Genomic DNA, 72,089 nt, shown 5'->3' with positions numbered 1-72,089 from the left:
TGTCACCATGCCCCTCTACATGACATGGAACTATAAACAATCCCCCAATAAAATGGTTTCTTTATATGCTTTGTCTATGATATTTCATCAGAGCAATAAAATAATAATTGAAAACTCCCAACGAAGTTCTGCAGAACGCAAATGAATGCAAGTACCTTCAAGAAGAAAATCAGCAGCAAGCAATGACGGAAATCACAGATATGCAAAGTAACTGCTGTCTCTGAAAATATACTCTGATGAAAATATTGGAATCATCTATCCTTATATATTGAGGCATTGTGAAGTTCCAAGAAAAGCGTGAAGTTACAAGTTTATAAAAACACCACCAAAAACTCATCAGTAAGTGTGTAGAATTGTTCACCAGGTACACATAGAGTTTATAATGATACAGAGAGAAATATCACCTATAAATGACTAATGAGTTTTAAATGTTCCTTAAATGTCTTCAACAAAATTACCAATGAAGCATTGTCTTTTTTTATGTGCACACTATAGTACAAACAAATTAATAAATGCAATATAAAAAGTGAATGAAATGAGTAAAATAATACTACATTAAATACTTTTTAAAATATCAGCCCTGTGTTAGATTGAACAGTTTTTAATGATTTGTTGACATATATTTTAAAATTATTGGTTTGTAAAATTAAACCATATAACCTGCCAGTCTATTTTAAACCCATAAAGAAGAAAAAGACATACAAGTTACATAATGTGTTACAGTAACTGGAGTCCCATTGAAGTCATATAAATGCTAATAGTCCAATTAGAAAAAAAGCTAATAATTGGCATACTGAATAAAATAAAAGTCAGTTTTCAAAATAAAATCGCCAAAAATAAATTGAATTAATAATACATATGTTGATTAGAACTAATTATGGAAATCTACATAGCTACAGTAGCTAGCATAAAAAGTGTCCACTTCTATTGCAGCCAGTCAGTCTGCAATAGCCATATTATAATTTGCATATGCTTGGCCTAGGAAGTGGCACTATTAAATGGTTTGGCCCTGCTGGAGCAGGTGTGGCCTTGTTGGAAAAGGTGTATCAATGTGGGTGTGGGCTTTAAGACCCTCATCCTAGCTTCCTGGACGTCTATCTTCCACTAGCAGCCTTTATATGTAGATGTAGAACAGTGAGCTCCACCTGCACTGTGCCTGCCTGGATACTGCCATGTTTCTGCCTTGATGATTATAGACTGAATCTCTAAACCTGTCAAAGACAACCCCAATTAAAAATTGTCTTTACAAAAGTAGCCTTGGTCATAGTGTCTGTTCACAGCAGTAAAATCCTAGCTAATATAAGCCACTATAAGAAATGTACAGAGCTACTACATCAAGCCAGTAAAACGTGAAAACAAGAAGATTCTAGGGAACATTTATGAGAAAAGGGCTTTGCTCTTCAGGAACACAATTTTATCTATTTGTTCATCTAATAACTACATCCTATGCATCAGAAAATTCAAAAGAATTGGAACAAGAAGTAGACAATGCTGTTTAACTCAACACTGGGGTAGAATAATGCAATCTGTAGTACAAAATGAAAATTTGTCATTTGTAGAGCAATGTCCTCCAATAGTTAGGTTCATAACCATTCCAATGTTCTAATCCACAGAAAATAAGCTGTTTTAAACATATAGTGTGAAGAATGTTGAGATAATGCAAAAGTATTTCTCACAGTTCTTCTAGATCCTGGAAGTGTAGTTTATATTCCTCCAGAATTAGAAGTTGATAAGAACTGTTCTCTACAGACCACACCTGCTGTGTGTTCTCACATGACAGTATTGTAATACAATGGCAACAGTCTTCCTCTGGTCACTCTATGAGGACTGAGTATCATTTATAAGGAAACAGCACTTTCATGTAAACACCTTCCAGATCCTACCTGGTGCACTGTGGATTAAGTTTCTACAAGAGAGATGCGCAGCATCCACAGACTAGCTTTCATGGTCAGCTCTAAGCATCATTCCAGTTTTGATCTATAGGCTTTTGAAATTATATTAGCATATAATAAGTATATCAACCTTATGTCATTTTCTTTTAAAAATATAGAACTGGACATTAACAATAGGATTAATTGACTCAACTGGTAATGATGCTTGCTGATATGACTACAATATGATAAAACAAAGGGAGTTTGCATGAATGTGCTTTTGCCTTGGCTTTCTGACCTTCTTGTTTTCAATTCCAGCAAATGTTTAACATCGTCACTACAGTAGAATATTTTCCTCCATTGTTTCAACCATATGGCCTCTTTGCAAATTCCATTCTCCTATTTACTGACTTTTATTTTGTTTATTGACCTACTGTGTTTACCTGAAGTCATTTCTATAACACTGAGCTTGGAACTTACCACCAGAAGCCAGTGGACCCACCTGTGGAGATAGGCGCACCTCATCCTATCCTAGAATCTATTAGTTTCCAATAGATCAGTGGTGAGTAATAGGGCCTAGTGAGCTAATTCTCCCTCAATAGCCAAATGATAGAAAAGTCTGGTTTCTGTGGACCCATAACTAGCAGGCATGGGTTTTGTGAATGCAAGTTTGATTTTATTGCATCGATAGCATTGGTGAATTCTGGAGAATGTATCTCACACGGCTGAAATCCTTTTTAAAAAGTTTTTAAAGTTGCCTGTATCTTGAAATGGTTTACCTGTGGCAGTTTTAATATTCTGGTTTTACTTTATTTCTTTTATATTTACTGTAGTATTTGTTTAATGTGTATATGTATTTATTTGTCTATGTAGGAGCCCATGCACAGGAACACAGTTGCTCACTGTGGCCAAAGGAATGAACCATGTCCCATGGGGCTGGAGTTGCAGAAAGTTGAAAATCACTCCATAAGGCTGCTGGTAACCAAACACTTCCCTTTGCAGAAACAGTATACTTTTGTTTACCAGATATTTTATTTATTTATATTTCAAATATCATTCCCTTTCCTGGTTTCCCCTCCAGAAACCTCCTATCCCATCCTCCCTTTCCTACTTCTATGAGGGTGCTCCCTCAGAGAACTGAAGAGACATCACCCTAACTCTGTATTTGAGTTATATATTTAGAAGTAATTCAGCTCAGGGTGAATTCTTCGGAATTCTTTCTTCTACATACCAACAGATATCAAGTTTACCATAACCATTTGTTGAACAGGCTTTCATTTGTCTTGTTTTCTTTTGCTTTTTTCCTATGTATTTTCAGAAACATTGTCAACAATTTGGATCTCTATGGCTCTATTGGTTTATTTCTGGGACCTATGTCTTATGACATCAATCTAGATGCATGTTTTGGTGTCAGTACTGTGATGTGTTTGTCACCGTGGCTCTGCAGTATGATTTACAATCACGACTTGTGATATTAGAAACCATTTTTTTATGTTTACTATTGCTTTAGCTATTCTGGGATTTTATTCTCATTTGGCATTTAAGATTAATTTTCTAGTTTTTTGATGAATTGCTCTGGAATTTTGATGGGATTATATTGTACTGTACATTCATGTATAATATATCTGTATATTTACATTTTAATCACATTTATTATAATAATCCAGGAGCACTGAGGCTCATTATAGAGGTCTTTAATCTCTTCTGTTGAATCCTGGGTATTTTCATTTTATGAGGCTAGTTTGAAGAGAATTTTTTTGCCAAATACCTTCTTCAGCAAGTTCATTATTGGTTTACAGATATTCTTAAAACTTCTTTTGTTTTTCTACCTTTAAACTTTAATGATAATCTTCACATACAGTAGAATCTAGCAGTCTCTTAATGGTGTGATTTCCTGAAGAGTTAATAAGATTTCTATGGTTAGGTTATCATCACATAAACCTTAATTGTCTTCTACATTTTGTGGTGTATTGTCATTTGCTTCTATTAAAAGTTCACACTTATAATTAACTTTGTAATTCATAACCGTTTGTTTTGCTATCTATAGGAAATAACTTCAGACTTGTCCAAGACACTTGAAAACTGTTGTTCACTATTGACGAGAAATGTGTGTTTTTCATAACTAAAGAAATATTTTATTTTCCTATGAAATATTTTGAGCAGCACTGAATTGTCACAAATATCTTGAATAGTGTTTTTAATAACTCATTATATGTACCAAACCTAAAATGGCATAATTCTTCTGTGGTCTCTACTAACAAGTATTTTTCTGACATATGAGACATATTCAAAGTCATATACTCATACCTAAATTAAGAAATTATTGCCAAGAATACAGTTATGCAGTGGTTATAAAACGTTTAAGAAAAACTCCATAAATACACCAACTCAAGGGTCCTTCTAACCTAAATAATTATACAGAGTAACAGGGCAATGCCAAGAAAGGAATTGCAAAGAAAATTTAGACCATAAAATACACAGAAATATTTTTTCCACAATGGAATGAGTGTAGGGCTGTTTAATGAACACCCTTGAGTGAGCTCCAATTTTAGCTAATATTTTTACACATATAGACAGTTTAGTAATATTTAATCTGATCAACGTGGCTAATGGAGTAGAATATGTTCAATTATTCAGTTTTTAAAAATATTTTTATTTTCTATATTCTTTGTTTATATTCCAAATCATTTCCCCTTTCCCGGATCCCCCCTCCCCATATGTCCCATAAACCTTCTTCTCTCCATCCATTCTCCAATCACCTCCCTCCTTTTTCTCTGTCCTTATATTCCCCTCCAATGCTAGATCAATCCTTTCCAGGATCAGGACCCTCTCCATACTTCTTCATGGGAGTCATTTCTTATGCGATTTGTGCCTTGAGTATTCAGGGCTTCTGGGCTAATTAATATCCACTTATCAGAGATTGCATTCCATGTGTATTCTTTTGTGATTGGGTTACCTCACTTAGGATGATATTTTCCAGATCAAACCATTTGCCTAAAAATTTTGTGAATTCATTGTTTCTAACTGCTGAGTGGTATTCCATTGTGTAAATATACCACATTTTCTGTACCCATTCCTCCTTTGAGGGGCATCTGGGTTCTTTCCAGCTTCTGGCTATAATAAATAAAGCTGCTATGAACATAATGGAGCATGTGTCTTTATTGCATGCCGGAGAATCCTTTGGGTATATGCCCAGGAGAGATATAGCAGGGTCCTCCGGAAGTGTCATGTCCAGTTTTCTGAGGAACTGCCAGACTGATTTCCAAAGTGGTTGTACCATCTTACAACCCCACCAGCAGGGGAGGAGTATTCTTCTTTCTCCACATCCTTGCCAACACCTGCTGTCTCCTGAATTTTTAACCTTAGCCATTCTGACTGGTGTAAGGTGAAATCTCATGGTTGTTTTGATTTGCATTTCCCTAATCACTAATGATTTTGAGCATTTCTTGAGGTGCTTCTCGGCCATCTGAATTTATTCAGGTGAAAATTCATTGTTTAGATCTGTACCCCATTTTTTAACAGGGTTATTTAATTCCCTGGGATCCAACTTCTTGAGTTCTTTGTATATATTGAATATTAGCCCTTTATCAGATGTAGGGTCGGTGAAGATTTTTTCCCAATTTGTTGGTTGCTGTTTTGTCCTTTTGACAGTGTCCTTTGCCTTACAGAAACTTTGTAATTTTATGAGTCCCATTTGTCAGTTCTTGATCTTAGAGCATAAGCTGGAGTTCTGTTCTTGAACTTTTCCCTAGTGCCTATGTCCTCAAGAGTTTTCCCCAGTTTCTTTTCTATTAGTTACAGTGTGTCTGGTTTTATGTGGAGGTCCTTGACCCACTTGCAGTTGAGTTTAGTACAAGGAGATAAGAATGGATCAATTCGCATTTTTCTGCATGCTGATCTCCAGTTGAACCAGCACCATTTGTTGAAAAGGCTATCTTTTTTCCACTGGATGTTTGCTTCTCCTTTGTCGAAAATCAAGTGACCATGTGTGTGTGGATTATTTTCTGGGTCTGCACTTCTATTCCATTGATCCACTTGCCTGTCACTGTGCTAATACCATGCAGTTTTTAACATGATTGCTCTGTAGTATTGCTTGAGGTCTGGGATACTGATTCACCCAGAAGTTCTTTTACTGTTGAGAATAGTTTTAGCTATCCTGGTTTTTGTTATTCCAGATGAATTTGAGAATTGCTTTTTCTAACTCTGTGAAGAACTGAGTTGGGATTTTGATGGGGATTGCATTGAATCTGTAGATTGCTTTTGGCAAGATGGCCATTTTAACTATATTAATCCTGACAATCCACAAGCTTGGAAGATTTTTGGATTTTCTGAGGTCTTTTTCGATTTCCTTTTTAAGAGACCTGAAGTTCTTGTTGTATAGATCTTTCACTTGTTTGGTTAGAGCCACACCAATATACTTTATATTGTTTGTGGCTATTGTGAAGGGTGTCATTTCCCTAACTTCTTTCTCCGCCTGCTTATCTTTTGAGTATATGAAGGCAACTGATTTCTAAAAAGTCTTTAATTTCTTTCTTTATTTCTTCCTTGACCAAGGTATCATTGAGTAGAATATTGTTCAGTTTCCACGTGTATGTGGGTTTTCTGTTGTTTTTGTTGCTATTGAAGACCACTTTTACTCCATAGTGATCTGATAGAAGGCATGGGATTAGTTCGATCTTCTTATATTTGTTGAGGTCTGTCTTGTGACCAATTATATGGTCGATTTTGGAGAAGGTACCATGAGGTGCTGAAAAAAAGGTATATTCTTTTGCTTTAGGATAGACTGTTCTATATATATCTGTTAAATCTAATTGGTCCAAAGCTTCAATTAGTTTCACTGTGTCCCTTTTCAGTTTCTGTTTTCCTGATCGGTCCATTAAGGAAAGTGCAGTGTTGAAGTCACCCACAATTATTCTGTTAGGTGCAATGTGTGCTTTGAGCTTTAATAAATTTTCTTTTATGAATGAGGGTGCCCTTGCACTTGTAGCATAGATGTTCAGGATTGAGAGTTCTTCTTGCTGTATTTTTCCTCTGACCAAGAAGTGTCCCTCAGAGTCTCTTTTGATGACTTTGGGTTGAAAGTCAATTTTATCTGATATTTGAATGGCTACTCCAGCTTGTTTCCTGAGACCATTTGCTTGTAAAATTGTCTTCCAGCCTTTTACTCTAAGGTAGTGTTTGTCTTTGACCCTGAGGTGTGTTTCCTGTATGCAGCAAAATGTAGGGTTCTGTTTCCTTATCCAGTCGGTTAGTCTATATCTTTTTATTGGGGCATTGAGTCCATTGATGTTAAGAGATATTAAGGAATAGTGCTTATTACTTCCTGTCATTTTTGATGGTATTTTTAAAATTTGATTGGTTAACTTCTTTTGGGTTTGATGAAAGAAGGTTACTATCTTGCTTTTTCCAGGGTGAAGTTTCCCTCCTTGTATTGCTATTTTCCTCCTATTATCCTTTGTAGGGCTGGGTTTGTGGATAGATATTGGGTAAACTTGGTTTTGTCATGGAATATCTTAGTTTCTCCATCTATGGTGATTGAGAGTTTTGCTGGGTATAGTAGTTTTGGCTGGCATTTGTGTTCTCTTAGAGTCTGCATGAGATCTGCCCAGGATCTTCTAGCTTTCATAGTCTCAGGTGAAAAGTCTGCTGTGATTCTGATAGGTCTTCCTTTATATGTTACTTGGCCTTTTTCTCTTACTGCCTTTAATATTCTTTCTTTGTTTAGTACATTTGGTGTTTTGATTATTATGTGACAGGAGGTATTTCTGTTCTGGTCCAGTCTGTTTAGAGTTCTGTAGGCTTCTTGTATATTCATGGGCATCTCTCTCTTTAGGTTAAGGAAGTTTTCTTCCACAATTTTATTGAAGATATTTGCTGGCCCTTTAAGTTGTAAATCTTCACTCTCTTCTATGCCTATCATCCTTAGGTTTGGTCTTCTCATTGTGTCCTGGATTTCCTGGATGTTTTGGGTTACAAGCTTTTTGCATTTTGCATTTTCTTTAACTGTTGAGTCCATAGTTTCTATGGTATCTTCGGCATCTGAGATTCTTTCTTCTATCTCTTGTGTTCTGTTGTTGATATTTGCATCTATGGCCCCTGATTTCTTTCCCAAGGTTTTCTATCTCCAAAGTTGTCTCCATTTGAGTTTTCTTAGTTGTTTCTACTTCTGATTTTAGATCCTTTTTCTTAGCTCCTTCACTTGCTTGTTTGGGCTTTCCTGTAATTCTTTAAGAGATTTTTGTGTTTCCTCTTTCATGACCTCAGCCTTTTGACCAAAGTTCTCTTGTATTTCTTTAAGTGATTTTTGTGTTTCCTCCTTGGCTTTTGTATTCTCCTGAATTTCTTTCAATGATTTTTGTGTTTCCCTTGTAAGGACTTCTAACTTTTGATCCATTTTCTCCTGAATTTCTTTAAGTATGCCCTTCATGTGTTCCTCTACCAGCATCATGACCAGTGATTTTAAATCCAAATCTTGTTTTTCTGCTGTGATGGGGTATCCAGGACATGCTGTTAAAGGAGAATTGGGTTCAGATGCTGCCATATTGCCTTGATTTCTGTTAGTGATGTTCCTATGATTGCCTTTCGCCATCTAGTTCTCACTGGTGTTAGTTGGTCTTGTCAATACTGGACTCACCAGTGCAAGCTGCCTCTTCCCAGGTGGCCTTTGGTGCACAGCTGACCTCCTGCACTTCCTGGAGACAGGGTGCTGTGGCCCAGGCTGTTCAGATCCCAAAGCAGACACCTGAAGGCTCCTGTGGGGGCCTGCTGAACTCACCAGAGCACACTGACTCCTCCCAGCTGGCCTCCTGGATGCCCCTCTTGCCTCTTGCAGGACCTGGAGATGTGGCATTGCAGCCCAGACTGTTCTGGATCCCAAAGCGGAGATCTGAGGGCTCCTGCCAGAGGCCTCAGGACAGGAACCTAAGCTTAGTGCCACTGGAGCAAGCTGTGTGCTCCCAGTCTGCTTCCAGGTGCACACCAGGCCTCTTGCACTTCCTGGAGACCAAGTGCTGTGACCCAGGCCACTCAGATCTCTAAGCAGACAACTGAAGGCTCCCGCTGGGGCCTGCTGGACTCACCAGAGCACAATGACTGCTCCCAGCCGCCCTCCCGGATGCCCCTCTGTCCTCTTGCAGGACCTGGAGATGTGGCCTTGCAGCCCAGGCTGTTCTGGATCCCGAAGCAGAGATCTGAATTATTCAGTTTTTCATATTTTCTTTGGGTTGAAAACAATCTGAGAGCAGATTTTCAGGAAACATGAAGGGTATGATGTCTCCATACATAAATAAGGAATAAAAAATGTACCTTATAATATCATCTTGGAAGTACTGTAATTCCTGGCTATTACATTACCTAGTTGTCAGGTTAAGACCATAGAGTAGTACATCTCTTATCCCCCATAAGAGAAATTTGTTTCAAAAAATGACAGCAGGGAGACCACAACTGATCAATATTGAGAAAATAATGATTTAAGAGTACTTAATATTAAAATGAAATTTCTATACCACAATCTTCCCTTAATGCACAAGGATTTTTCTGGAAGGAGAAGCAGTAAGAGTGCTAGTGATAGTAAGAGTGATAGTAAGAGCCAGAGATGGTAGATGAATGTAAGAAAAGATTTTTTTCAGGCAATAACTGTGAAGAAGTACATATAAAGTCAAAACAAGCACAAAGCATCATCAAGCTCAAGCTAGACAAAATCTCAGCATGGTGACAGGAGACTGACACAAAGTCCAGCCCATTGCTAGTGGGATTGCAAACTGGTACAACCACTCTGGAAATCAATCTGGAGATTACTCAGAAAATTGGAAATAGATTTACCTGAAGATGCAGCTATACTACTCTTGGGCACATACCCAAAAGATGCTCTACCATGCCAGAGGAGCACGTGTTCCACTATGTTCATAGCAGCCCTATTTATGATAGCAAAAAGCTATAAAAAACCCAGATGTCCAACAAAAGAAGAATGGATACCGAAATTGTGGTTTATTAACACGATGGTAACTACTCAGATATTAAGAACGAGGACATCCTGAGTTTTCCAGGCAAATGTATGGAACTAGAAAATATCATACTGAGTGAGGTAACTCAGATCCCAAAGGACATGCATGGTATGTACTCAATAATAAGTGGATGTTAGCCAAAATAAAAGTACAGATTATACATGATAAATCCACAGATCTCAAAAAGGTTAACAAGCTGAAGGGTTCAAGTGTGATGGCCTCAATCCTACTTGGGAAGGAGAAGAAAACAACACAGGAGGGGGGGTAGAGGGAGGGAGGGACCTGGGAAGGAAAGGGAACAGAGTGCAGATACATCTAAATATAATTGATATACTTGCTGATGTCTAAGGCCATTACCTACCTATTGTATTGTTATTTTTGTTTCAGTTTTCCAAGGATATTTAGCAACTTGGTGTACAACTCCCATTGTGAATGATATTCTTAGTTCTGTGGCAGAAATTTTAACAAAATAGCCAGTATATGATGTAAAAGTAATTGTAATATAATTCAGTATTTGCAAAAAAAAGAAAAGAAAAGAAATTTCTTTGCAAGAAAAGAAAATGCTACTTTAAGTTTCAAGATTAATTGCTGTTCATATACCATTATTTGTTAATTTCAGTAGTCACTGCAATTTAAGCACGGTAAACACATCATAAAGATTATATATAATTCATTCCATAGAAATAAATTAGGCATCCACCTGATCACATAAAAATGAAGGGTGGAGGAACAAGATGGAGCGAGCAACAACCAAATAATAATGAGATGATTGCATTTTTTCCTAATTCAACTTCTAGCTCCATAGAGATCCTCTCAGGAGAGAAAATTGTGAAATAAAGGAATTCCTTGAATACAAATGGGGTTTCAAATTGAGTGCTTGTCCATTTCTCTATGAATATACTATCATGCAGGAACCTGGGTTGCCTCTGGCAATGAAAAAAGAAGAATAAACTATTCCCCCAGGGAGATAACAGAGGGCTCTTCATTTGTTACCTGATAGCTCTGCAGAACTAAGTTTCTTCCTCTTAGAAAAAACAAGAGGGAGTTTCATGCTTGAGTCTGTCTAGCCAGACCCAGAGTAATTCTGAAAGCCTTGGAATACAGATATTACACCTTATCAAGGCTATTTGTTTCATGTTTGTTTGTTTGTTTTGTTGGGGTTTTTTTCTGGTAAAAGTAAGCCGAGGGTTTATTTCTTAACATTTACAGAATAAATAATACATACCAAAACATAGCCATCTAGCAAACAGATAATAAATTCATTATTTCAATTTAATCTGTTGATTACAAAAATGATACCAATAGAAGACAAATTACTGAAGAGGTGAAATGTACAGGAAAATCTAAAATAAAGATTTATCTTTGCAAAATAAAAATAAATGCAGAGTTGTGGATAGTCCTCAGGGTACTGTGCACACTTGCAGATGTGCAGCTCTGAGTTCATTTCACATGATAAAAAATGACAAGGCTGCCCTCTATCTCCATATTTATTCACTATCATACTTGAAGTTCTAGCTAGAGCAATTAGACAGTACAAAGTGGTCAAATGGATACAATTTTGAAAGGAAGAAGTCAAACTATCACTATTTGCAGATTATATGATAGTATACTTAAGTGACCGAAAAAACTCCACTAGAGAACTCTTACAGCTGATAAACAACTTTAGCAAGGTGGCTGGTTATAAAATTAACTCAAGCAAATCAGTAGCCTTCCTATATGTAAAAGATAAACAGGCTGAGAAAGAAATTAGGAAAATGACACGCTTCACAATAGACACAAACAATATAAAGTATCTTGGTTTGACTTTAACCAAACAAGTGAAGATCTGTATGACAGGAACTTCTAGTCTTTGAAGAAAGAAATCAAAGAAGACCTCAGAAGATGGGAAAATCTTCCTTGCTCTTGGATTGGCAGGATTAATATAGTAAAAATGGCCATCTTGCCAAAAACAATCTACAGATTCAATGCAATCCTCATCAAAATCCCAACTCAATTCTTCATAGACTTAGAAAGAGCAATTCTCAAGTTCATCTGGAATAACAGAAAACCCAGGATAGCTAAAACTATTCTCAACAGTTAAAGAACCTCTGAGGGAATCAGTATCCACAACCTCAAGCAGTACTACGGAGCAATTGTGTTCAAAACTGCATGGTGTTGGTAGAGTGACAGGCAACTAGATCAATGGAATAGAATTGAAGATCAGGAAATGAACCCACAGAATTGTGATCACTTGATCTTTGATAAAGGAACTACAACCATCCACTGGAAAAAAGATAGCCTCTTCAACAAATGGTGCTGGTTCAACTAGAGGTCAGCATGCAGAAGAATGCGAATTGATCCATTCTTATCTCGTTGTTCTAAACTCAACTCCAAGTGGATCAAGGACCTCCACATAAAACCTGACACACTGAAACTAATAGAAAAGAAACTTGAGGACATGGGCACAGGGGAAAAGTTCCTGAACAGAACACCAATAGCATATGCTCTAAGATCAAGAATCGACAAATGGGACCTCATAAAATTACAAAGTTTCTATAAGGCAAAGGACACTGTCAAAAGGACAAAATGGCAACCAACAAATGGGAAAGGATCTTCACCAACCCTAAATCTGACAGAGAGCTAATATCCAATATAAACAAAGAACTCAAGAAGTTCGACCCCAGAGAACCAAATACCCCTATTAAAAATGGGGTACAGAGCTAAACAAATAATTTTCACCTGAAGAACTTCAGATGACTGAGAAGCACCTTAAGAAATGTTCAACATCATTAAACATTAGGGAAATGCAAATCAAAACAACCCTGAGATTTTACCTCACACCAGTCAGAATGGCTAAGGTAAAAAACTCAGGAGACAGCAGGTTTTGGCAAGGATGTGGAGAAAGAGGAACATTCCTCCACTGATGATAGGATTGCAAGATGGTACAACCACTCTGCAAATCAGTCTGGCAGTTCCTCGGAAAACTGGGCATGAAACTTCCAGAGGACCCTGCTATACCACTCCTGGGCATATACCCAGGGAATTCCCCTGCATGCAATAAGGACACATGGTCTACTATGTTCATAGAAGCCTTATTTGTAATAGCCAGAAGCTGGAAAGAACCCAGATGTCCCTCAATGGAGGAATGGATACAAATAATGTGGTATATTTACACAATGGAATACTACTCAGCAATTAAAATCAACGAATTCATGAAATTCTTAGGCAAATGGTTGAAATTTATCATCCTAAGTGAAGTAACCCAATCACAAAAGAATACACATGGAATGCAATCACTGAAAAGTGGATATGAATTAGCCCAGAAGCTCTGAATTCAAAAGACACAATTAGCATATCTAATGATACCCAAGAAGAAGGAAGAAGAGGGCCCTGGTTCTGAAAAGACTTGATCCAGCATTGTAGGGGAGTACCAGGACAGAGAAATGGGAGTGGTGATTGGAAAATGGGCAGAGGGAAGTGGGCTTATGAGACTGATGGGGAAGGGGGAACTGGGAAAGGAGAAAGCATTTGAAATGTAAACATTGAATATAGAAAAAATGATTCCAAGAAATACATAAGCAAATGATGTTTTCAATTTTTCTTTTTAAATATCCCTCTATTACCACTCTAGTTGATGGTGTGAACTTTATTCAGCACATCTGATCTTATATACTGCAAAGGTATTTTAAGGATTAAGCATGGTCTTTTGAGCAAAGTTCACATGACTTCAAGCTCTATACAGTCGCAACAGACAGGGTGTTCAAACTATTAATTCACCTTGGAGTGGCACGAAAGTATATTCTAAAAACAACTTTTTGGTTGGAGAGCTGAGATCCAAGACATCAATTAGATTCTCCTTTTACAGCTTCATTGATGGACCATGATACCCACCAAAGGAAGTTCAACATAGTTTGTTTTCTATAAATTGAACATTGATTCTCAAAGCGATTAACTCAGCATATTAAAAAAATAAAATTGTGGGGCTGTAGGAATAAATCAGAGCTTAAAACTGATGGCAGATTTTTGCAGAGGATCTGGGTCTCTCTCACAACTCAAATGGTGACTCACAAAAATCTTTAGCTCCAATTACAGGAAATCCTATACCTCCTCTCTCCATTGTCTGTTACCTATCATGTAGAAATATATATGAAAGCACAGCAGTCATAGACACTAAACAAATCTAAAAATCATTTTATGAAATTTAAGCGACAAATATGTGGTGTCAATTCAAACATTCACAACCTAGGAACAGGGCTCTAGATAACATGACTCACATTCAAAAATACTTCGTTTTTTTTTTTTTTTTTTTTTTTTGTCTAGTTATGTTTTTTAATTCAAAAACTAAAACCAGAGCCTTGTTACCATAGAGTTAAATCATTATCTCTTACACACAAACACAGCGTGCATGTGCATGTGCATGCGCACGTGCGCACACACACACACACACGGGGGGGGGTAGAGAGAGAGAGAGAGAGAGAGAGAGAGAGACAGAAACAGAGACAGAGAGATAGAGAGGTAAAGAGATACATACATACAGACAGACAGAGAGGAGGTAAATATAAAAATAGAAGAACAACAGCCAGTGAACTTGAGAGCTATCTGGTGAGGGATGAGTGAATGGAGGGGTTCCTGAGAGAATAATTAAGAGGTGCTGGGGGAATAAATGGAGGTGGCTATGATAAAATTCTATTTCACTAAAAACACTGAAAATTGTAAAAACATAAAACAGTATTTCATTTCATATAATAAGTCATACAAGAAATACTGTCTTATTAAGACTTAGATGATTAGTCAAATCTTCAAATTTGTATCAATAACCATGCTATATTAATTATACAAAAATATAAGCCCTATTCCTTGAAGACTTATTTATAGATATTTCCATCTAGCAATATCAAATTATCTTTTTCTGACAGTATTTTGTTTCAGTCCCCTAGTTTCATATCTTCAGATGACATTATATATCCTGAAGTAAGTACACAAAGAAAGATTAGCAAGGAACCACTGCCAGAGTCTGGACTTGGGGAACAAAAGAAAGGATAAGAACAGGATACAGATGATCTGACAGAGTAAATAGGAAAAGGGGCTCTGATGGCTAGTCTCTCTTGTCTACTTGACTATATTTGGAAGGAACTCTGATCCAGAAATGGAGGCACACCTGTAACCTGGATCTTGCAGCAGGAAGTCAACATGTCTTTGATTGGGATCTTGAGGCTGGAAGATACAAACTTTCAATCTAGATCTTAATGTAGAAACACAGATACTATTTTTCTTTTGAAAAACAATCAAAAATTTCCCAAAAGCTCTTAATCCAATGCAACCAGAAACAAAAAACATGGCTCATTCCACAAAGCAAGAAATGCACATGGCAAGTACTGAAATGCTCTTAATGCAGTTTGACACACACTTTTAATCCAGATCTTCAGTCACACCATTAATCTGGACCATTCCTTCTGCTGGGGACCTACATAGGACAATGGAAGAAGAAAGAGTTGGTTTGTTCTTCACCTGCTTGTACTTACTTTGTCAGCACACTTATTGGAACCTACTTCTTCAGGATTCCAGTTTATACAGAAAAGCAGCTGAAACACCCAACTGCTGCCACCGCCTCCTCTTCCTCTTCCTCCTCTTCTTCTACTTCTTCTTCAAAACTCAATAACATTCCATTATACATAGGTACCTTATTTTCAATATACTTATCAGTTAAGGGCATCTATTTCTCTTTTTTGTCTATTGCAAATAAATTACAGTGGTAGTGAGTGAACAGCCTCTCTTTAGTAGGAACAAAATTTGGAAAGATGCTCAGACACTCTGTAGCTCCATCATATAGTAGGCTTGTTTACAGCTTTCCAACAAACTTCGATAGCCCTTTCCATACTGGCTGTACCGTTTTCACACTACTACAAGACTAAAATAATGTCCCACTGCTCATACCCACAGCAATATTTGTTATTTTTAATTTGGCCTTTCTGCGTGCATTTCCTAGACTTGAACCATAAGAGCTACATTCATGATTGAATTAACAAGATATGCCCAGTGGGTCAATTTTGATGTAAATATTATGGACAGAGTAAACAACTTTCTGCTTGGATTGAAAGTTGCAATAGGACACTTCCCTGGGGGAAACATAGTATCTATTACTTTCTCAATGAACCTAGTAGCAAGCTTCCTCTTATGCCCTTTCCTTTGTACTCAAAGATTAATACGTCTATCATTCTTTCTAAGAAACTTCTTGCCCAGTAGGTGATTATTTCCTCAGAGCCTCAAAACTGAACACCATGAAGGAAGAAAGAGACTACAGGGTGTTTGGTTGTAAATAGTCAATCTACATAACAATATTACAATCCTGCCTCCTAAGGCTCAGGATGATCCCAGAGTAGATCATGGGAAAATTACAAGAGCCAGAGGTGATGACAACCTGAAGCAAAACAGTAATTTATGCATATGGCAGGACCATGAGACACAGGAACTCAAAAAGCTATGGTTACATGTGCAAAATCTGTACAGATTTAAGCCATTGAAAAGCCCAGTGCATATGGGGAGGTCTGTTGAAGCCCTACATCTAGAATGTGAGATATTGGTAGCAGATGAATGCCAGGATAGGATAATCAATTTTTATTCAGAGATGTGATCCCCGAGGGATCTATTAGAGGGTCCTACAGCTACATACATAATACATACAAGCAGTGCTATGTAGATTCATTGGATAGATTCAAAAGGAACACAAAAATTTGAAAGAAAGGTGGCATTGAAGGCATGTGAGAAATTTAAGGAAAAAGAATGGGAAGTAAGTTTGATCATAAAATTACTTTTATGTCTGAAATTCCAAAGCAATAACATATAAAATTAGTAATAGTCATGACAATTCATCCATAAAATGAATAATATCAGTATGATTTTATAAATTTCGAAATCAGTTATTGATTTAGATAAACATCCTGCCAATTAAAACATTATCCTGTGAAATAATAAAATTTATAGTCAAATATCTATGCTGATTTAAGATAATTGGCCTGTTGTCATGTGTCTTTTGTTGCTGTGACAAAAGATTCTGATCAAAAAGAAGCTTGTAAGAATGGATTTATTTAGATTACATTTCTATATCACAACCCATCATTGAAGGATGTCAGGGCAGCATCTCAAACAGGTTTCTGAAGCATGAACTGAAAAAGAGACATGAATGAGTGCTACTAACTGACTTGTTTTCTTTTCACAGTATGCACAATTTGCTTTATTATATAAGTACAGCCATTTCTCATGTGTGCGGTGCACCCAGTGGGCTGGGGTGTTCCTCATCAATCATATATACATAAAAAGCTACATCCAGACTTATCTATAGGACAAACTGCTTGATTTATTTTTCAAAGTCATTTTAGTTTATTTAGAAGTTTTATTCCTCTACTTCAATTTTATGTTAATCTTGAGTATTTCTTTGGTTTTGATAGAGATCACAATATATGATACCTATCATAATGTATCACATATTTGCTTCTCAACTGAGGATCCTTCTGCCCAGGTTATTTTAGCTTGTGTCAAGTAGGAAACTAATATTAAAGATCACTTTACCTGATCTCAAGACTGAAGATATTATAGTAAGACTCAAAAATGTTGCTCTAGAGAGAATTAAACATAGACTTGTAGAAAAATCATTGGAAACATAAACAGAGCCTCAGAAGTATAATAAACTATTTTTTGACAGAGCATGAAAACAATTTAAGCAAAAATCCTTTCAACTAAAATGATGAAACAACTAGATATCTACAGTAAAATGCATCATCATAAACAAACCTCAAAATGTCTGCAAAGACTAACTCAAAATAAGCAAGGTATTTATGTACGAAATAAAAATCAGTCTAAGGTCTCATAGGGGAAAATGAAAAGCAGAACGCAGAGAATAATTCTTTTACAATGAACCTACATAACAGCAAATGGGCAGTATGGACATCTCACAATGATGTTATGTGAAATATTTCATTTAACCAAAGTGAAAGTCAAGCTTCAGAGTGGGTACAAATATAGGTAAAAAGAAATTTTATCATATGATTCATAAACATATTATATAACTACTTTCAAACCTGAGTAGCAAAATTAAACCAATTAGGAAATACACAAAATTTGTATAGAAACAGTTTAATGTGGAGAAACCAATTGCACCAAATTAACAAATTATCAATGTTGCTAAAAATAAAAATTAAATCCTGGTAACCTATTACTATTGATCTAGTATAAGTAAATCTGAAAAATTATGAAAATACCACATATTAATAATTATATATACATATATATACATATCAATTTCTGGTTTAATAGTATAGTAGCAATTTCATAAAACAATTAGATGCTTCCTTGCACAAAGGGTCATTGTTATTTATACAGCAGATATAAAACATGTAAACCACACCACAGTGGTTACAACACATACAGAATCTGTGGATGATTGCTAATAGCAGGGAGTTTTGTATTTATGTTCAACTCCCAAAAACATATCCTGCAATAGATGCATGCTTTTATTAATAGTGATATATCTATTCCTTGCATTACTACTCAACAATAAATAAAAGAGATGAACTATTTATATACACAGCAACACAAATGGACAGCAAACACACTATTCTGAGAAAATAAAGACAACTCATAAATTCATAAACAAAATGTTTTCACAGTAATAAAAGTTTGAACAATACATCATCACAGAGATACTATAAGAATCATTAGTTTCCAGGTGGTCAGTTCAGTGTAGAGCTGACAAAGTGACTGTAAAAGATCTCATTTTGGTTGAATTGTTTTCATATATCAATTGAGTGTTAATTATAGAAATCAGTTCAATGATAATAGAAGGTCCCATAAAACTATGTACACATAATCAATCAAGGCTACCTCACTAGTTTTAATAAAAACAGGAGGTGAATATTAGGAAAGATTGAGCTGAGATTACCCAGAAACTTCTGTACAGAAACTTCTGAATATTCAGAAGACATATATATAATTTACATATAAATATATGAGATATAAACATATATGTACACCTTTTTTCATTTTTCTTTATTGCTGAATCCATTTGACTGATTTACATACCAACAGCTGCCTCTTCCAGCCCCTTCCCCTCATAGGGTCCCTCCTCACCCTCATTTCATTCTTTCTTGAGAGGGTTGGACGGAGCCTCCCTGGGTATCCCTCTTGGTCTACCCATGTATGCTCTTTTTTTGGTGGCTTAGTCTCCTAGAGGTGTCCAGGCTAGTTGAATCTGTTGATCTTCTTATGGAGATATTTCTTCCAGGGTCCGCAATCCTTCCCACAACTCTTCCATAAGAGTCCCTGACCTCCTTACAATGTCCGTGGATATTTGCATCTGTTTCAGTCATCTTCATCAGAGGTCAGTTATGCCAGTCTCCTGAGTGCAATCATAAGAGTGTCGTTGATAGTACCAGGGAGTTCCTGTGGAAAGGGTCTCATTTTCAGCCGGTTATTGACTATTTCTTCAGTCTTTGTCCGATCTTTGTCACACATTACTTTTAAACAGTACAAATTTTGGATCAAAATTTTTGTGACTTGGTTGGTGTCTTTATCCTTCCATTGGGGGGTCCTGTGTGGCCAAAGAAGGTGGCCTCTCTAGTTTCCAGATCCTCACTGTTATGCTTCTCTCCTAAGGCCACCTGCATTGACTCCTGGGAGCATCCCCATTCCGGATCTCTAGGATCTCATAGAGATTCACCACCACTACCACCAGCAGCTGCAGATTTCTATTCATTCTCTTGGGCCTCAGGTCCTCCCTCCTGTCCCTCCTCATACCTGATCCTGACTGCCCATTACCTTCCCAATCTTGCTTCCCTCCCAGTTTCCTCCCTCCCTCTGCCCCCTATGAATATTTGCCTCCCCATTCTATGTGGGATTCAAGCATCCTTACTTGGGGCTTCATTTTTTCTAGCTTCTTTGAGTCTGTAGATTCTACCCTAGGTATCCTCTACTTTAGTGCTAATATCCACTTATCCATGAGTAGATACCATGCCTGTCCTTTTGGGTCAGGATTACCTCACTCAGATGATATTTTCTAGTTACAACCATATACGCTTTTTAAAAAGAAATGTCAAAGAGCTAAGTATATATAATACTAACCCTTAATATTGTCTAGCACACTACTTTCCACATCCTGACATACATGTTGGCAGTCATTATGGAAAGTAGAAATTTAATTACATGAGTAGATATGCATGTTATTAAATGATGTATACACAGGTGCATACCATGAAAACAGCTAAAAAAAAATGGTTCTTTGTAAGTTTGAGAATATGGAAAAGACATGAAAGTTTTAATCTTTGTGATTATTTCAAAAATCATATTTTTCAATATAATAATAAAATAAATTTTCAAAAATAAAACAAAACAGAAAGCAAGTACTAACAAGTGAAAAAAGTCAGTTGAATTTCAATATAAATAAGTACAAAACTTTTCCCTATATATTTGCTTGGAATATGTTTTCCAGTGATGAGTCTCTTCACTTACTACCTATTGTTTTGCACTATCTGGTCCATATTTCTTAAAGCATACTCCTCTTTCTTTTAGATTTCCATGTATGCATTCTAGTGACCATTTTGTTTTAAACACTGAAGAAACTACCAATGTAATTTTAAGTGAATCTCTTTAATCTGTCTGAGTTTCAAACAAGGTATTTTGCTTTTATACTTTAAAATTATGTGGGAGTGCTGCTTTATAAAAATTATGAGATTGAATAAAGGTGCGACTATTAACAATAGTTTTTGACTAAGGACACAAAGACATGTGCACAGGGATTATATGATTGAGTTCTTATGTAAGTTAAATTAGAGAACTGCTATATCTCTATCACACCACAGTTTGCTTTTCCTATAATTATACAAAGGAATTTTAATGGAGATTATCTTCATAAGCAATGGACAACATTTGAAATAGTGCCAGACACCTAAATTATGATATAATGATGAATCCTTTGTTGTATAATTCATTTCACCTGAGCTATGTTAATAGAAGCAGAAGATAAATGCTTCCAAAATCTTACTCTATTGATAAAATTATGAACTCATTTAAATTGCTTCAATTAGTTCTCATCTTTTAATTTTATTTTATTTATAATTGTAAACAATATTCTTAATTTTAAAAATTAATTTTAATTATGTACATAAATACATAGTTTTTTCCTTTTTATTGTATTATGATTATAATTTATCATAAATTCCTTTATTTGAATGATCTTATTACAATCTATTATTTTGTATTCTTTGTTTTCAATGTTTTAAAAAATCACCTTTCTGTCAAATAATAATTCATACTAGTTTTAGTTGTAACGTATTTTTACATAAAATATTAATAATTATGTTTGTATTTATACCTTGTTTTGTATTTATCTCATGAATATATTATCATGAATATACAAATTATCCATAAACCAATACTATTCATCTGTTCTTCCAAGTAACACATCTATACTTACCAATTAGGAGTTACTACTTTATGCAGAGTAGAACCATTGAACAAGATTGCTTCAAAACATTTGCAATATAAACGAGTCATGTTCATGTCCTGGAAGATGATGTTTCTACCTGAGAGTAATAGCCTAGATGAGACAGTCTATTCTACTGTTTAACTGGGTTTAAAGGTCCATCCATGAGATGGAAGCTATTCTTGGCACAGTTAAAGTGGCCAATAAACTAAGATGAGAGAGATCACAGACGCTTTTATTTACTAAAGGATCCCAGAATTAAGATGTCTCAATGCTGAAGCTGAGCTTTGCTCAACAGTCTTCAAAGAAGACTTCATCTTAGTAGGTGGTAATTAACTTACAGTCCCACAGCTGGACAGACAGTGTGTGAGAGGTCAGGCTTTCCAGCACTTAGTGCAAAAAGGACTGTTTTCATCACACTTCATACAGAAAGGACTGTTTTCATCAACCTCCTCTCCTAAAGGCTCAGCCGTCTATGCAGAAGAGGAAACAGAAGGACAAGAGTCAGGGATCACAAATTACTCCACAGAAAGAATGTCTTCAAGACAAAATATGTCCAGGTCAGCACAAAAATCACTTCATGTGTTTAGATATGCTTTTGCTTTTATTTGAGGATTTTTTAAAATTTTCTGTTTGTGTCTTTTACTTCTCTTTTGGGTGCTCAGAAGGGAAGTGGGTACAACCTTAAAGGAGTCGAGTGAGATGTAAGAATATGATCAAAATGAACTGCCTGAAAATTATAAATAAAATAAATAAATTTAAAAATCATAACAATTTTTACAGTCTCACAATCTTTCAATGTTTTCAAACGGCTTAAAAGAGGTATTTGATTGTTTTGTATTTTTGTTGCTGTTTGTTTGTTTTGCTTTTTTATTGGTAAATTCATTTAACAATGGGCTCCTGTAAAAGGCTCCTGTAAAAGAAAAAAATGATTTACTCCAAGAGATAAACCACTGCCATACACTTACCATAAAATCAAAGAAAAAAAAAGCAAAAAAAAAAAGACAATACTTATTATCAGAAGTCTTTGTGCTCATGTGTGTGCATGCACACGCATATGTTTCTGAAAGTACAGTACTGTATAATTTTGTTTAAAAATATTCTTGTTACTTTATTTGGGGATAAGAAAAATTGTTTTGAAGTACAAGGGAAGTATACTTGAATATTAATTCAATTTATGTTATTACAGCCCATGGATTCAGGAAACTTTTTTAACAGAGGAGAAGTTCTGGAAAGTATTGATTGCCAATGTGCTGGATTTTAGAATACTCTATGATATCCAGTAGGTATCAGATCTAATGGAAGGAGGGGAAAGAGGCAGGATAAACTGACCAGAGCATAGTAAGTCCCATTCAAACTTTACATCATGACTGAGCAGGAAGCAGAACCAGTCACTTCATGTCACCATGCTTCTTCACCATGGTATACTGTACCCTTTAATCAATCACAAGCCAAATACCTATTCTTTCACCAGTTTGTTTCTAGGTTTGCTTTTTATTTCTTCTCAGCAATGATATAAGTAATAAAAGCAACAGAACCTAACCTCAGAAACTCAGCATTCTTGGTGGATTTAACTGTTTTTATTTTCCCTTTATAAAGTTTATATGCATGGTACTGGTTTTCTAAAGTATATAAACTAAAATGGGGGATTATCTTTAAGCATTTGACTTTACGATGGTCAACAGGGTATGGTCTATATTATAATAAAGATAAAAATAAAGGAAAAAAACATAAGTTACCATTAAGTGCAAACTTTTAACAGGTAAAATGAAAGAAGAGTATATCAGAACTTTTCTATAGTGATGCCTTTAAAAATTAATACAATAACCTAGGAAACATAATGTTAGCGATATGTTCTGAAAAATTAAACCCTAAAAATCCCTAAAATAACATACTTGTACTTTCATCTGATCAAACACAGAAATGAAGTCACAAAATATGCCCACACACCTGGTCATTACCCCCTGTGGATTAGACACTTTCTAAAAGGTTGGCATTGATGTGTCAAAGCAAGTAGCAGGTGGTCTCAAAGTCTTTGCTCCCTCTGCTGATGGATGTCATTTAGTTCTTAATTTTTCCAAAGAAGGTGCCCTAAGCAAATTAGCAAGCAAACCTACAAACCCTGTTTGACCACATTTATGCAAAAGAAAGGCAAGAGAGCATTTTCTCCTCAGCACATACGGGCACGCTTACTCATTAAAAAGTGCCTCTTCTCCTCACTGGCAGGTCAAGGTACAGAAGCTTGGAACTCTATAGCTTCAAGGATAAATATTTAGTCCTGAGCAAACTAAATATTCTTTGGCTTCTCTTTTATTCAATATCCAATCACATTGTATTATATATGATTTTGTGTAAATATATATATATATATATATATATATATATATATATATATATATATATATATACATATCTCCTACCTGAAAGTTACCAATTCTTTTATTCCTTTTTCACACTTACATAGGATTTGCATTATGTCCCGTACTTTACTGACTCACAAGTATTAACTCAAAACACTTAAAAACTTCCTATGAACTGGTGTGTTATTATTTCTATTTTATAGAGTGGGACCTGTGACTTACTTAAGGTGGTGAACTATAGACTTCATGGGTATTCACTGAATATGAGAACTCTGATATTAACCTAACATTGTGAGTTCATTTGAGTCTCCTATCACTTGCACTATTTCTGTACAAAGTTTTCTTTCTCAATTTGATCCTTCAGCAACTCTACCCCATTCAATCCTTTAACTTTCACAAAAAGATCATCTACAATATCACCTTGTTATTCCCCTTTTGCTCATATTAAAATTTTAGTGTTAAATATCCTGATTTTATTTTAGCTAAGAATAGAACAATGGGTTTGGTCATCAATGTCTACTCATTAAATTCTTAAAATTGAAAAATTTAATGTTGGGGTAAAAATTAGTTTTTATTAATATTTCCCATTTTAATGCAAAATATGTCTTACCTTATCATAAAAATGTTATTCTTATTTATGAGTTTATGAGTTTAAATCATAAACTTAATACCATAAACATCAAGACTTTTAGTACTTGTATTAATCTTTTAACAATTCATATATATATATATATATATATATATATATATATATATATATATATATATATATAAAATACAGATACAGTTGGATTACTGGTACTGTATGTATTCTCTGAACTCTCTGAACCCTCATATACTAAATATTTCTTCCCAGCAAGGCCCTTTAGTTAATGTGGTTTTGTTTTGTTTTGTTTTTGTCTTATTGAGCTAATTGTCTGTGTAACCATGGTCCACGACTTATCCAACAAAGTCTGGTGGCATGATAGCTTATTGGATATAGTTTCTGAAGAAAATACCTTTCCCTCCCACAGCATCTAACAATAGCCAATGAGTAAGCAAAGTGGAAGGGGCCCTCTGATGTCCTTTATACAGGCTTATTTTGACAAGCCCATGGTAGGGAGCTCTGTCTCGTGCATGATCACGGTATCAGTGGTTGTATTGTATTCAGCTGATAATATTTTATGGTTCTCCCCTTTATCTTTTGACCCCTTTTGTTCAGTTTTCTGAGACTTAAATGTATATAATTGTCTGATTTAGGGCAGATAATTCAAATATCATTTATCATCAACCTTGAGCAGCCATGCAACTCTGTGTTCACCACTAGTCATTTCAATGTGAAATTCTCTCATTAGTTTGAGGAGAATAACTTTTGCCTGTGGGTATGAACACAAATGTGTTGAAGACAATGTGTTGTCATGACAATTCTACTGAAAAGTAGTAGTAAGTTCCCCGCTAGAATGTAAGGTCTCCTCACTTATAGGTTATACGCTTAGAGTTTTCAAAATCCAATTTTAAAGATTCTCAAATGCTTCAGCCTTTTCTTCCACCCACTGTTCGAAGGTAGGGGAGAAAAGATGGTAAATAGGACAAGGGGATGTGGACCTGTTTAGAAGTAGTTCTTTGGTGTGATTCCAATAACTGTTTATTAGCACACCAGGAGTCTAGTTCAGCAGTGTTGGGAGAGCAAACACAAGTCAGCTACAACTGTCAGCTACAGGACCCAGCAGAAACAGCCAGGCTTTGCCACATCAGCAGGAGTCAGCAGAAGCAAACAGCATCAGCAGGAGTCAGCAGAAGTAAACAGAAACAGCTGGGACACCATGAGATTTCTCTGCCATGCCTCTCTCACTGACAATCTGTGAAGAGTTGAGACTAATGTTTCCTACCATAGGTCTTGGCTCAGCAAAACAACATGTGAGTCTACCTCATCAAAGTATGACGTGTATCTGCATCTCAAGACATATCCAGAAAAATTCTGCTTCAATTGGGCTAAACTGATTTCATATTACCAAACAGAGCTACTTCTTGTAGAATAGGACTCCAAATACAAAGAGGTTAGTAACTGCCATAAAAGTTGTGCCCCTATTGAGGTGGTAACTGTTATAACAGTTGTGCCCTTATTGCACCTATGGGAAAAACTTGCCTGTCATATTAACACACTGAATTGTAATGTTTAAAGTGTGATGTGGCTCTTGATATCATTTATTTCTCAACAGTCTGCAAAACCCCTACCATGAACAAATCAACAATTTTGATTTCATAATTGCTCTATATATTTGTAATTGTCTATGTCATAATATGACAATGAAACTTTTAATACTTGATATTGAACTTTTAATTATGAGTACATCTGCTTATGCAATGCAATTTTATATATAATGTTTAACTTCAGTTCATCTTTATGAAACTACTTAGAATAATACTAGTTCATTTATCCTAAAGTTCTGTGTAAACATAATAGAAGGGGTCAATTGCAAAACACTCATGCACAATATCACTGTTAGCTAATTGTAAACTATTTGTTATGTTAACAATTATATAAATTCAATGATCATGATATTGTGACATAAATAGTTGTTTTCTGCTGTATGATCTTTTCCTTAGAAAATATATTGTGTCAATGGTAAAGTAAAAGATTTCTTTAAAGTAAAAGTTAGAGCAGCAGTTACTGACAAGATGTCAACTTGAAATTCTGTTATTTACTAAAGCTACCCATCTAGCAAAAATCTAATTCAAAATTTTATTATCATATTTAGACTCTTCATTCAGATAGTGAGAAATAAATATTCCAACTTTCAATCCTTTCCAGATTTAATTAGAATGCAATTGTTGCCCACTGTTGCAAAGTATTAGAGAAGATTTTGCAATTGTTTATATGTGACTGTATGACATTAGTACTAATTGAGTTGGGAAAGAAACTCAAGCTCATAAATTTCTGAAAATTCATACATGAAAAACTAATTTTGAGTATTTTATATAAGTGTGTATATATTATATATGGTACACAAAGGAATGCACATGTAATGCAAATATGCAGATGCAAAAATAAGTATAGGCAATTTTATTCTGAAGAATAATTGAGTAGAAATTTAATTGTATATTTTTTTATTTTAGTAATTACTTTACCGAAGCATTCATATGAGTGTTAACTGACAAGAAATAAAATTACAGCACAGAAATCTCATAAAAACACAAATTCAGAAACCACAATATATAAGCTTACAATGTGTAGGGAAAGAAGTACATTTGTGCCTGATGCATGTGGAGGCTAGAAGGAATATTGGGTCTCCCAAAATGGGAGTATAGAAAAGCATGAGCTGAAATGGGGGAGCCAAAAATAAAATGATGTCTTCAAGAAATGCAACACATGCTCTAATACGTTGAGCCATCTCGCCATCCTCTCAGAAGAATCATCTTACCAGATTTGCATTTATTAAGAATGGGGGTGGAGGTGGTGGTAGTGTGTGTGTGTGTGTGTGTGTGTGTGTGAGAGAGAGAGAGAGAGAGAGAGAGAGAGAGAGAGAGAGAGAGAGAGTTATTTAAGTAACTTTCCATGCCTTGTTATTTATATGCTCTCAACCCTTAAGCACAATTTTGACTGATACTTGAAAAGGTTTTCTGAAGCAGCAATTTACATACATTATTTGAAGATGGCCATAGGTATTGTCAAACAATAGGCATGTACACATAGAATACATACTTTTGTAATCTTTTGAAATTTTCTTTCATAAGAAAGAAAAATATTTAAATTGGTATAAAATAGATCAGTGAGATATCATTATTTGGTACATAGATCACATTTTTAGAATTCCATTGTTCTGTAATTTACCTGAGATCTGCAGAATATGTGGACCGTAGAAGAGTTCAGAGGAAGTTGTCATCAAGATTTGATTCTGTCAGTTCTTATGGTTTAAGGCCTCAGTTATGTCTGGACATTTATTTTGTCAGCCACAAAATGAACATATTATAAGAGCTTCCACTTAGTAATAATTCTATGTCCACTTCCATTTCACTTATGAACTGCATAAGCCCACCTGAAATCAGTAAAGAAAGCGATTGATAGGTTAATCAAATAATTCTGAAATAACTCAAATTTTATTTGTAAATTTTTTCTTTTAAAAAGATGTATGTGCTTATGTGAGTATATATGTACATGTGTGTATACATGCATGTATATGCATGGGGTTGTGCAGTCATAGATACACATCTCTCTTTATGTGAAAGCCAGAGGATCAATCTGGAGAGTCGGTTCTACCCTTCAATGTTACACAGGTTCTAGAAATTGTACTAAATTCCCTGGGTTTATGATATAAGAAACTTTACTCAATGGGGTATCTATCCAAACCATGCAACACTAATTTACCTAATGTATAATCTATAAATAAATCATGTTAAATATTTTCTTTACCTAAATATTTGTCCCATTTATTCAGTAATGAGACTCTGTATTGAATCTGTCTTAGTCATTAAAACAAATAAAGGGTTATTGAAATGACAGCAGGAAACAAAGTGTTAACTCTGGTTGAAGCCCTTCTCCAAGCCCTGATCTGACACAGTCCATAGTATGCATTGTGAGAAAGACATGCTCACCACAGTGGAACAGACAAAGCTGCCTGAGGACCGTGGAGTGGAAAATAAAGGGCACTGAACAGTGCTGGACCAGACACTGTGGCAAAAGCTTTTGGAGATTATCAAATAAAATGATTGGAAACTTCAAGGAAAGAAGGAGATTTTAATTCTGTTCAAAATCATGAACAAAAGATTTTAACATAGTAGTATTTTATGATATATTTTAATATCATTAGATTTATAATAATCCTGCCATATCTTCAAATATGTACTAAAATATAAAATAAGTTTGACCAATTTTTATTGACAGTAGTTTTAGCAAATAAAATAGAGAAAATGCCAATTTTCAAATTCCAATTTTCTTTTATTATTCTTCATTTCCCTTGCATATTGATCTTTTATTTTGATTCATTTGGTTGGTGAGGTAAATGAATGTGAAATAGAATTATAAATGTTTCAAGATTTCAGAAAAAGCTAGAATCCTTATAAATTTCATTTAAAATCTTAATTTAGCTTTGTTTCTTCAATCTGAACATAAAATCTATTTAAGACAAATATATTCACTAATAAATATATATATAACTACATGTATAAAATTACACATATATATGTTTAAATAATATATGTGCCTATGTAAGTATAAACACATATATATTTATATATGTATAAAATTTTAAACCAACATATGTGTATGAGACATATATATATTTATATATACTCATATATGCATGTATATGTGTATGTATATACATGTATATTTATTATATGTTTGTATATGTACTTATGTGTAAATATATGCATGTAAATATATGTGTGTATACACATATACATATATATGCATATATACATATATGAGAAAGAGAATATGAGTGAAATAAAATATGGAGAAACTTCAACAGGATGAAATAAAATACTCAAAACTACCCAATAAAGGAGATAAAAATAATCATTTGTGAAAGGCAACCTTCTTTCTAAAAGGACCTCTGTGGGTGTGATCTCAGTCACACATGGATTGATAAGGAAATAACCATAGGCAATCATTTCGAGCTAAAATTGAAAAATGTTGGAAAAGTCACCTGTATGTTTTATAAACCTGAAGCAATAGTACTCCTTGAAATAGAATGTGCCCTGCTTCTCTCCCAAACCAGCAACCCACCATCACTGAGAGAAGTACTCAGAGCACAATGCTTCTCCTCAAAGTATGAGCTCTTCCTCTGCCTTCTGAGACTCTTCCTGGGAAGCATACTCTCTTCCAAACTCATAGAATTTTGAAGAAATTGAATTGTTAGACTACTTGGCTCTAGACTCAAACAAAGAAGAAGCTCCCAGGTATTTTAAGGTAGAGTTTAGGGAATCATAACATATATCCCATTATAGGACACTGGTAAGTAAAACCAACTAGGCACAGAATTCATCTGGTTACTTATATTAAGTATCAAGGGCTTTTTTCCTTGATTAACCTATTTACATAAAATGTTGAATAAAATTTGGAAAAGCAGATATTTGACACAGTTTATAGGAAATTACTGAAAATCTGTAAATGAGAATACATACCAGAGGTGTGGATTGGTAATAGATGAGTCACCAAACAAATGCAAATATTAAAATATCCATGGTGATTGTACCCTTACAGAAAAATATAGATGAAACAAATTACTTCTGTGACTAGAATTATTTTTCCAAGTTGGAGTTTGTAATTTCATAACCAATACAAAGTGGTTGACCCAGAAAATGTATACATAGAAACTATAAAAAATTAATTCAGGAGATGTGTGTGTGTGTGTGTGTGTGTGTGTGCGCGCGCGTATGTGTGTATATTTAGAGTATGTGGTAATAATGAAAAGAGAAAAGGTGCCTATTAATTTAAGGGTGAAGATGTATAGGAAATGTTAAAGAGAGAGTACATGGCAGGGACTAGAGGTAGGAAAGGATAGGGGAGAGTGATATAACTCTATTTTATTTAAAAATGCATTTCATAATAAAATGATTCATTGAGAAGGAAAGTAATAAAAGGAGCAAAATGCAGAATTAAATAACCTATGGCAGAGGATAGAAATACTTAAATAAGCATTTTTAAAAGAGATGAATGATATTGATTAAGTCAAAAGAAGATTAATATTAGGGCTGATGAGATGTACCCATTATCATGTGCTTACACCGCAAGAGACATGAGTTCAAATCCTCAGTACTCACAAGTTGCCTGACTCATTTCTAGGGAGACATGAATGAGTATACAGACACTCCAAATAGGTCAGTTATCACAGCAAATCTCTTTAGTTAGCATGAGGATTCAAGCCATAAATGAAAAATGAGTCACACAGCATTTTATACACACACACACACACACACACATACATATTTTACATACATCCTTTAAAGGGAAATTATTTGTTATAACATAATCTCATCTGGAGAAACGAATGTTAAGTTAGAAAACCTTGGCAGAAGGTAAACACGTCACTGTCTCTCATGTAGTATTTTTAAATTAATATCATATAAATAGAAAGTACAAGGATATTTAATAATGATGAAAAAAGATAAAATGAGGAATGTTGTTATAATATACAAACTTTGAGTTAGACTATGTGCACATTTTGCAGGTCCAATGGAGGACACATTGAATTAAATGCATTGTGTATATAAAATTTGCTGTAGTGTGTACTCATCCTTCTGTTGACATAAGATCTAACTGAAGTATCTATTTAGACATACAAAAATGCACATTGGCAGATGTGTATGAACAAACACACATGCACACTCACATAAACACACACATGCAACTCATATAGACACACACAAACACACACATAAAATACCAGTAACAGTAATAATTTTATAATTTTGTCATATATAAAAATACAATGTGTGCGTAAAATATGGAAAGTTTTTTGGCCTCTATAAAGCCAAAAATAAGTGTAAAATAGTTGAGTTTTCTTCTCCTGAGGACAGATGTTTTTTTCATATGAAATAAAACACACCTTATATTTTAGCACTCAACCACTTAAATTTATGTTTTTAAATAGTAAATGGTTCATATTAATATTATACATTACAATGTCACATTATAAGTAATAACTGTTTTTTAAAAAAATCTGCTCATATTATAGATGTAATCAGTGACATGATATAAACATTATTTCTTTTAAAATTCTTAAAGGTTCAAACAAGTCATAGTTCCTATCAGAATTATTCATTTTTGGATAAGATCTTTAATAAGTTAGAATTAAGTTTGTTTCTTTAACAATTTCCTATAAATATGTATTATATTTTGATTAGTACTTTATACTACATTTTCTTATACCTTCCATCCTAGCACCCCTCTTTCTTTACCCTCAGTACCACCTCAAATTCAGGACAGTTTGATATTGTTCTTCATCAACAGGCACCATAGTATATAAGAGTGAGTTTCTGTCTAATTCTTTTTTAATTGAATATATTCATTATATACATTTCAAATGTCATTCCCTTTCCCAGTTTCCCCCCTCTCAGATAACCCCTAACCCATACTCCTTCCCCCTACTTCTATGAGGATGTTCCTCCACCCACGCACTCCCACCTACCCTCACCCTGCCTCAACTCCCCTACTCTGGTACATCTATCAAGCCTTCATAGGGCCAAGGACCACTCCTCCCATTGATTCCTGACAAGGTAATCCTCTGTCACATATGCAGTTGGAGCCATGTGTACCCCTTGGTTTATGGCTTAGTCCCTGGGAGCTAGAGGGGGGGTTGGTGGGTTGATATTGTTGTTCTTTCTGTGAGGTTGCAAGCCCCTTCAGTTCCTTTAGTCCTTTCTCTAATTCCTCAGTTGGGGACCCTACGCTGACTCCAATGGTTGGATTCTAGCATCTGCCTCTCTATTTGTAAAGCTCTGGCAGGGCCTCTCAGGAGACAGCCATATCAGGCTCCTTTTGTCAAGCATTTCTTGGCATCCACATTAGTGTTGGGGCTTCATGACAGCTTATAGGATGAATTCTTATGTTAAAAACAAATAGGACACTATTTGAAAGGATAGGTAAGAGGGATAGATATTAGAGTTGTTGGTGCAGGGGATATGTATGGTAGAATATTTCCAAAATACATAGACTTATCTAATACAACTGAGAATTAAAGACAAAAAGGACGGCAAGTGAAAAATACCTGTGGTTGAGCTTTGAAGTGAAACCATGGCGGGGGAGACAGATATAGAGACAGTGAGTAACAGAAAGAAAGACAGAAATACAGAGACAGACAGATACAGAGAGACAGAAATAGAGACAGAAGGAGAAACAGAGTGATTGACTCTTGATCACTCCAAAATTAATTGAAAACAAGATCAGAATCTATTTATATGCTCATATTCTCACATTTAAAGGAAAACCATCCTAATACCTAAAATGAAGACACATTAAGATGCTAGGAATGAGAGACTGAATCAGTAAAAAGTACTTTATCTGGACAGTGAAACATTACAGTCTTTAAACAAAAAGTAAACACATTTGTAGAAAGTAGTTTATTTAAACATGCCTTGATGTTCATAAGGGAGATTGGTCTGAAGTTTTCTTTCTTTGTTGGATCTTTGTGTGGTTTTGGTATCAGTGTAATTGTGGCTTTGTAGAAGGAATAGGGTAGGGTTCCTTCTGTTTCTATTTTGTGGAATAGTTTGAAGAGTATTGGTGTTAGGTCTTCTTTGAAGGTCTGATAGAATTCTGCACTGAAACCATCTGATCTTGTGCTTTTTTTGGTTGGAAGACTTTCTATGACCCCTTCTATTTCTTTAGGGGTTATGGGACTGTTTAGATGATCTATTTGGTCCTGATTTAATTTTGGTATTTGGGATCTGTCTAGGAAATTGTCCATTTCCTCCAGATTCTCCAGTTGTGTTGAGTATAGGCTTTTGTAGTAGGATCTGATGATTTTTTGGATTTCCTCAGTTTCTGCTGTAATATCTCCCTTTTCATTTCTAATTTTGTAAATTTGGATACTTTCTCTGTGCTCTTTGGTCAGTCTGGCTAAGGGTTTATCTATCTTGTTGATTTTCTCAAAGAACCAGCTCCTGGACTCGTTGATTCTTTGTATGGTTCCATTTTTGTTGAGTTGAGCAATTTAATCATATAAAGGCACATATGATATTATAACTTTGTAGAGGTATTTACAATTGTCATCATCAAATAATCTGAATTTAGAATGAGGAGTTGTTTAATGAGTTCTATTCAGGTTATCAATATTAAAAATGTTATAAAACTATATAGTTGTAATGTTTGTAAAACATTATGGAAGCAATTAAAATAAGTGAGCCAAGATCTTCAAATAGTTAAGATGTTGCATTATGCAGTGTTCGCTTTATAATAATATAAAATGAAATTGTGATATTGTCTGAGGACTAGGCACATTCTTAATGTTATACATGTACCCTGACTTCTGTAAAACTGATTATCGCACAAGCCTCACATAAAGGAAAAAATCTTACACAAGAGCTAACATTTTTTTAACAGGGAGTAGGGTTGATTTTATTTTCAAAATGCCTCAGAAGTTATTACATTATAAAGGAATGTGGCTGAACAGGTAGGAAACAGATTCTCCATTGTAGGTTCTCCTGATGGCTTTTGCAAGGATCATAGAGATGTCAATCACCCGTATTTTGGAGCAGGGTTTCATCTTGTCTTCTTGAGGTATGGTATTAGTAACTACTACTGCTTCAAAGCATGCACTGTTGATGTGAGAAACAGTGGGGCCAGAAACAATTCTGTGCATCAAGATAGCATAAACTCTAGTAGCTACAGCTGAGAGAAGTTTATCAGCAGCATGACAAATTGTCCAAGTGTCAGCCATGTCATCCACAAGTATAGCCACATGATCCTTCATATCTCCTACTAGTACCAGGTAGTCCATTTCATTGGCCTTGTGAATCAAAGCAAAATCCACATTCATTCAGTCTGCAATGGAGGTCACTCTCTTAGAGCATCAGGTTAGACAATAGTACAGTGTCTCCACTCAAATATATTCTCCTGTATACACTTTAGAACAGCTGGCTCTGCATATAAATTGTCCCACTGGGATATCAAAGGAACATTGAATTTGACATGCATGTAGATCCATGGTGATGATATGATCCGTGCCTGCTGCAGATAGCAGATTTGCAACAAGCTCAACTGAGATTTGGAGGCTGGCTCTTACCCTTCTTATCTGGGTAGACCTAAGAGAAGCAAGGGATGACTACGGTAACCCGACTAGAGTTTCTTAATCGAAGCTTTAAAAACCAGAAGAGCCTAAAGCAATATACTAAAAGACAAAGAGAACAGCCTAAATACTTTACCCAGCAACACTCTAGGCCATAGGTGGCATGCCTTTGTGGTTATAATTATCAGGTTAATAGAACTAAAAATAGATCTCACAACATAATAAAGTGTGTACATGACAAATTCACAGCTATCATAATTACCATTGGGACAAGTCACCATACTTAGATTAAAGTAAGGCTTCTAAATATTTCCAGAACAAACCTGTTTTTTGTTTAAAAAAAAAACAAAAATAGTCAGATATTAACTGTCACAATATCAACAAAGAGACTGGCATTCTTTGACAGTTGATTGAAGCCTTCAGAATTCAATAGAAGTGCCATTTTAACTGAAAATTTGTTACAAATTTGGTTTTAAGCCAGTAAATGAACTGAAATTTATGGCACTTTTGAATGTCAGTGTTTCAGATAAAGTCCCACAAACATATTAAAGTGAAATATTTAGTGAATAGAGTATCTTAAATGTAATGAAATCAGAATGCATTTGATTGGAAATAACAGATGAGAGCTAGTTAGTGAGAGATTTGTTTGAAATCATGTTAGTTTGTTGAATTTTGGAAAGTGATTTTTTCTACATTAATTAAAGTGACATCAATTTGTTTATTAATATATTTTTTAAAAAGCGTATTAAACACTTTTCATATATTGAACATGTTTGCAATTGAAGAATACTTATAGTCCTCAATGACATTTTTAATATTTTTCCCCAATCTTTTATTGGGAAGTATTCAATAGTATTCATTAAAGTTATTGTTTTTTTTTTTTTGTCTTTTTTTTTATTTGATATAGTTTATTTACATTTCAAATGATTTCCCCTTTTCTAGCCCCCCCCCACTCCCCGAAAGTCCCGTAAGCCCCCTTCTCTTCCCCTGTCCTCCCTCCCACCCCTTCCCAGTTCCCCGTTCTGGTTTTGCCAAATACTGTTTCACTGAGTCTTTCCAGAACCAGGGACCACTCCTGCTTTCTTCTTGTATCTCATTTGATGTGTGGATTATGTTTTGGGTATTCCAGTTTTCTAGGTTAATAACCACTTATTAGTGAGTGCATACCATGATTCACCTTTTGAGTCTGGGTTACCTCACTTAGTATGATGTTCTCTAGCTCCATCCATTTGCCTAAGAATTTCATGAATTCATTGTTTCTAATGGCTGAATAGTACTCCATTGTGTAGATATACCACATTTTTTGTATCCACTCTTCTGTTGAGGGATACCTGGGTTCTTTCCAGCATCTGGCAATTATAAATAGGGCTGCTATGAACATAGTAGAGCATGTATCCTTATTACATGGTGGGGAATCCTCTGGGTATATGCCCAGGAGTGGTATAGCAGGATCTTCTGGAAGTGAGGTGCCCAGTTTTCTGAGGAACCGCCAGACTGATTTCCAGAGTGGTTGTACCAATTTGCAACCCCACCAGCAGTGGAGGAGTGTTCCTCTTTCTCCGCACCCTCTCCAACACCTGCTGTCTCCTGAATTTTTAATCTTAGCCATTCTGACTGGTGTAAGATGAAATCTTAGGGTTGTTTTGATTTGCATTTCCCTAATGACTAATGAAGTGGAGCATTTTTTAAGATGCTTCTCCGCCATCTGAAGTTCTTCAGGTGAGAATTCTTTGTTTAACTCTGTACCCCATTTTTTAATAGGGTTGTTCGGTTTTCTGGAGTCTAACTTCTTGAGTTCTTTATATATATTGGATATTAGCCCTCTATCTGATGTAGGATTGGTGAAGATCTTTTCCCAATTTGTTGGTTGCCGATCTGTCCTCTTGATGGTGTCCTTTGCCTTACAGAAACTCTGTAACCTTATGAGGTCCCATTTGTCAATTCTTGCTCTTAGAGCATACGCTATTGGTGTTCTGTTCAGAAACTTTCTCCCTGTACCGATGTCCTCAAGGGTCTTCCCCAGTTTCTTTTCTATTAGCTTCAGAGTGTCTGGCTTTATGTGGAGGTCCTTGATCCATTTGGATTTGAGCTTAGTACAAGGAGACAAGGATGGATCAATTCGCATTCTTCTGCATGCTGACCTCCAGTTGAACCAGCACCATTTGTTGAAAAGGCTATCTTTTTTCCATTGGATGTTTTCAGCCTCTTTGTCGAGGATCAAGTGGCCATAGGTGTGTGGGTTCATTTCTGGATCTTCAATCCTGTTCCATTGATCCTCCTGCCTGTCACTGTACCAATACCATGCAGTTTTTAACACTATTGCTCTGTAGTATGGCTTGAGGTCAGGGATACTGATTCCCCCAGATTTTCTTTTGTTGCTGAGAATAGTTTTAGCTATCCTGGGTTTTTTGTTGTTCCAGATGAATTTGATAATTGCTCTTTCTAACTCTGTGAAGAATTGAGTTGGGATTTTGATGGGTATTGCATTGAATCTGTATAGTGCTTTAGGCAAAATGGCCATTTTAACTATATTGATTCTACCGATCCATGAGCATGGGAGGTTTTCCCATTTTTTGAGGTCTTCTTCCATTTCCTTCTTCAGAGTCTTGAAGTTCTTGCCATACAGATCTTTCGCATGTTTGGTAAGAGTCACCCCAAGATACTTTATACTGTTTGTGGCTATTGTGAAGGGGGTCATTTCCCTAATTTCTTTCTCAGCCTGCTTATCCTTTGAGTATAGGAAGGCCACTGATTTGCTTGAGTTGATTTTGTAACCTGCCACTTTGCTGAAGTTGTTTATCAGCTGTAGGAGCTCTCTAGTGGAGTTCTTTGGGTCACTTAGGTAGACTATCATGTCGTCTGCAAATAATGATAGTTTGACTTCCTCCTTTCCAATTTGTATCCCTTTGACCTCCTTATGTTGTCGAATTGCCCGAGCTAGTACCTCAAGTACAATATTGAAAAGATAAGGAGAAAGGGGGCAGCCTTGTCTGGTCCCTGATTTCAGTGGGATTGCTTCAAGTTTCTCTCCGTTTAGTTTGATGCTGGCTACCGGTTTGCTGTATATTGCTTTTACTATGTTTAGGTATGGGCCTTGAATTCCTGTTCTCTCCAAGACTTTAAACATGAAAGGATGCTAAATTTTGTCAAATGCTTTTTCAGCATCCAATGAAATGACCATGTGGTTTTGTTCTTTGAGTTTGTTTATGTAGTGGATTGTATTGATGGATTTCCGTATATTGAACCAACCCTGCATTCCCGGGATAAAGCCTACTTGATCATGGTGGATGATTGTTTTGATGTGTTCTTGGATTCGGTTGGCAAGAATTTTGTTGAGTATTTTTGCATCGATGTTCATAAGGGAAATTGGTCTGAAGTTCTCTTTCTTTGTTGGATCTTTGTGTGGCTTTGGTATCAGCGTAATTGTGGCTTCGTAGAAGGAATTGGGTAGTGTTCCTTCTGTTTCTATTTTGTGGAATAGTTTGAAGAGTATTGGTGTTAACTCTTCTTTGAAGGTCTGGTAGAATTCTGCACTGAAACCATCTGGTCCTGTGCTTTTTTTGGTTGGAAGACTTTCTATGACTCCTTCTATTTCTTTAGGCTTTATGGGACTGTTTAGATGGTCTAGTTGGTCCTGATTTAATTTTGGTATTTGGTATCTGTCAAGGAAATTGTCCATTTCCTCCAGATTCTCCAGTTGTGTTGAGTACAGGCTCTTGTAGTAGGATCTGATGAGTTTTTGGATTTCCTCAGTTTCCGTTGTTATGTCTCCCTTTTCATTTCTAAGTTTGTTAATTTGGATACTTTCTCTGTGCCCTTTGGTCAGTCTGGCTAAGGGTTTATCTATCTTGTTGATTTTCTCAAAGAACCAGCTCCTAGTTTTGTTGATTTTTTGTATGGTTCTCTTTGTTTCTACTTGATTGATTTCGGCCCTGAGTTTGATGATTTCCTGCCTTCTACTCCTCCTGGGTGAAATAGCTTCTTTTTGTTCTAGGGCTTTCAGGTGTGTCATTAAGTTGGTAATGTATGCTCTCTCCATTTTCTTTTTGGAGGCACTCAGGGCTATGAGTTTTCCTCTTAGCACTGCTTTCATTGTGTCCCATAGATTTGGGTATGTTGTGTTTTCATTTTCATTGTGTTCTAAAAAGTCTTTAATTTCTTTCTTTATTTCTTCCTTGACCAAGGTGTCATTGAGTAGAGTATTGTTCAATTTCCACGTGTATGTGGGTTTTCTGTTGTTTCTGTTGCTATTGAAGACCACTTTTATTCCATAGTGATCAGATAGGAGGCATGGGATTAGTTCTATCTTTTTATATTTGTTGAGGTCTGTCTTGTGACCAATTATATGGTCGATTTTGGAGAAGGTACCATGAGGTGCTGAAAAACAGGTATATTCTTTTGTTTTAGGATAGAATGTTCTATATATATCAGTTAAGTCTAATTGGTCCAAAGCTTCAATTAGTTTCATTGTGTCCTTGTTTAGTTTCTGTTTTCCTGATCGGTCCATTGAGGAAAGTGCAGTGTTGAAGTCACCCACAATTATTGTGTTAGGTGTAATGTGTGCTTTGAGTTTTAATAAAGTTTCTTTTATGAAAGAGGGTGCCCTTGCATTTGGAGCATAGATGTTCAGGATTGAGAGTTCTTCTTGTTGTATTTTTCCTTTGACCAGCAAGAAGTGTCCCTCAGAGTCTCTTTTGATGACTTTGGGTTGAAAGTCAATTTTATCTGATATTAAAATGGCTACTCCAGCTTGTTTCCTGAGACCATTTGCTTGTAAAATTGTCTTCCAGCCTTTTACTCTAAGGTAGTGTTTGTCTTTGACCCTGAGGTGTGTTTCCTGTAAGCAGCAAAATGTAGGGTCCTGTTTACGTATCCAGTCAGTTAGTCTGTGTCTTTTTATTGGGGCATTGAGTCCATTGATGTTAAGAGATATTAAGGAATAGTGATTGTTACTTCCTATCATTTTTGACGTTATTTTTTAAATTTGATTGCTTAACTTCTTTTGGGTTTGATGAAAGGTTACTGTCTTGCTTTTTTCAGGGTGGAGTTTCCCTCCTTGTATTGGTGTTGTCCTCCTATTATCCTTTTTAGGGCTGGGTTTGTGGATAGATATTGGGTGAACTTGGTTTTGTCGTGAAATATCTTAGTTTCTCCATCTATGGTGATTGAGAGTTTTGCTGGATATAGTAGTTTTGGTTGGCATTTGTGTTCTCTTAGAGTCTGCATGAGATCTGCCCAGGACCTTCTAGCCTTCATAGTCTCAGGTGAAAAGTCTGCTGTGATTCTGATAGGTCTTCCTTTATATGTTACTTGGCCTTTTTCTCTTACTGCCTTTAGTATTCTTTCTTTGTTTAGAACATTTGGTGTTTTGATTATTATGTGACGGGAAGTATTTCTGTTCTGGTCCAGTCTGTTTGGAGTTCTGTAGGCTTCTTGTATATTCATGGGCATCTCTCTCTTTAGGTTAGGGAAGTTTTCTTCCATAATTTTATTGAAGATATTTGCTGGCCCTTTAAGTTGTAAATCTTCACTCTCATCTATGCCTATAATCCTTAGGTTTGGTCTTCTCATTGTGTCCTGGATTTCCTGGATATTTTGGGTTACAAGCTTTTTGCACTTTGCATTTTCTTTAACTGTTGAGTCCATGGTTTCTATGGAATCTTCAGCATCTGAGATTCTTTCTTCTATCTCTTGTATTCTGTTGTTGATATTTGCATCTCTGTCCCCTGATTTCTTCCCAAGGCTTTCTATCTCCAAAGTTGTCTCCCTTTGAGTTTTCTTAGTTGTTTCTACTTCTGATTTTAGATCCTGGATGGTTTTGCTTAGCTCCTTCCCTTGCATGTTTGTGTTTTCCTGTAATTCTTTAAGAGATTTTTGTGTTTCCTCTTTCATGAGCTCAGCCTGTTGACCAAAGTTCTCCTGTATTTCTTTAAGAGATTTTTGTGTTTCGTCTTTCATGACCTCAGCCTGTTGAGCAAAGTTCTCCTGTATTTCTTTAAGTGTTTTTTGCATTTCCTCCTTGTTGGCTTTTGTATTCTCCTGGATTTCTTTCAATGATTTTTGTGTTTCCCTTGCAAGGGCTTCTAACTTTTGATCCATTTTCTCCTCAATGTCCTTCATGTGTTCCTGTACCAGCATCATGACCAGTGATTTTAAATCCAAATCTTGTTTTACTGGTGTGATGGGGTATCCAGGACTTGCTGGTAGAGGAGAATTTGGTTCAGATGTTGCCATATTGCCTTGATTTCTGTTAGTGACGTTTCTGCGTTGGCCTTTTGCCATCTAGCTCTCACTGGTGTTACTTGGTCTTGTCAGTGCTGGACTCACCAGTGCAGGCTGCCCCTTCCCCGTTGGCCTCTGGTGCACAGCTTACACTCTGCACTGCCTATAGACAGGGTGCTGTTGTCCAGGCTGTTCAGATCCCGAAGCAGGCACCTGAAGGCTCCCGCTGGGGCCCGCAGGATTTATTGGAGCACACCGACTTCTCCCAGCTGGCCGCCCGGAAGCCCCCACTAGCCTCTTGAGGGACCTGGAGATGTGGCGGCCACCCAGGCTGATCTGAAGCGGAGAGAGTTGAGCTGGGGGCTTCTGCCTGAGGCCTTGCCCCAGATTGTGTCTGTGGACCAGGTGGAACCCGTGTGCACCCCCAGGGAGCTCCAAAGGTGAATGTTGCTGTGACCTCCCCTGTGCTCCGCTCACTCCGCTGGGCAGCCGATTTCCCCAACCGGGCTGGCGCACACTAGGTTAGCCTTGTCGCCTGGGCCCTGAGTCCAGGCAAACGCCTGGGAGGCCAAGGTCCGAGCAAAGTTCCCCTAGGGCTATGTCTGTTATTTGGGTCCGCCAGGTGACCCGGATGGCGGGCGTGCAAGTCCGCGCTCCGCGAAAGCACCGGGAGAGTCTGTTGTGCTAATAACCTCCTGGGCTGGTTGACACACAGATGGCCCACCAAGCCGCCCAGTTCTTGGGGTCAGTCCTGTGCCTTTTGGGGCCTAGACCCCCGTTTTGTTAGCCTCAGGCTATGCTTGTTAGCAGTCTTTGCCCTCCCGAGCACTCTGGCTCCTGTAGGCAAAATGGCGGCGCGTGCACCGGCCGGGGCAAAAAAAAAAACTCCTGGCTGGGTTGGCGCCCCGATGGCCACTCGAACAGCCCAGGGCCTGGGTGCAGGCCAACGCCCGTCTGGCTCAGACCCCTGCGGTGTTGGGCCTAGGATTATGTTTGTGTACCTCAGTCTGACCGATCTCTGGAGCCCGGGATCAAGATGGCGGTGAGTCTCTCCTGACTGGCGGGCAGCCGAGTTCTGAAGTGGCTTCCGTGCAGCGAAAGGCTCCGCAGAACCGCAGTTGCTTGCCGCCCGGCTGGTCAGCGAAGGTCAGTGGTCGTGGGCGCAGGGCCTAACTGGACCCTGTGTCGCCTTGGTTCCACCGCTGATGGCCCTTCAGCTGGAGCAGCCACTGCTACCGCCGCCGCCGCCGCCGCCGCCGCTCCGCAATCTATAAAGTTATTGTTTTATAGCTTAATTTTATTGAGATGTGCTGAAATTTTGTCTAATGCAGTATATGACTACAGATTTGAGCTCCTGCAGGGTGTTTATGTGCTTATACTTTATCTCTTCATGCTTTAATCTTTCTTATTTCTTTAAGGAAATTTACTGAAGTTGTTTTGACTATTCCTAGAAATCACTCATCAGGTTTTTCCTTTCATTTTAGTTAATTATTCATATCCTTTGATGTATATTTTCCTCTTCATTGCATGCCTTGGAATGGTTTCCTTGTAGAAAAATGAATATTGTACTATAACTCATAGATTGGAAGCTTGAAAATATCTTTTCTAAGTTAAAATCATAGTTTCCGCTCTGTAATATGAATATATGATATTGCAGTGTTTGTCATTCTCTCGTGTCTTCTGAGCCTCGACCTTACTTCAGGCATACACAGATATTTTCAATTTTCTATGTATACCATTGTTTGTGCCTCACTCTCCTGATTAACATCAACAAAGCAAACATAGAAAGAACTGAAGGTGAAAAAAAATCCATGTTTGCCCTTTAAAACATGTGGATGAAACTGATCTACATCAATACAGGAACACATAGGCACAATATGTGAGGGTACAAAGAGTGGCCTTCCATCATTATCTCTAATTCTGTAACATGGTGATCATGGCTACAATTTGAGAGCAGCACAAAGGTCTATAATATTTCAGGGAATGGCATGCTTTTATGTTCCATGGTTGCCATAAACGCAGGGTATGTTGGTCTTGAACTATATTGGCATCTACTTATCACAACTTCTGTCATCCACTCTTATTAACATGTTCAAGTAAAATTGCACTAGGCATTGTGTCACTCAGCTATGGACACAACACTAGAGAGGGTTACCGGAAGAGGGGTGATGTGTGTTGCTGCCAGCCTGAGATACAGTGTGAATTCAAAACAAGGCTGCAACACATAGCAAAGTTTTATCCTATTAGAAAACAAAAGAGAACAAAAGCTTAAATTAGACCAAATCAACTATAATTGATAACTCATATTAGAATGTTACTTAAAAAATTAGTAGGCCTAAGAGTTCAAACATAATTTCATCTGAGAGATTGTGCCAGTGTCATATATGGAGACCCATATCAGGGTTTTTTTCAATATGCTATAATTTTTAGAAGTTTTTGACTTAATAGAATCTGGTTGCTAAAATCAAGTTTCATTTTTGTTAATTTTCTGTGATATGCTATAATCTTTCTATGATTGACCCTGTCCTTTTCCCTCTATTATTGTACTATATTATTCTTACAACATACACTTTGATAAATGCATATTATATAGTATGTATAAGATTTTTCAATATCATATCTCATTCTTCTCATAAACCTTAATCGTATAATCACCCTATAGTGTTTATTTTATTTACATTCTGGGATACTTTATCAACTATATTATCCTCTTACTAGAAAATTTCCCTAAGCAATATCCCCTGTAATCCTTTTATCATGGTAACACCTTTATCACAATGTAGTTTGTGTTGCATAAACATAAAATTACATTCCAGTTATATACTTTGATATCTTCTTTTTCCTTCTAAATTTAGCTGTCTTTATAATGATGTGATATGTTATTATGGTTTATTCTTCTATAATTTACCTTGGTGCAATTCTACTAAAAACAAAGACTACAGACATTGTTGCTTTACTCTAATGTAAAAAGTTATTGAAATGTGGGCTTTGTCTGTAATTTAATATTTTACAGATGTATTTTTCATTTTATCTTTGTCTCAATGTGTTCTTTACATGTATTTCTGTGCACTACTTTTATGCCCAGTGTCTGCAGATGCCAAGAGAAGGTAACATGTTCATTGGAACTGAAGTTATAGTCTGCTGTGCATTGCCAGCTAGGTACTTAAATTCATACGCAAATCCTCTTGGAAAGCAACTAATGCTCTTAGCTTCTAAACCATCTTTCTAATTATTTAAATATATAGTTTTTAAGGGGGGAGAATATGTCCATAGACATGTTTTCCTTCTGTGAAAAAGGAAACAAGTCATTGATATTGTAATTCAACAATATTGATGCAAGTGTGGCTTGTGGCATTATGGCAGAACTATGTGCATGACTTATACTAATATTGACACACTGACTTTTATGACAATTAGTTCGACATCTCAAATCTTAGATTAAATATCAGATTCTGTATTTGATATGGGACAAAATGGGAAGTTTGGAAAACTCTATTGGAGTTGTTCTGACATTTTAATCTCCACTCGTTTCCCAGCCCATCATTGATGGCTCTTATAGCTGAAGCTTTCCAGGCTCTGCAAAGATTCGTAAGACTAGGCATTTTTTTTTTATTGTCATACTTTCTCTTCTGTTACTTTATTTTCTCTTCTGTTACTACAGTAATGATGTTGACGTGAGGCTTTTATAATTACAGTTTTCTGAATGTTGTCTTTGTTGGATATGTTTAAAATGATTTAAATGATTTCAGAATCATGATTTCAGAATGGAGAACAACTGATTGTGCAACAAAAATGTTTGTCACTTATTTTAGTTATTTACAAAAGATGTTATTTGTAGCTGATTCTAGAACACTAATTTCTGACTCTGTTGAGCAGTCAAAATTCAGATTCTTGTATTGATACAGGATGGTCTTATATAATGTGATTGACATTTTCTCCCTGAATTGGATATAATAGAATAATTTATTTTTAGAAATTATTCACATTAGTCACTCATGTAATGAATCATCCTTATTTGTCTTAATAATGTTCATTGTCTAGTGATTATTTCATAATAACAAGAGTATAATTAGGTTAGAAATAAATTGACTTAAAATAGCTTAAAAATAAATTTAAAACATCTATGATTAATACTACAATCCACACAAATGTGCCCTATCTTCTCTTCATAACTAAAAAAACAAAACAATAAAACCTACTATGGGATAAATTTAGCAAATGATGTTACAAGGAAGAATGGCAGAAACAATAATAGAAAACAAAAGATTTGCATTCATGTGCTTAAAAGTATGGTAACAACCACCTTCAATTTAATAAGACTATATTTCCAGATATCCTGAGATGAAAATGGAAAACACGATGGTACCCATACCAAAAGATGTTTATAATTGAATTTTAACATTAAGTGAATCATTCGTACACTTGCAAAGACTTTCATGTTTGTCCAGAATCAATTGCTGTGACTAAATGTTATCATTTCACTTGATTTTAATTTTTATAATAGTTTTTATATATGATAATTTTTATTTAAGTTAAATATAATGTGTAATATTTGTTGAATATCTGATTAGATTCAATGATTAAATTGTACTTAATAACAAAGGGCAGTAAGTCAATGAATTGAAGAGATGTTGAGAATAAAGCCATGAAGGAAATACACATTAAAAGCCTCAATATTTGAGAGTTGCTCTTTCTAACTCTGTAAAGAACTGAGTTGGGATTTTGATGGGGGTTGCATTGAATCTGTAGTTTGCTTTTGGCAAGATGGCCATTTTTACTATATTAATCCTGCCAATCCATGAGCATGGAAGTGTTTTCCATTTTCTGAAGTCTTCTTCAATTTCCTTCCTCAGAGACCTGACACATGTTCCACTATGTTCATAGCAGCCTTATTTATAACAGACAGAAACTGGAGAGAACCCAGATGTCCCTCAATGGAGGAATGGATACAGAAAATGTGGTATATTTACACAATGGAATACTACTCAGCAATTAAAAACAATGAATTCACAAAATTTTTAGGCAAATGGTTTTAACTGGAAAATATCATCCTAAGTGAGGTATCTCAATCACAAAAGAATACACATGGAATGAACTCACTAATAAGTGGATATTAATTAGCCCAGAAGCTCTGAACATTCAAGGTACAATTAACATATCAAATGATTCCTAAGAAGAAGGAAGGAGATGGCCCTGGTCCTAGAAAGGCTTGATCCAGCATTGTAGGGGAGTACCAGGACAGAGAAATGGGAGGGGGTGATTGGGGAATGGGCCGAGAGAAGAGGGCTTATGGGACATATGGGGAAAGGGGAACTGGGAAATGGGAAATCATTTGGAATGAAAACAAAGAATACAGAAAAAAAAGTGTTAATATTTTGCTTATATAGATCCATTATGAAAGGTAATATGTAGCCAGTATTCTCTTTTTAAGTATTGTGGTTACTTGAATTAATTTTTTGATGATATACAAATTAATAAAGCAAAGTATTTTAGTATTTTTCTTTTGGGCATGAAGGTGCTAGCAACAAGGTATAACAGTTAGAATTGTAATGTCTTAAACTGGAAGACTACACAAAAACCTCTTTTATCTGAATGGTCTGTATTTATTATTTATTTATTTATCTTTTATATTTAATTTTGTCTATTTATTTACATTCCAGGCATTGCTCCTCCTCTTAGCACTGCCTCCCACAGTTCCTCATACCATTCCACCATGCCCTTACCTCTAAGAAGGTGCTTCCACCTTCCCCTCCTATCCCTGATTGCCATCCCCTTCCCTGGGGCCTCAAGTCTCAACATTTAGGGGCATCTTCTCTCACTGAGGCCAAACCAGGCAGTACTCCACTACATATGTGCCAGGGGTCTCAGAGCAGCCCATGTATGCTGCCTAGTTGGTGCCTCAGTCTCTGGGAACTCCCAGGGTCGGGTTAGTTGAGACTGCTCATCAACTATGATCCTTTTCAGCTTCTTCAGTCCTAACCATAATTCCTCCATAGGAGTCTGCAACTTCAGTCCAACGGTTGGGTGTAACTATCTGCTTCTGTCTCAGTCAGCTGCTGGAAGGATCTCTTGGAGGATAGTCATGCTAACCTCCTGTCTGCAAGCACATCATAGCATCAGTATTAGTCTCATGCCTTGGTGCTCCACCATGAAATAAATCCTAAATTGTGCTGGTCGCTGGCCTATGTTTCCAAAAACTGAATCTATTCTCCATTTTTGTTGCTGCAGTTCTTTTAGACGGGAACAATTCTGGGAATTTATTTATGTGATTCTAAGCTGCTCACTGGTGAGTAAGAATTAGCCCAAAAGTACAGAAAATCCATGATATACCCCACAGATCTAAAGAAGATAAACAAGAAGGAAGGCTTCAATGAGAATGTTTTAACCACATTTAGAAGGGGCAAAAATAGCCATGATGCAAAGGGAAGAAGGAAGCTGGGTGGAAAAGGAGAGGGAGAGGGGAAGAAGGGGAGAGGATCAGATATGGGGAGAGATAGGAAAGAGACCCAGAGGGCCAGGAGAATGAATGAAAATATCCAGCTGCCTGTGGTGTTTGTGGGATAATCTCTAGGCAGTCCCAGAGAATTGACATGAGTGTGGCTCTCAGGAGTCAATGTGGATGAACTTAGCCAAAATGTTCAAAGCTTATGGAATGGAAGCTGAGTAGACCACCTCTAGCAGGACACTGTGCAATGTCCACAGGACACACAGTGTAGGGATGGAGACACCAACCCATCTATGAAACTTTTCACCCAAAATTTGTCCTGTCTACATAAAATGCAGGGACAAATATGGAACAGAGACTGAAGGAATGGCCTACCAGTGACTGAACCAACTAGAGACCCATCCCTTGTGCAGGAGCCAATCCCTGACACTAGTAGTAATTCTGTATTGTGCTTGCAGACAGGAGCCAACCATAGCTGTCCTCTGAGAGGCTCTACCTATCATCTGACTAAGACAGGTGCAGATACCCACTGCCACAGAATGGACAAATGTGGGGATCCCTATGGAAGAGTTAGGGGAAGGATTGAAGGCCCTGAATATGATGGCGACCAAGCAGGAAGACCAACAGTGTCAAGTAACCCGGTCTCCTGGAAACTCCCAGAGAATGAGTTATTAATCAAAGAGCATACATGGACTGGTGTGAGGCCCCTGGCACATATGCCACAGAGGGATGCAGAGAAGATTCCTAATCTTGCACATTATGTCTCCCCAGGGTGGGGGAATACCCAGGGGAGGCAAATGAGAGTGGGGATGAGAAGAGGAACACTATGATGCAGAACTAGGAGGTGGGACAGCATTTGGGATGTAAGTGCAATACATAAACACAGTAGAATATTACTCAGCTGTTCAAAAAGTAAAATTTGCTGATAAAAGAATGGATTGTGATATAATCATCCTGAATGATCTACCCAGACCTAGAGAGACAAATCTGGACTAATTTGCTCATATGTGAATATTAGCCATTAACTCTTCAATATATAGGCTGCTATAAAATAACCTTTATTCATCTGATGCAACTGTCATTTTGGAAGTCTTCTGCTGAATAAGCTCACCCTCTCTAGCTCTTTCCAAACTCTGGCTTCACACTACCAATAGAGAAAGGTAAACACTAATCCAGGAACAAACACTCCATTCTGCTATGATGACCTGTTTGAATAGGATTGACCATTCAGCATCTTATTGGATTTAAAGCCCACCCCTTGAGATGGAATCCATATTTATCACTATTCAGAAGCCAAGAACCTGAGACCAGATGGTATAGGGACCTAGAAAAAAACCAATTACCTCTGCTATGGTGAAGCAACATAGCCATTAAGTGACTCCTAAAGACATACTTCTATGTAATTCCTCCTGTAGTAGGTAGAACAAATAGAGAGAACCAGAGGTGGATGTTGCAGAGTGATAGATCTTAGAACAGGCAGCCCAAAAGAAAATGTCTCCATTAAATCCCTCCCCTCAAGGATCAGAAAGCCCTGTAGAAGAGAAAACAGAATGATTATGAGACAGACGAATAAAAATCTTCTAAACATAGAAGAACCCATGCTCATATAAACTCAAGAAATTTTGGCAGCATGCACAAGGCCTTCAAGGGTCTGTATCAGCGAAATCATAGAAAGGAGACTTGAGAGAAGAAATGGACCTACTGCTTATCCAGAAGCTATCTATAATCAATAATCACTCTCAAATGTCAAATTTATTTTCTCTGATGGAATCTAACTGGTAATACAAAAGCACTCTTAAGGGCAGTCCAATACAAAGCAACAAAATGATATTTTGAAGGTTATTTGTCAAATAATTTTTATGTCAGAGTTTTTTAATTTATCTTTTCTTAAGTTGCTAGTCCTTTAAACATATGCTATGACTTCTGCTTTTGTGTTTGTAACATTCCTGTGTGCATTAATATGCATCTCTTTTTCTTTATGTGTTTCTTTTGCCATGTGTTTTTTTTTGGGGGGGGGATGAGTATTTTTCCTCTGGTTGTTTTGTTTTGTCCCATTCTGGGTTGTTTGTTTTTATGCTATCATGTTTAATTATATTATCATTCATTTGGAGGAAAAAATGGGGAGGATCTAAAAGGATATGGGGGAAGGAAAGTATGATCATGATATATTGTGTGAAATACTTCTGTTTATATAAATGAAAAACTGAAAAAAATACATTTAAGTAGGAAATATTGAATTTCTAAGAATGCAAGGAGGGAAAAATGAATGTTATTCTTACCTTTGTATTTTAAAGAAGTCCTAAAATATTTTCAAGGTTTGGTGAAAAACAAATCTTCTACAGGGATCAAAACCTAGGAAGTTGAGGCAGATGGGAGTTTGAATAGTCACAGAAGGGAATAGAGAGTAAGGGAAATCATGACACTACTTCTGGATGCTGCTGTCACTGAATGTCACTTTGCATTTTTCACATATGTCATATGCATGGTGAAATCATCTCGGGAAATTGCTTTTCAATAAAATATAATGAATCTATATACTCTATTTTCTATACAATTAAAAGTATCCTGTTCAATGTCTTCAATGCAGAAAACTTCAGTGGTTTTTAAGATCTTTTTTCTACATTTGAATTGCTCTGTAATACAGAATCACTACTAGATTGATTTGGTAAGATAACAACATGTCATAGTCTGATTGGCATAATTAATCTTTCTGAAGATGTATAGAATAATGAGCATTCACAGAGCAGAAGGAAGCTGAGACATGATGAAATGCAGCTTAACAAAAGCAGCTGACTTCTGCAATTTAGCTTTTCTTCACTCAGATGAAATAACTTGCATTAATGATTATGCAGGTAGAAATGGACGTAGTATTTACTGATTTAAATGCAAAGAGCTGCGGAAGGTTCGGAGACTGATTTCAAAATGGGAAATTACTATTGCATGCTCTATTATAAAGTCAGTAAAATTCTGAAGTACGCTACGGTAGAAATACAATTTTGTTTGAAATTTTAGGACAAATCTTGATTTAATGAAAATATTTAAAACGTTAGAGATATCAAGACTATTCTAAATTAAACATTCAATTCCTTTCATGTGCCAGATAAGTTTCATATATAATATATTCTATTATTAATCTCTATTATTGTCTAAAGCTTTACTCATTGAAGAAAAGTATTTCTATCATTAAATATTTAATATTTTACATAATCAGTGCACAAATGAATTCTTAATACTTATTGGTAGTTCTTTATTTTTTTAATTTTCTTTTTTTAACTTATTCACTTTACATCCTGCTCACTGCCCTCCTCCTGGTCATTTCTTCTCACATTCCTTCCCCATCTCACCTCTTTTTACTTTATTTTGTAAATTTAAACCTTATAACATTCTAGCCAATTATTTTTAATTAAAAAGATTAGTTTCACTGTTTATATCTCCTTTTCTTCTTTAAAAATATTGATTGAGAATGAGAAACAAGAAGGGGGAAGCTTTTGGAATGTAAATAAGTAAAATAATTTAATAAAAATTAATAAATGATTATTTAAAATCTTTCTTGATGTTTTATTGATTCTTTGTGAATTTTACACCATGTACTCCAATCCTACTGTCTTAGGCTTTTACTGCTGTGAACAGACACCATGACCAATGCAAGTTTTATAAAAGACAACATTTAATTGGGGCTGGCTTACAGGCTCAGATGTTCAGTCCATTATCTTCAAGGCAGAAGCATGGCAGCATCCAGGCAAGTATGGTGCAGGAGGAGCTGAGAGTTCTACATCTTCATCTGAAGGCTACTATTGGAAGTCTGACTTCTAGGCAACTAGGGTGAGGGTCTTAAGCCCACACCCACAGTGACACACCTACTCCAACAAGGTCTGACCTCCTAATAGAGTCACTCCCTGGGCCAATCATAAATGAACCATTACACGCACTCATCCCACCCCCGCCCTGGCATAAAAATAAGGTAAAAATAAGTCAAATAAGATAGATTTTTCTTAAAACAATAATATCTTGTCACAGAAGCTGTACTGAATCACAGTGTGTCATACAGTGTACCTTTTTCTCCACACATCTTTAGTTGCAAGTGTTTATTGCAATGAGTTATTTGTCTCTTTCATGGCCTCTGGCTTCTGTTATGCTATCAACACTGTCAATACTAGATTGTCACCTGGATGGCTCTTGGATGTCCTGTTGTTGCCCAGTGTCATGAGATCCTGAAACTTTGGATTTGTCAGACATGTTCTTTCATAATCTCCAGCAGATCATAAATGGGATAGATGTTCAGGTGGGACAAATCAAAGCCTTAGATCTGGGAAGCCTGTTCTCTCCTGCCACCATATCACCAGGGTAAGCTCTCAAGGATTACCCCAGATAGCTTACCCAGTGTTGTAGCTAGCAAGGGGCAGGGTCAGATCAATTACTCTTATTTCCTGTGGCCTCCTGGTCCACCTGAGTCAGCTCTACTGTGCTGCCCAGGTGAAGCACAGGGCCTGTACTCCAGAGTTCCTTAGCTAATGAGGAACAGGACAAGTTCACGTGCACCCACTCCACCAGGGTCAGCTCTATTATACTGCCCAAGTTAGGGCATTGGGCAGTTCTCCATAGTATGTGGGCTGGTGAAGGAGAGGGCAAGGTCAGCACAATGGCTCAGAAGATAGTCAAGACCAGGGACATCGGCATAGCATTTGGTGGTAACACAAACTTGGAAGATCTACACCTACCATGACTGCCATACACCCAGTGACCCAGGTGTGGTCACTGGCAGCAGAAATCTGCATGGCCTCAGGTAGTAACTCAGGCCACAAACATTCTCTTGACGTTTGATGGTAACTTGGGCAACAGAAATCAGCACAGTGGCTCTGTAGAGGCAAGACCAAGGACCAAACATGGCCCATGAGGATAGCCCTGGCCAGATCCTTACCATGACCTCTTCACATCTGCCTGTTCATTACCAAGGAGAGTCTCAAGTTCCCCCTTACTTCTCAGTATATGCACCCCTCACTTTCTCTGCCACCTCTCAACTGCTTACTCCATCTTTCCCATCTCTCCATTAGATATTTGTTTTTGTAGTGGAACCCATGGCAAATGCTTGAATGTCTTGCTTCTTACTCCATGGCCAAAGAACAAACTTGGATTTTTTTTAAAGTTTTGCTTGTAATCCCATAAACAGGAAAGGATAAATTCATCATGGTGGCAATGAGATGGGAATGTTATGGGAATGCAAAATACCAAGGGAGAGTGTGGCATAAAAGATAAATAATACTAAGTCATTTGAAGTAGTCATAGGGTCACCCACAAACTAATTAGCTTGCATTTATAATTTAAATGGAACTATGCCACAGAGGATAATTCTCTAAGAACTATAGCATGTCTAAGAAAACTCCCGTGACCAGGCACCAGAAAAGGAATACTTTCCCTCTCATTCTTGTCAAAAAATAGTTGCAATAGACACCACAAATAATATAGGCTATGACCATGGTCTATGTTTGCATATTGGAATTTGATGGTAAGACCATATTGATGAGGTATCACATGCGTTGGACACAGGACTTGGAGGAATCAGACTGGAACTGACTTGGCTGCCACTTACATTTATGAGGGCTAAAGTTAGTATATTGGAACTACTATACAATTTTTCAAGGAAGAAAAGCAATCAGTAATAATATCAAACTACAGTATCTATGATCCCAGTATTGGTCAGCCTGGCAGATATCCTCCAGTGTGGAATAGTATTACATTTTTATCTTGGAGTAAATCTCACCTTTCTATTTCAACTTAAGGTCTGCTCAATTAAAAGGAATTCATGGATGGTATTTTAAATATAGCTACCACCCCTGAATATTGATGGAGGCTACAGAAGAAACTACCATTGTAATTTTGTTTAACTAGTATACTTTCTAACTTTATTATAAATACTTATTCCTATAATCACACAGAAGTGTAACCCTCCATAGATACTTAGCCCTTTAATGGAGAGCATTGGAGAGATGCTGTTCAAAATGGAGAGCACAGTCATTTGGGGAGTGGTAGTGGTTTAAAATAGAGATTTTCTCCATAATCTCAGGCATTTAAACACTTATTTGACCATTGGTGCTGTCATTTGGGAAAATTTAGAATGTGTGGCTGTTGAAAAAATGTGTGTCACCAGAAGTACACATAGAAAGTTTAAAGGCATACAGCTTATCTAGTTTGTCCTCTCAGCTAACTTATGGGAGCCCCGTTTGACGACTGTTCCTACTATTTGCTTCAACATTTCATAGCATCTTTTTTTTATTCGATATAATTTATTTACATTTCAAATGATTTCCCCTTTTCTAGCCCCCCACTCCCCTAAAGTCCCATAAGCCCCTTTCTCTTCCCCTGTCCTCCCACCCACTCCTTCCCACTTCGCCGTTCTGGTTTTGCCGAATACTGCTTCACTGAGTCTTTCCAGAACAAGGGGCCACTCCTCCTTTCTTCTTGTACCTCATTTGATGTGTGGATTATGTTTTTGGTATTCCAGTTTTCTAGGTTAATATCCACTTATTAGTGAGTGCATACCATGATTCACCTTTTGAGTCTGGGTTACCTCACTTAGTATGATGTTCTCCAGCTCCATCCATTTGCCTAAGAATTTCATGAACTCATTGTTTCTAATGGCTGAATAGTACTCCATTGTGTAGATATACCACATTTTTTGCATCCACTCTTCTGTTGAGGCATACCTGATGACATTAGGTTGAAAGTCAATTTTATCTGATATTAGAATGGCAATTCCGGCTTGTTTCCTGAGACCATTTGCTTGTCTTCCAGCCTCATAGACATGTATCCTTCCTAAACTGTAAATCAAAATAAACTCATTTTTTTAATTGTTAATTGGTTATGTTGGTTTATCACAGCACGAGGAAAGTACCAAATGCAGGTACTCATCCCCAGTGTATTTTATCTATAGTGAAAATACCTACACACAAGGCTCAGGGAATGTGTAAGAAGAAACAGGCAGAAAATTTTACTTTAATAGCCATTGGATCAAGGGGCCTACAGTGAGATAATATGTTCTAGTCATGACAGGGATGATGCACCAGTATCTCATTAATATGGCCCCTTAAATATGGATTGCATGATGGTAAGATTACTCAACACACGAAAGAAAATATGAAGCTTTTCCTAATGACTCATAGCTGTGTAAAGTGATGCAGGACACCAATCAATGAGTGCCAAGACAAAAAGAAAGCTTTGCCTGCCCTGTCTTGCTGTTCTCACCCCAAATAGTCAGGTCTACACATTTGTAACCAAGCACAACTCTAAGAGGGCTCCCTAGTATGTGCTTTCATGTATGTATATATGTATGCATGTATATATGTATCTATGTGTGTATTTGTCTGTGTTTATGTGAGTTTGTGGGAGAAATGTGGGAAACATACAAGCAGTTAAAGTAGGGGGAGAAAGGAATGAGATATTTCCATAAAAATTGTCATGTGTGATTTTTCTGTTTTTAATTGTTAACCAATTATTTAATTATTAATTAGTAAATAATATATTAAAGACAATAGGTTAAGACCCGTATAAGAGAAATGTTTTCTTTGTTTTTGTTTTGTTGTTTTTGTTTCTTTGTTTGTTTTTCATAATCTAATTTCTGTTGAGAAGTAAAGCCTGGTGATTTTGGTGAGATTTAGTGTACAAGATAATTATCCCATAAGTAAAGAAGTTGAAAATGCACTGGGTATAAAAGGTCACTTGTGTGAAAATTCTTTCATAGGAAGTATCATGAAGAAAAGCATAGTGGTCTTCTATCATAGTCAGAACATAAAAATCAATATTTTCATTTAAGAGACTATTTTCAAAGAGTTTTGAACATATAGCAAATAACATTGTGACAAAACAAAAGAAAAGAAAACAAAGTCTTAACAAATTATTACCAGTTTTTCTCTTTCTAAAATACTCAGTGACATAGATGTAAGAGTAACTACAGGAAAACCAACTTTGAGGAAAATAGCTATAACTATGGAGGATACTTAGACTGTGATACTAGTGGTTTATGGAAATGTGTGCTATCTTTCAAAACTGTCATTTCAGAATAGCAGGAGTGACTTTGCTGTAAAATGAACTGTTACTAAGATCTAATGTGCTTTATTCCAGGTCTTAAAATATCAAATTGTTGTGTTGAGATCCTTAGCTTCATATGCACTGGGGACTTTGAAAGCAATGTACTCTATGGTTTGAACAGTTGAAAATGTTCACATCAGGTATGGGCTGCTTGGGGAGGCTTAAGAGCCGTAGCCTTTTAGAAAGAAGTGGTCTCTGTGGCTGGGTTTAAACTTTGAAGAGACTCGTAATGCTTTATTCCAATCTCTCGACTTCCAGTTTGCAGTTAAAGATGTGAGATATAAGCTATTCTTGCTGACACATCTGGTGTTTGCAAAAACAAAAACACCATCATGATGATTATGTATTCTTACCCCTTTAGAAACAAAAGCCTAATAATAACCTGAATAAAATAATAAGCCTGGGTTGGGATATTTTACAATTAAGACAGTCACTGAGGTCATTGACCTCTCATGAAGAAGCATGAAAGGAAAAGAGAATAGTTAACCAATCTTTGCTTTTCCTACACAACAAAGAAATATTGGAAAAAAATGCTATTGCTATCAATAATATACTATTATATTTGCAGTATGAATATGTACCTATCCATGACCAATATAAGTATCTACTCTGGTGACTAGATACTGTTTACTCCCATGTGTTAAACTTTAATTTTATATATGTCTATGCAATAAATGTTTGTATTTTCCTGCTGGCAAGATTAGATGGCTATGAAGGTAATGGTACCTGCCGCCAGTAACAGCCTTCAAGACACAATGGTGAAAAGGAGCAAACTCTGCAGTCTGTGCTTTGTCTTACACAGGATGTTGACATATAATATAAATAATTAATATAATATAATTCCGAAAAAAGACATTCAGGAGATTTTTTTTTTGCTTAGTCAGAGGAATATATACTTGTTGCATGTCTAGTATTATTTTGTTTGACACAAAAAACAAATGGTGGCAAAGAAAAATAGTATGAGAACAGGATTTCTGTCTTCTGAAATAAACTCGAAATACTCCCTACTCTCTCTCTATGTTTTTTTAAATTTTTTACATTAAATCAAAAATATATATGTGTGTATGTACAAATTCTGTATATATGTATATATGCATATATACATGTATGTATACATTATGTATAAATATATAGTACAGTTTATTTGAAGTTAATACTGTTGAAATGTCCTTAGTCCATTAAAATTTTTATATTATATTTAAAACACAGAAAATGCAATTATATTCTATAATAATTATTTTATCAATTTCTTAACTTTGGATATTAAAAAAATTAGATTCTTAGATTATGAGCATAATGAACCAATCCCACATCTACAATTGCTACATCTGCATTGATTTGCTCTGCTTTCTATAACATCTATCATAAGCATGCAATAAGATGATATGGTACTTTACTAAATGATAGGATCGACTAAAAATTCAAATGGTTTAATATTAAAACCCTAAATGAACAAACATGAAATATGTAAATACTTTTGACAGTAGATTATGATATATTGTATTTATACTCCAGAAGCAAAATGTATCCTTTTAACATTTTTTATTTTTGAAATAAATTTAAATTGTGCTTTGCATTTTAAAGATTTGATTTTTCTCGTTTCCTTGGCACTTATTCTTCAGAAACATCTGTGTACTATGAAATAAAAATAGCTATTGAGGAGATTAAATGTTCTTAAAACTGCACTAAAATGCTATATGTGTTAATTGAAGTTTTACTGTTTCTTTACTCTCTTTACTGTCCAGATTATTAATAGTTTATAATTGCTATTCTTTGTTTGCTTAATACAAAAGGAAGAAATACCCCTTAGATGATCATGCAAATGATCCAGTTACCACTGGTTAAAATTTATTCAGAAAAATGTTGTCAAGGCAGATTCTCAAACTAAATCATTTCGCATCATATGAATGGTATTTTAATGATAGCCAAATAAAACAAAATTTCCTCCCTCTTAAACAAAGGACATTGAATAATCATGTGATTAGAACAAAAACCATTTCTGTATTCTGAGGATGAATTTCTTACCTTCTCCAATGATCTTAAATCTGTATTGACTTCACTGCCCCAAATTAACTTAATATTTAATTCACATATTTATTAGGAAGTATCATATGAAGTATATAAGGAGTTTTAAACATTCAGCACAATGAAAACCAAAAGAAACCAACTTTTGAAGGAGAAAATATATGAGATTTTTATCCTCTGAATATGGTTCAGTTGGTAGAGTGCTAGCCCAAAGTATGTCACTGTACACCTGCATTCTTAAATCCCTGAAGTAGAAGCAGGAGGTATAGGGTTTCGATGTCATCCTTCAATGCACAGGGAGTTCAAGTTCAGCCTGATTTTGGAAACTGTCTTGAAAAAATAAATATGCAGATATATGCATTCATAAATATAGAAATAAAACTCTTAAAGCATGATTCATCAATACATTAAATATAATACAACATCAACAGTTATTAGAAGGATATAAAGTCATAAATGTATGGAAATTAACCACATATCTACTAAATTGGTTAAAATTGAAAAATGCAATTTGTAATAGGGCTGAAACCCTAAATACTTGTAGGGATATGGAGAAAAGAAAATCAAAGCAAAATTTACAAGAAGATAAAAACACTCCAACAGGGGCAGTCCTATAAAAAACTAAACTAACAGTGTAACAGTAATAGCATCTAGACTTATGTCAGAAGGAAACTAAGAAATACTTCCTGTGCCAATTGCTGCATTTTTATATATTATTTTTTAATTATTGCAAAATTAGTTTTTGCCCAGAAAGTATATGGGTTTTGATCAAGTGCTGTTTAAAAATATTAAAAATGAGAAGCTAACTGAACGAAATGTCTTTCTGTATATGAATAATACAATTTTACTGCACTTATAGTATAAAGTATATTTCTATCAATTTATTATAGAACATGTATTGAAAACAAATGGTATATTAAGAAAGCATTGAAATGGTGATTGTTAAGACAGACAGCCTATATGGATCACCAGTGAAATATGCTGTGTTAGAAATAAGGTCACAAATAATTATTCACCTCCAATATCTACTAGAGTTTTGTAAAAATATTTTATCTAGGATGGATATAGTTGTTGTCTTGGAGTCTGATGTCTTAATAAACTTTCCCTTCCAACATCTTTCTGAACTCTGGCTAGGTGGTCCAAATCATCAATTCTGGTCCAACCTCCTCTCCAGGCTGACAGATTCAAACTGGCCTATCTTGGCCTCTGAATTGTTCTGCTGCTTGGCCTCAAACTAACTTTGTCAATTTATTCTAATCTACTGCTTCTCATTTTGTCTTCACCTGTAACCTGTTTTTGTAAAACTGTTCCAGAAAAACTGTCTTCTCTGCTCTCTCTCTCTCTCTCTCTCTCTCTCTCTCTCTCTCTCTCTCTCTCTCTTTCTCTCTCTCTTTCTCTCTCTCCATGGTTCTATTAAGCGATTTCTCCTTGCTGTCTGTTGTAAGAGTTGAACATATCCTATCTCTGATTCATTTTGTCAAATCTTTCTCTGATTTGATACTTTATCTGCCTTTCCTTAAATGTCACTTTTAAACATAACTACTTCTTTCTACAAATCACCTTTAACTGTATTGTTTGAGGTTAAAAGTATGTACTATATTCAAGCCATAGGGAATGAAGGTATGTCATTTCAGATGGATCAAATGGACCTATGTAGAGGAATTTTCATCAAGCAATATGGCTTCTTTGGCAAGAGATCATGCCCAAAGTTCAATTTGTTCAGGCTGAATGAAGAAACACACTGTATAATATGATCTAGCTGGAATACATACACATCCTTAGTATACAGTTTCAATAACAAACAGTGAATGTAAGGTTAGTTTATAGAAGAGAGCAGTGGTGTGTGAAAATGAGATCTAATCAAAGGGCAGTGCAGTTGAGTGAAGTTCAATTGAGTATTGTTCGGGCAGTTGAGTCAGTTGTGAGTCAGTGCAGTAAATTCACTGCAGTGCAGTGGAGATGGTTCTTGAGCTCATTAAGTTTAGTGAAGGTCATCAGTGTCAGTTGAAACCATAAAATAAGGTGCCATATGATTAGAACAAATGACCAAAGTTAGTTTGAGGCCAAGCAGATCAATTAAGTGAGAAGTTGAAAGAACCAACATTGGTTTAGGCAGCTTGAAAAGGTGGTTGAGCCTGATCTAATGACTTAAACCAGTCATCCAGAGTTCAGAAAGAAATAAGAAAGACTGAGCATATTCATCAGTAAGCCTCCAAGAGGATATTACTTCTCATGTATAAAGGGTGTTTTTTACAGTACTAGAAGTTCTTTGGATATGATTCCTTGTCATTACAACCATGTTGCTCGATTAGAATTCCTCTATAGACGTTTTTTACTATGACCTAAGAAGATAACTCAGCATGTACATGGTCATTTTTCATATGGAACTGGCAGAATATTTGTATATACTTATGTATAATATATAATATTATAAGTAATTATATAAGTATAATTTATACTTATGTATACATTTGATTGCCTCTAGATTACATATAGAGTAACATGCATGTTACTTATAGAGTAACATTGATAGAGCTAGTTCTATGAATGTCTATAATCAATATACTTTCATTTAAAGCATAAAAACCAAAACAAATCCATACTATATGCTCAGAATAAATATAATTTATTTCCTGGGAATTTGGAACATCTGGTGTATTAAGTCTGTGGATGTGGAACCAAAGGATATGGATTAACCAAATGCATAAAAATGAAAAATTATAACATTTTTGAATTGGTATAATATATAGCAACACAGAATAGATCAGTGACTATTCATCTCTAACTGAAAAAGAGGTATACTATGGAAACACAAGGTGACAAAACCATTTTTTTCTCTTTTGATGCATAGAAGTCAGCCTCCTGATTATGATATTTACCTTACAGTTTTAGAAAATGTTGATAAAACAACCTGAGTGAATCATGCCTCCGTCTCTGCAATACTTCTGAGGACCACATGTGAATATGCAATTACCTCAGATGTTAAAACGTTCAATTAAAAGAAAATCAATTACTGTTTTTCACTCATTGATTTAGATGCAGATTAGATTCTGGGTTCATGCAGTGAGACTGGATGTCATCTCCCTTTGCATTTGCAGCATTTCAGTTTCCATTTCTTTACCAGTAATTTAACTTTCAGCTGTCACTGTGGATTCTATATCTAGATTTGAGATAGCCATGTTTTTTCCTATAGTTTTTACTTTGTGTCTCTATTCCTTTTGAGGACCAGAAGATATTAATTTGTATTTTAATGTTTGGAATCTTTTTTTATCGTGTGTTTTTAAACATAACTCTTTGAAAGGGTATTTATAGTTGAACACTATTTCAGGTGTATTTACATCTGACTTCCATCTACTGTCTCATTTTTCATCTTCCATGGATTATTGATCTATATATCTACACATCATCATCTGTCTGTCTATCTATTTACCTATTTGCTTTGCATCTGGATTTATTTATCAAACAGATAACTCAGTATGGTTACTTATTAGGACCATTTGAGATTGGAGAAGTGACTCTGTACTTAACAACCTGTGATTCCTTCGCCAAAAATCCACCTTCCTTATGGCCTCTATGGGCACATGTACACATAGGCACAGATCAAAATTCACAGAAATATACTCCTAACAAAATGGTAAAAAATGACCTTTTAAGGTGGATTAATTTGATGTGAAAAATCTAAGTGTGAATATGAAAAGTACAAAATCCACTAGTGGTAAAATACTCTGCCTTTCAAGAAATGCAGACCGTGTTTTGGCTCCTAATCTTTAGGTAAAAATCTTTTCCTGTTCTGCAGACTACCACAGCATCTGAATGATAGTGTGCTTTGCCTTTTATGAATAGTGTTCAGTTTCATCATGTGCCATTTACGAATTGTTTGTACTTTTGATGTTCTGTTTAGAAAGCCTTTTTTGTCCCAGTGAGTTCAAGGTTATTATATACTTTCTCTTCTATCACATTCAGTGTGGTTGGTTGTGTCTTATTGCTTTGGAACTGAGTTTTGTACAAGATGATAAGTATGGATCTACTTGGATTCTCCTATCTATCTTTTTATATATAACCTAGTCTGTATCTACATGCATATTTATATCTATGTCTATATATTTGTCAATAAATAAAAATAGATCTATTTATATTTATCTGTTTATATATACATAGATAGATAGATATAGATATAGATAGATAGATAGATAGATAGATAGATAGATAGATAGATAGATGTGTGTGTGTTTAACATTTCTTGCACATATGTTTTCATACTCCATTTGGTATTGAATACGCAATTACTATGTTCTTTCTTTAGAAAAATAATAAAATTTTAGGGATTTCAAAAGGTGAATTTAGACAGGTTTCTAGTAGCTCCTAGTATATAATTATAGATATGACAATTCCTATTGTACCTGATAATGTTGCAAAATTTCATTCTGCTGACTTGCAATATTACTGTATATATGAAAATTAAGTTGTTATGTCTATTTCTGCTAAACAGCTCAAGCTGAAAATATCCTATTGAAAAACCTATGAGAAACTAAAGTAAAATATACATCACATTTCAACCAAGTAATTTTATAATAGAAGCTCTAAATTCTTAGAAATTTAGTATCTTCTAATGCTTTTTTTTCAAAATATAAGGCTTAAAACAAATATAGCTTTGTTTTATTGATCACATAAGTAAGGCAAAGATAGTATTTTGTTCATTAACTAATCCTTAAGTGTTGTCTACCTTTTCACAGGATAGCAACTTACTATAATAATTATCTACATACTCTTCCTACCTTGGAATGCATTGATGTTATTAAGATGTCAGATATGTCACAGTGGAAAACTGAGTTTTTTAAAATCTGAGATATGTTTTAATCAGAAAAATTCTGGAAAGAAAAGAACAGAGAGATGCTTTAGTTGCCATGCCAACTTGAAAAACATTAACAGTGAGATTCTGCAATTGTGATGTATCCCTGTTGAAAATGAAAATCATGAGAAGCTTCTCAAAGGGTACACAATGACTTGTCATCCTTCTGCGGTTACAATTGCTATTTCCCAGAAAATACGTTGTTTCCTTTTGTCAAGTATCATGATGAACCTATAAACACATACATCAAATATATAAAAAATATTTTAAAAGAGAAAATGGAAATCATACTTTCTATGACCACTAAAGCATAGTTCTAGCCCAGAATTTCAATGAGTATGTGTTAAAATTATTGATAGTAGGTTGATGGGTTTACTAACACATTCAACCTGGTAAGTACTTCAGTCAGATTGTTTGGAAGTGTAATTGCAGGCCTTTAAAATTTTCACATGTATTTATGTTTCAGAACACATTTTGTTTGTTTTCTTAGTTTGTAAATGGTACTAGTTAATGTCTAATTAATCCATTGTGTGAAAAATGAGAAATTTAGAGCAATCTGTTCATTGTCAATTTTATTACACTTCTAGCAACCAAAACCAGTAATTCAGATGAATTTAGATCCAGTATACTTAAAATGTTTTGAGAGCATTCATTTCTACATCATGGTCGAAATATATTTCTTACTCTCCAGCACAAGTTTCTTGAGGTTAGTAAATATCCAAGGGGAACAGTAGCACATTAAAAAAAATGAAATATTTGAAAATCAATTATGAACTTACAGGTAGAGGGGTCAGCAGTAAGCTTGGGTAAAAACAAAATAAAGTCCTTGTTTTTGAACTGTTACAGGCTAATTTAGAGTGATTGGTATATTCCCTATTTTTATCATTGGTAACTTAATGCTTATAAATACATTTTTGTACTTTATTCTGTATATATGGCTATATAAAAATTTATATGAAGGGATAGGACATGCTAAGAATGCAGATCCTGAACTGAAAATTCATAAGGGAAAAATATAAATTTTCTGGCTAAAATATGTTTCTGAATAACTGAATAACTAGATTCTGAAAAAAAGATCTCCAATATATTCTATATTTTTCTTATTTTTATTAATTTCCTTGAATAGTTATAGGTTTATTCTACTGTTGTATTTCATCTTGGTTTGTTTTGTTTTCCTTTTCTTTTTCTCTTTCTTTTTTTCTTTTATTTTCCTTTATTATTATTTTTTTATATTATTATTTTTTTGGTCAACTTGACACAAGCTATAATTATATAGGAAGAGATACCTCAATTGAAAAACAATGCCATTATTTTCCTATGGGAAAGCCTGGTAAGGCCCATTTCACTAAGTATGGTGCTACCATCTAGATGTAGGAAATGAGGCTGAGCAAGCCACAGGGGACAATGCAATAAGCTGCATTCTTCTCTGACCTCTTCTTCACTTCCTACTATCTTGTTCCTGGACTGAGTTTCTAGCCTGACTTCTCTCACTGGTAGACTATTACTTGGAAGTATAAGCTGAAATAAAACTTTTTCTCTCAGAGTGACTTGGTGTGTATCAGAGGAATAGAAACCTAACTATGATAGGTATCATGTTTATATCTGTAAGTTGTCCTGTGTGAAAAGTGATGGACATTATAACAGATGGGATTTGTCCACATTATGGGTTTACCATTCTTTAGGTAAATGCTAAGTGAGGTTTCAAAACTGCAAACGTAGTCAAAATATTTTCTAAATTCAAATTAACAACAGAGATTGACTCTCAAGACTCTTATTTAACACAAATCTCAAACAGAAACTGATTTTAGATTTACCATGGTCTAAAGTATAGAGGTATGGAGTATCAAATTTCATCAAATAAATATTAAGGAAGAAAACAATAACATTTCAAGGTAGTGATGTCACATACATCTAATCCTAGCACTTGGAAAGGAAGGGCAGACAATCTTGGAGTTGAGGTCAGCATGATCTACAGAGTGAGTTCCAGGATAGTCACATTACAAAGAGAAACCCTGTCTACAAACAAACAAACAGACAGACAGAAACAACAACCAACCAAACAATCAAACAAAGAAAAAATTTAAAAAATGAAAATTAATGATTCTAACATATGAAGCTTTATTAAAATCTTTCTTTTCTTTTATTGATATATGGTATATTTTACTGATATATTATATATAATGTGTTTCATTTTGACTTTTTAAAATGAACATAGAGATAGTATGCTTGAAGTACAGTCTTTGTGACATAATGACAGGAATATTAGAAAGAGACTTTAGAAGATATCTTTTGTGATCTTCATAAAATAGTCTTCTTATATAGCCTCAGATAATATAGCTCATTATTCAATATTCCTTGCTATCACCTTGACAACAGGAAGGGATGAGAATTTTGTAAGGTAGTGGTATACATAGAATATATTTTATACTAAATTTTAGAAATACAAGTCATTCATGTCATTCATGTAAACATGCTGAGAAGCACACTAATTAATATATTTACTATATTGTTATCATTTGATACCAGCATGCATTCCAGATTGCACTTTGTGTACTCAGTATTCTGTGTACTCTTTTTTATTATGACTGTCTGTAAAAAAGATATGCATATACTAACATCACCCCACGTGTGTGAGAAAAGCAGGTGGCTGAGAAGCCACAGCAGTTTCAGCATCATAAGTACACAGGGATTATTCAGTTGCACTATAACTTTATGGAGCCATTATAGATGCAGTCCACTATTTACCAGTGACTAAATTCTCCTTCATTTAAAATAAACTCTTTTAAGAATTCCTTTTAAATAATTTTATATTTCAGGAAGCATAAAACAGTTTTCAACCAGGGTATGATTCTTCTTATTAGTTATATCTTAAACCATTTAAGACTGCAAGTCAGAAAATTTCTCCAACATTCTAATGGATTAAACTGTCATTAGTGTCTTGACATGATATGAACCGCAGAAAAAACAATTTGAATTGACACCTGCAAAAGTAAGTACATATTCAATTGGAAGTTTAGCTATAACAAGGGAAAATTGCCTATTAAAGTTCCAAAACCTAGTAAGATCATGTTTACATAAGTAAAGCAATATTAGAATATCTATGAATGGATCCAATATATTTGCCATACGTTTTGCTACTAAACATGCAGGAAAAATATATTTTCAGAAAGTGTGGCTACTTTTCTTCATGAAAAGCTGAATTGATAATAAATTAATAATAATACTAATAAATTATCAAAGGATGTGAGCACTTGGGAAATGAATAGTACTTGCTGTTTTTAATAAGATTTAAATATATATGTACTTATTTTATTTTATATTTTTATCTAAACAACTTAAGCACTTTAGGGTTGTCTCAGTCTATTCTAGCTGGTTTTATGAATACTTTAGATGCAGCAATTACCAGCAGGCATTAATTTAGTGCTACAACTTGTGTATTGAAACGTGTAAGATCAAGTCTCATTCAATGTCTGTTGAGGATCATGTCTCTTACCAAGAGAAACTGGAAGTACCTGCCCCCTTATGGAGGAAGGCATAGTAAAGAAAAAAGATGAACAGTGTGTTCTTGTGGCGAAGGAGTAAATATAAATAATTAATTAGTTTAAATGATAGTGTTACATGATCTCAAGGTACTGGGTTAGCTTGATTTCAGTACAATGCAAAAGCTCTACACCTCTAGAGTAACAAGATTTTTGTTGTTGTTTGTTTGTTTGTTTGTTGTTTGCTTGCTTAATATATAAACACCAGAATTAATGTAGACAGTAGACAACAAGATTTTTTGTGTTCTTACAAATTGTTTGTTTGTTTGTCTGAGACAGGGTTTCTTTGTGTATCCCTGCTGTCCTGGAACTCGCTCTGTAGACTAAGCAAGCCTCGAGCTCAGAAATCCGCCTGCCTCTGCCTCCCAAGGTCTGGGATTAAAGGCGTGCGCCACCACTGCCTCGCTTGGGTTTTCCAAAATAAAACAGATTACATGCTGGGGTGTGGTGGTGCATGCTTTTAATCCCAGCCCTAAGACAGCACAGGCAGATGGATATCTGAGTTCGAGCCAGCCTGGTCTAAAGAGTGAGTTTCAGGAAAGCATGGTTATACAGAGAAACTCTGTTTCGAAAAAACAAAAGCAAAATCAAACCAAAACAAAAAAAATTATATAAGTGTTGCCATTGTCTGGGTGACTTGGAAATAGAGAAAGAGAGAAAAAAACTTAAATAATATAAAAATGTTATATTTTTATATTACATTTTATAAACAATAAAGAAAACAAAAATCAGGGATTAAGGTATGTGCAGAACTGATGTAACAGAACAGCCAAGTTGTGAAAGCAATATAAAGCAAGCATTCTAGCAATCTATCTATGATGTGCTATTATTTCTTTGTCTGAAAAGAAGACCCTTAGCAAGTACAGAGAAAAGTTAACCAACAGTTGAATGTAGAAAGCTCAGAATAGGAAACAATTACCAATAGACTATACGGACAATGCCCAGACCTCACATAGAGCTGCAAATCATTCTGATTTTCACTAGCTAGAGAAGCAAGATTTTCACAAATAATGAGGACATCACTAAAAGAAGACAGGATATAGCTCAGTAATATTGCTCAATTTGTGCTAAACTTAAAGGCAACTATATTCCTGCACATCATGTGCACACACACACACACACACACACACACACACTTAAAAATATCTTTTAAGGATAAAACCTTACCTAAAAGTCTAGGTCTGTGACAGATTACATGTTCAAGATCTAATGATTAATCCTGCAGGCTTGAAGAATGAGGTGGCAAAGGGCTAGGAAAATCAGTGAACAGACTGAACAATTTGTGAGAATGCTGAGGAAAACACAGAAGAAGCACTCTGAGCCATGTGACTTGCTGAGAAAATCTAAAGTATTGAGAATTGTGACAAAGACCTAAACACCTAAGCAGATTTCCTGGAAATAAAAATGAAAATGACAAAGTTTGTTGCAACATAAATTTCAAATTATAGGATACACCACCTGATGAGACCATAAGGAAAAAGATGAGTAATCTTTCTTATGGTCAGAACAGTAATTCCAAAGAAATTATATACAACCATTGGAATTTGAATAAACAGGGTTCTAGTATAATCATCTGAGAAGAAAAACAGCTAAATATTGAAGAAGAATGCAAGGTATTGTATTATAGCTCAGTGCAGATGCAAAGAATGCAAGAAGTCATGCATAAGAAAATACTTGGAAAAACATATTTGGAAAAACAATAGCAATTTTATATTAAATTATAAAACATCTGTGACTTAATGAATTCTAAGCAGAATCTGTTCTGAATCGCATATATGATGGATGTAATAAATACATAGACATCTCATAATCAGGACTCACAACACACTTTTTCTATAAGATCTGCACAAGGTAAACAGCTTAGGCTTGTCACATCATGCCATTTAACCTCCACCACCATTTAAAATATATAAATATTATTGGTCATTGTCTATGCAAAAGCAGGATGAGAGCCAGATCTATAGAGGCATAATTTGACAATCATTATTAAGGTATAGACGTTTCACAGCCAAAATGACTCTTTTATACAAACATTACATTTGGTTATATCACATAGAGACTTCAGAAACTGACATGGTCAAGATTTTAAGAATGCCTTTCACTTTGTAGATATGGCCAGAAATTTGAACAATAACTTGCAAATTACATACTTAAATATACAGCTTTATTTCCATTAAGACATGTCTGCCTACATATCATGTCTATCATGGAAAATGTTAACTGACCTTTCAGAGGCTATAATGATGTGGAACATGTGGATAATTCTTCCATCAAAGCCTAAATTTCTGTCCCTTACTATCATTAAGTTTCATACACTATACTGTGCCAAATACTTTTGGTCGATTTATTTTATCAGCATGGTCTTTTTTGTATTGCTTTTTCATTGAAAAAATCCATGAATCTGTCAAAGAAGACTATGTCTCTTTGAGCTTCCAAGATGAATATAAAAATTATCATCAGAAGAACACACACACACACACACACACCTAGCATTGAAAATATTTTGATGAACATCTTCAGAATCACATGTACTCATTCCAAGTATATTTGGCAATATTGATAACAAAATGTTCTGCTAACTTCAGTATGTATCCTTATAGCAAATCAAAGCAGAACAAAATTGTTCGAAGGAGATTAATGTCTTTTTTCTGTATTACAAACACATCCTCTTGCAAGTGAGAGGTAATCTGATGAAACAACTCCGTATGACATTCTAATTGTTAAAAATACACTAGGTCAAAGACATAACAGTTTCATAATATAGTCTATGTGATAGTGGCTTATTGATTTGATCTTTAAATATGTTAAATGATTTTCAACAAGAAATAGATATTTAGACAACGATCAAAGAAAACTAGATTGATAGAAAATTTATTAGTTTGGATTAACTGTAGGTCATGTTTTGTATAGTAAAGTTTTCCTAATTAGAACAATGCTAATCAAAAGATATTTCTATTTCTATGTTATTCTTTCTCTATTCCATTTATTTTTACAAGAGTATATCCTTCTACAATGAAACCAAACTTAAACTACATTGATCTCAAGTTCCCTGTCTACATCATGATCCATTTATAATTGCTCTCTCTGCCTGTTGCACCACATATATTGACAGAGTAAGTGGAAAACTCTGTTTACCTGAAAAAATATTGTTAAAACTATCACTTAGATTTCAGAGGAAAATTACAAATTACAAAATTCAGATTTTTTTAGTTCATACACAATAAATAAAATAAACACTTGGGTTTTTTGTAGTTGTTTTCTTGATTCTTAATTTTTAGCAAATGATACCAATTCTAATTGTTCATAGTTGCATAGAAAATGTTTAATGAGTTCTAACATTCCTTTGACTGGGAAGATATGTTTTTATTAACCAACCCTAATCCACATCATTCTATCATTCACTGATGTTTATCTATTGCCAGATATTTCTAAATGATTGTAAATAGGGTAGATAATATTTCCTTAGCATATTTCAAATTATTTCAATAAAAATGACTGTCTTAACATCTACCACCACAAAATTTCTCTTTGTGCTTCCTTTTGTGACATAGTGTCTTCTTTTATTTCCTACTATTGAGCACATCTGGATAATCCCAAGTAACCTGACTGCTTTAAAATCCCCTCCTTAGCATCTTAAATAATGTAGACCTTATTAATTCTGTATTGTTATGCATTATTGCTACATTATTTTTATAACTGTGTAGGGAAAATTATGCTCAGCAGAACTTATCCTACCTACTACAATTATTCCTTTCCAATGAGTTTGTACCACACTATGGGAGGTTGATAATCAGATTTTAAAAAAGATTTCAAATGTTGCTATTGTCATTGTGTCTTGTAATGCAATAAAGGAGGGGGTTACACTTTACAGTTTTCAACATTTTTTTTATTTATTTTTCCTGAAAAATGACAGACATTTATATAATACACTCTTATTAACTCACACTTATCTTCTTCCCATTCCTGTCTGGCTTCTCCTCACCTTTCTTCAAGTTTATTACTTGCCTTTATGCCTCTTTCATTTGTGTGATGGCCTGCTGAGTTGACCCAGGGCTGTCTCTGTTTCTAGAGCTTTGGGTATACTCTGAAATCTCACCAGTAGATAACCAACTGAAGGCAAGGTCTTCTTTTCCCCCTGAACCCATCAGTTGCTTCAGCAGGAAGAGATTGGACCCTGGGAGCCTTCTCTAACTGGATCTGACCTTTGACAGAGCCAGTCTTACGCAGTTCTACTATGGCAATCACAGCAATTGCTTAGTTCCTTGTGGTGAAATTTAACATTTGCTCTTAGAAAAACCATCAGTATATTAATTTAAGTATAAGAGATAATTTAGTGGCTATATTATATATTACAACAGACTATCATACTAGTAAAATAGGGATCAGAGATAATATATGTTATATGAATATTTCTCCATTTGTATAACATGTTTACATTTTTAACTAAAAACCCCCAAGGTAAACTCATAAATACTCATGGAATTATACTGAAACTATAATTCCACTATGGGATGAGTAAATTAAAAAGTATTAAGCATTTTAAGATGAATTAATTAAAGGATAAATCTTAGCAAATACAATCATATCAACATTGCACATTCATATAAAACATAGAAAAATAAGTAACTAAGAATTGGTGTAGAAAATGACAATAAGGACCCATTTTGGACATCATCTGCTTTGATAGCCTATGTATCATGCAGACATTTCCTCTGTTTCATCTTATACTTGAAAACTGAATGTGCATTTTGCTTTGTATAACTTCTGAGGAACACAGTAATTTTAAATAAAGATAAAGCACTTTCTTTTTTATTGGATTAGTTACTTTCTGTTCCCATTAATTTGATGACATTTATAATAAAATAGCACATATTTAGTTGATAGCAAATTCAAGAGATGATTTAGCTTGTCACAACAAATCTGCTTTTCTCGTGGAGCTGGATGGGGGACATTTCGCTTTGATTTATGACACTAATGTAAAATTGTGATACTGCTTTATTATAATAGGTAGAAATACAAAGTGGCATTATTGGATATAGCTATAGAACAGAACTTCAGGAGCATTTTAATTGAAAAATCATTAGTATATTTTTAAAATTTATTAAATATGACTAGTTTTAATTTCCTTAAATATGTACAAGACATATTTATTGTTTGTTGTATTTTTGAAAGAAATTCAGATTTTAATGAATATTAGGAACATGATTATTTCATTATGTTAATTTTCAGTTTATGTGAAAACATATTTGCCAACTACTCATGAACTAATATCTCTCCTATAAAATGTGATTTTCTGAATAAAAAAGGAAATTTCATTATCAGGTAGAGTTCACTGTGCTTATAAACTCACACGCAGACATTTAATTATGTACTCTAATGTCTTTCTCAATTATTTGTGAATGCCTTTATCAATTTTATGATAGACTAATTGTACATCAATTTATCATCAATTATTTTTATAACACAGGGGGAGGAATTGCCAGATACTCAATTATACTTCTGGATGTGAAGATCACAAATGTATTTTCTTGCATTTATATGTCATACTATATATATTGAAAAGTCTCCCTGAACTCTGAGAAATGGAGAAAGTCAAAGCAAAGACAGCTCTGTGTTTTCAATTAGTATTTTAATTATGCTTTGTGAAACCAGTGATACCTTTTTATTTCCTAAAAACAAATGAAGCAAACCAGATCAGACTTATCTACTCCCAGGGTTAGTCATTTGTATGATAAACCCTTTTGATATATGACTGCATTACCCAAACCCAATTGTCTCATGCTGTTCAAGAAAGTCAGTAATAGGACACAGGCTGTGATGCTATTAACACAATTCAATAACAGAATATTAGAATGTCTACTAAATGTCACAAATGAATTCCAGAATTTTATATATTGCTAGTAGAACATTGTAACATTGAACACATTTCCTTATTTTACAGTTTTGCCGGTAAATGCTACTAATACAATTATAGTTCTTACAAAATTTAATCCAACTTTTACCTTAAATCACAGAATTCAACTCATCATACTAAATTGTATATTTTTTCTTAATTCTAGAAGTGGCTTGATAACTTATTAAGATGCTAACCCCTGTAAGAATTTCACACTAATAATATATTGCTAATCTAAGGTCTAAATGTTAAACCACAGAAAATTTTTAAATTCTTTCAAGATATGTCAAGGCTCAGGGTAAGAATTTTCATTTGTAAAATATTTTGATGAATAAAATTAACATAAATTGAAACCTTATGCGGAGATGTATACCAGTAGTGCAACCTTAGGCTCACTTATATGCATGATGTTCTATTTTTGATGCCCAGCTCCATTTAAATAATGTTGTGCTCATCCTTAAACCAAAAGTAATTTTTATCTCACTCTAAGGTTAAAGGATTGTTGCAGATGAAGGGCTGCAAAGATTTTAAGAACCACAGAAGGTAGGGCACTTCAAGGAAAGGTTTTGTTTGTTTGTTTGTTTGTTTGTTTGTTTTGCTACAAGATAAATGTAGAAATGAATTCACACTGATTGTGGC

General features: G+C 35.2%; 1 pseudogene; it reads right to left on the bottom strand.

Annotated features, from left to right (window-relative positions):
• Nucleotides 1-33,756: 33,756 nt before the first annotated feature.
• LOC127692770 (ribose-phosphate pyrophosphokinase 1-like) lies at nt 33,757-34,676 on the bottom strand (annotated as a pseudogene).
• Nucleotides 34,677-72,089: the final 37,413 nt, after the last annotated feature.

This window comes from Apodemus sylvaticus, chromosome 9 (genome assembly GCF_947179515.1).
Source record: "Apodemus sylvaticus chromosome 9, mApoSyl1.1, whole genome shotgun sequence".
NCBI classification, from domain to species: Eukaryota; Metazoa; Chordata; class Mammalia; order Rodentia; family Muridae; genus Apodemus; species Apodemus sylvaticus.
Note: the sequence above shows the minus strand (reverse complement) of the source record. Positions and strands in the feature narration are given on the sequence as shown.